The 72,089-nt window shown below is 43.5% G+C and overlaps 1 protein-coding gene across 2 annotated transcripts; it reads left to right on the plus strand.

Moving 5' to 3' along the window:
- Positions 1–395: 395 nt before the first annotated feature.
- On the plus strand, positions 396–28,919 carry rab28 (RAB28, member RAS oncogene family). 2 transcript variants are annotated; one of them, XM_069694195.1, is made up of 7 exons: positions 396–822; positions 6,475–6,571; positions 9,498–9,586; positions 11,444–11,573; positions 24,414–24,517; positions 24,619–24,696; positions 27,613–27,935. In XM_069694195.1, exons 1-7 carry the CDS (start codon positions 748–750, stop codon positions 27,706–27,708), a joined length of 669 nt encoding a protein of 222 aa, XP_069550296.1. In that variant the 5' UTR covers positions 396–747; the 3' UTR covers positions 27,709–27,935. The 2 variants fall into 2 exon arrangements, with proteins under 2 accessions (XP_069550296.1, XP_069550295.1); XM_069694194.1 differs by lacking the exon at positions 27,613–27,935 and adding an exon at positions 28,475–28,919 and having other exon boundaries at positions 400–822.
- The last annotated feature ends 43,170 nt before the right edge of the window (positions 28,920–72,089 follow it).

Raw genomic sequence — 72,089 nt, forward strand, 5'->3', positions numbered from 1 at the left:
TAACAAACTTGAACAACTTAACACATTTTAAATGCTTGGTATTGTGTTCAATAGGTTATTGTATAGAATCGCAGCACATTTCATGAGCCAATCACCAGTTTTGTGTGTAAACTGAATGTGCAACATAATTCGTAGTCCTAAATATAACTTACTACCTGTCAAATAAAACTTCATGGAATAAATAATCCAATATTTGGAGTATTTAGAACGTTTAAGTAGTTCAAAAATGGAAATAATAAAGTAAAGTTAATTAAAATTGTACCTCTGTATACTACAAAAGAAGCTATTTTCACTTTCTGGACCAACATTTTTTTTTTAGTTTTGGGGATTCTACACCTGCACTTTGACCTCCGTCCCCATGGCAACGGCAACGCGTCACACACAGGACTCAACCACAAGAGCCGGTGATTCGGTTTCCGGTTCTGACCCTTTCCCGTGAAGACAAAGGGCTTCAGGGCGACACTGAAAATATTTACAAACTAATGCCAACTTTTGGCCTCCGGGTTGTCTCTCGGTCGTCATTTTATCCCCGTTCAGAGTCCGTCGAGGCAGCGGCAGCGAGTGAGTGGATCATGCCGAGGAGAGCAGCGAGCCAGCGTTAGCGGAGTCAAAATGGCGTCTGCTTGCCCACTCAACGCTCGTCTAATCCGTCTGTGATTAACCGGAATAGCCGAGATATAGCGACGAGCTGACCAGTTTCTAGCGTTTCAGTTTCACCGCAGATACAGCTGGAGCATATTCAGCGTCATGTCGGACTCGGAAGAAGACAGCCAGGACAGACAGCTTAAAATCGCAGTGATTGGAGACGGAGCGTGTGGGAAGGTGAGACCATCACAGACACACACGTTAACGAAGAAGGCAGACTTTAATGTGTAACATGTCCGCACCGGTAGTGTGTGGTTTTTTGTTTTGTTTTTGGTGGGGGGAGGGGGGGGGGGGTCTGTTGCACGACGGTTCAGGTGTCCTGCACTTCACGGTGCTCCTGCTGACAACCGCGCTGTCCTCCCAGTCGCCATGGCGACCGACGCTAACGCAGCTAAGGTGGCTATTTGCTAAAAACAACTCCCAAGTCCAGTCGAGATAACAGAGTACATTTAACATCAAAGTTGTCGAGGGAGGATTAAAACACGGGCAGTTTAACCCCCTCCTTCCCCCCCCCCCCCCCCCCCCCCTCCTCTGTGGCTATCTTGTACCTCCGACGTCACCGTGTAAAAAGGTTTCATTTGTCTGGTGCTGCAGACTTTTAAAGGGAAAATCCACCCTAAAATCTGATCGATTTAACGCGAGGTTGTTTCTAAAAGTTAAACACAAGGAAAATGAACGTGCTGCTATGTTTTTGTGGCCTATTGTAAATTTATCAATGGCGTACGCACGTGTAATGATTCGTTTTTAATGACTTCTTATCGAGGTTAGCTCCAGGGCTGCAACTTGGGGGTGTGTGATATGTCAATATTTCATCGTATTTTTTTTTATTATATAAGAATAGCTATCATCTTGCATTTTTAGATATCTCAATATCGTGATTATGGTATGTCTGTGTTGTCTTTTCCTGGTTTTAAAGACTGCATTACAGTAAAGTGCTGTGCTTTTCTGAACTACTCAAGACTGTTTTAGCTGTTCTATTATTTGACTTTACCCACTCAGTCATTATATCCACATAACTGATGATTATTTGTTAAAAATCAAAAGCACCAGTAGTCATCCCTACCATACCGTTCCAATTTTGATATCGATGTATTTGGTCAGAAATACTGTGATATGGGATTTTGTCCATATCGCCCAGTCCAAGCTGCAACTAATGATTACCATTTCACCTGCCTGTTATTTTCCCGTTTAATCGATCGAGAAAATAATAGACCGAAGTTACATCTTCACGTCTTGTTTTGTTTGAAGCGCACGTAAAAAAATACCCCAATTACAAATCAGAAAATCTGCTCAACCTGCTTTATGACTTGTGATACACACCTACAATTTCACTGTATTCACAGTAGGGCTGCAAATAATGATTTTTCTCATGATTGATAAATCTGTCAATAATTTTCTTGAATAATTTATTATGTTTGTTCTAAAAAAAAATTCACAAAATGGTAAAATATATATTAACCAATGTTTCCCAAAGCCCCATGGTGCAGCCTAAAATGTTTGATTTTGTCAAAACTAAAATATATTATGTTTATTGTGATAGAGGACTAAAGAAACAGAATCAGACAATGTATGCATTTTGTCATTTACAAAAATGATTCAAAAGGATTAATCAGTCATCAAAATACTTTTCTATCAACTGATTGATTAATCAACTAATCATTTGCAGCTCTGATTGACAGCCACAGTCTATTTTGATTGCTCAACTGAACTGTAAAATACCAGCAGGATTACAGTTTTTCAAGGACAGCTGTTGAGGCACAAGCATTTTCACATTAATAATTACCACACTCCAAAAGATGTGGGGTGTTTAGAGATCTTTACGTATGTCAAAAGTGATCACTTAATTATGATTAGTGAACTATTAAATACGTAACTACTGTTTTTATGTAAAGTAGTAATTCACATTCGGATGCTCTTTACGGATAATATGAAGCGTTTGCTTATGTTGTACAGTTTCCTATATTGTTGACCTAACTGTGGCTAAACACGTTCTCGGTTGTTTCATGCCACACTCAAGAAATGAGCTTGAGAGAAAAAAGTTGGGTAATTTGTTTCCCAAAACAAACAAACCAAAAAAAAAGCGTTTTACACATTTTTTGTGCATCCTGAAAATCCAGTGGCTTCTTCGACAAAGTTAATCAACTGTAGTTTTGATTACGTCTCAAACATAATGGATTTAAATCTGAAACAAATCTGTTGTTTTAAACGTATTAAGTCTACCAGGACCTTAATCCACATTGCATGTGCTATTGAGCATAGTTATGTACCTGTGGTGCCGTGTTTTATTATAACTTAGATCATAAGCTGACACTGTGAAGAAAATGATGTTGTTTGTTTATGTGCTCATCTGAAAGTCAAATTTCTTATTCAAAGGTGCCTCCTTAAATGTATTGGTATGAAACCCAGGTAGGTTTTAGGGATTTTTTAAAAAATGTATTAGAGTTCACGTTTTAATAAAACACATCACATATACTTAAAACATCCTGTTTTAGAATAGTTTGCTTTAGTGAAATGATATTTTCATTGTTTGAACACTACATGACGGATTTTTTTCAGTCCCTGCATTTGTATTCCACGTGTGGACTGCTGCGACTGCTCAGTGGGCTAAAACACTGCACCGTACAGCAGCATGCGGTGTGTGATAGCTGATAAAGGAAGGCTACCGTTTTCTCAGCCTGGTTCCTGCAGCTGGTGGTTGTTTTCCATCCATCCAAGGACCCCTTATGCATTTGGCATTAGATTTAGGCCCTATTTAAGAAAATCACATCGGGACGTCCCGTGTGAGGAAATGTTGCTGTTTTCTAAATTGTTAAAATGAAATAACAACTGAAAGAGAGACGCGCATAACGACTTTGTTTTATGGACGACTGAACTGTTTAAAAAAATGGAGCCTTCTTCTCTGCACTGAATCTACAAAAGCTTTGTGGCTGCTGATTGTCGCTTTTCTCTTTCAAAACTACTGAACTGAATCATATTCATTGCGATAATTTTAAAGAATTGGAATGAGGAAGTCTAACTTACATCAACAACAAGGGGGATTTTTTTTCCTAGTTAGGCAAAACAATCTTTTGCAGCAAAGCAAGGAGGTTGTCATGACAATTCATCTGTTTCTTCTTTGCTGCATCTCGAATCCCCGAGTGAATGTGCACGTAAGGCAGAGATGTCAAGTGCTTTTCAGCTCCACATCCCCTTTTGTAACTAATCTCTCCTTCCTCTGGGAGAAAGAAAATGAATGTAGCAGTAATGGTGAGACCCAATGAGAAAAATGAATGTTCTCATTCTGGAAAGTTGACATTTTCTTTTCGGGGGTGCAGTGTGTGCAGGGGTGTGTGTATGTGCAAAGAACACACACAACTCAGTTCCCTGTAGATACGCTACATTAATAACCCTCCTCACACTGCTGCCAGGTGTCAGCTCGTCACTGTCTGAATGACTTACCTGCTTGTCTGTTTTGGGCAGAAAACAGGAGCCCTGCCCCCCATTTTGAGTCTGCACCACTGACTGACATCTTGAATGCCGTTTCCCCCTTATTAATGTCAATTTGCTGAGCAAATTGCAATCGGATCAGTTTTTCTTGGACAGCATGTTCAGTGGTATTTTCTCTTGTGGTTGGTTGTCCATTCAGAAATATAGGGAGATGTGGGACGGCTTGTCCACCTGAGAGAGATGTTTTTAAAATATGGAGTCTCACATTTAGCCAGGCTCTTAAGGCGCTGGGCCTAACTTACACACAGGTCTATTTTTCAACCTGAGTTATAAGCCTCTCAGTTTTTCCTCAATATTTGCTGTTCTCTGACCCATAGGGTAGAAAGGAGCTTTAGGTGCAGGGCCTGTACAGTAATAGACACGACTGTATATCCCAGCAGTGTTCTTCGCAGTCAAACCTCTTCTTAACTTCTTAATTAAAGAACAGTAAGAAGCCAGTTTTGATAGCGTGCTGTAAAAACGCACTGCCTCTCTCATACGAGTTGCATCACATGGTCACAGTCAGCTTAACATTTTTTTTTTTTTCCTCCCTCTCTCCCAGTTTCTTGTTTCAGTAGAACTTCCTCCCATTTCCCGGCATTGGTATCATTGGTGACCCTGTGCTGTTCTCTGTTTGAGTGTCAGGATTACGCCAGTTTTTACATTCGCTGGTTAGTTCCAATTGTACGGTGGAAAAAAAAAAAAAAAAAAAGACGACGTAGAGGGAGGAGAGCCAAGCTACTGGAATGCCAAGACAAATGGCCACTGAGGCCAACGTGAGCATGTGGAATACATTTTTGCTGTCGGAGCTTGTTATTCCTGTGTTGTCGGTGATTGTTTGGGCTACTTAAATGGCCGATTTTCTCCTTGTTGCGTCAGTCACCTCTAGTAATTTTTCAGTCACTCTTTAGCCTGTGACAAGCTCCGCAGGCTGAGAGTCAAAAAGTCTGGAGATGAGTGAACTTTAAAAGAATTAGGTCAATGGAAATTATTTTCCGCCTCTACGTAGATGCTAATCAAAAAGCCAGATTTAGACACTCATTAGGCTTAATTAAAAGATTGCATTTAAAAACCCACGTTGGGTTTCACGTAAAGGTTTTACATTTATGTTGGCATCCACATTGATAAGATGAGCATGTTCAGAAAACCAAAGACACCGTTGTTCAAGACTTGGGTAAACCATGATAGACGTTTTCCTGTACTGTCTCCCCAGGAGGAATTTGACAGAAACCCTGTCTTATTTAAGACATTATTTGGCTAAACCTAAAACTTCCAATAATGAATGGAGGCAGATACGGGCACAGGCTCAAGTGAAAGCTTAGCGGATTGAAAGAAAGAATTTAGTTTTAAATCGTCTAACCCTCGGCGATTGTCAAGTACCACATTAAAATGCATTTGCTGCCACATGAACACTCAGGGAATCCCATTGCTTCACTTCTCTGTTGTGTTTATGTAAGCACACTGCTCTAAAGATAGCTAATAGACATTCAGCACTTCATTTCCCCCCCTGTCCTCATCCATCAAACTGAATTAAACTTGGCATGTCAAGCCTGCGCTGTGAATTCCCATGGATTTCAGGAGAGCCCCTAACATGCTATTTTTTTTCCTCCTCAAACACAACAGTGACAGTGATGGAGGTTTTATAATTTGTGGCAATTATTAGGTCTACAGTCCGGAGACATGACACACAGCCCGACACCTGTTTTTGTAATTCACATTGATTTTCACTGTCACACCCGTGGCTGAGCAGTGAGACGGCAGACAATTACATCAGCGACCCTCCGAGTCAATCATGAGGTTTTTTTTTTCTATTGGTGCTTTAAATGGATTTGAATGATGAAACTAATGTCCTGCAGTACGCACCGCAAAAGTTAGATTTCCTAAGAATGGTGGCTGCGCGCTATCATGGAAAAGAATAACACAGAAGTGTTGTGATATGATAAATTATACCTTTGTATTTTTAGAAATACTAGAAAATGAAATACTGTAAAAAGCTTAGTTTGGCATTTACTCAGTGTGAAAGAAATCAAAGTTTTTCTGCTTCTGCTCACTACTGGAATATCACTTTTTCAGGAAGTACTTTTATATTCTGTGTATTTTCACTGGAAGGAGTTTTGCAGCATCTTGCATTTCGCCCTGAACCAGGCTGTGATTTTTGACTTGCTTTTTCTGCTGTGAATATTTGCGTAAATATTGTATTCGACAAATAATATGCACCGAATGGAGGTTTCTCTTTCTCTGCGCTGAAAACATTTTTCTTTTTCTTTTAAAAACACTTTTAAACGGCGTATTTTTAGCCCTGTTGATAGCTGCAGAGGTGGTTGGCACTCATTCTCCACGTCTCTCCTTTTGTCTCTGTTTCAGACATCACTCGCCACCAGGTTTGCACAGGAGGCCTTTGGGAAGCAGTACAAACAAACCATCGGCCTGGATTTCTTTCTGAAGAGAATAAGCCTTCCAGGTGAGACACCTTCATAATCTTCTGGGAGCGCTTGCTTGTTTTGGAGACACAGTGCAGACGTGTGTGCTGCACAAGCTCGAATCAGCACAATGCAGACGTGTAAATATGTACGGACATGGGTATGTATTTGCCAAACTAGTAATTAGATAGACTGGGCTAATTCTGAAAATTTGTAATACTCTATATTGACCTGAAGGTTTTGGATGTTGTGTTTAGTTAAAATTATCAGTGTTAAAAAGAACATTAATGGAAAACTTTGTGAATTAAAATCTAACAAAGAGGCCTGTTGTTCAGCATCACTTTCTGTCATATTTTTACTTCTCGTATTTTCTTTTCCTGCTGTTTCCAGGCAGAGTTTATCCTTCAGGTTAACTCAGCTTAGCTGAATGTGTCTTTTCTGGTAGCTCCTCATTGTGGAGTGTCTGCCACTTCTCAGCCTTATTCACTCTGAACGTTCTTCTCTCCAGAGCAAACAGCACACTTTTTTTTTTTTTTTTGGACTCCACAAGGCCAATGGACAGGTTATGTCCAAACGAGCGAGCCTTGCTCATAATTCTGTGGGCACAGCACAGAGTAAATACATTAACATTTTATATCCATATCGCTGATCCCCGAGTTCAACTGATCTTTGTCCTGCACCACATAAAACATTGATGTTCTTATTTGTTTATGTTGAACCCGCAGAAATAAAGCCACACTGTATCCCCCTTAGATCTATAAAATAAATGTTTATTGACTGATGCTATATTTAGACGAAAGCACTCCATTTTTACATCCTACCATGTGAAATGGGGATTTTCAGCATTTTAAATGGCGTTTCTTAAACTCTGCCAAAGCCTAAGCTCCAGAAATCTGCAAAGTGGCTCCATTCTTTCATTACTAATAAAACAACATTAAGCGAGGGCAAATTAAGTGCTAAAAGTAAAAGTTATGCTGATTTGTGAGTTGGCTGAAGGTTACTATTTTGATTTTGTGTCAGTTTCAGCTTATGAGACTTAGGAGAACTAAACCCCCAAAAATGTTGTGGTGGAGTCAGAATGAAACGAGCCAACCAAAAGCACAGGCTGGGCTCGGCTCTTTAATACCAACCCGAACAAATGCTCTCAAACGTGCGACTTCTGCAGTCAGTTTCTCTCCTGAAATGATCGCTGATCTTTTCAGCGTTAAACTGGACGCTTTGTTTAACTACAGTATTCACGTCCGTATCAGTGGGGCAGCAACAACACTGGGCTCAACACCGGAGTTGTTAAATGGCCCATTTTCTGGGGAATTGGGTGTTGATGAGCTGATGAAGAGGAGGGTGGCTCTGCGAGCTGGGTGGTCCCAAACTTCGTTAGGACCCCCACCCTGCCTTGTATTGGAGAGGTTGTGTGGTTCTCCGGGTCTCTGTGGGGCTGTAAGGGCCTTTTGCAGCAGGGGAGAGCGAAGCCTATAGCCAGCGTTGGCCCCTCTCACCATGAAGGCCCAGCTTGTCAAACTTAATGTACATTTTCCAACGCAGGGAGAGGTGAGGCGAGGCCGACTGGCACACAACAGCCTCCTCTGTGTGTGCTTTTTATAACAATACCTCTTCCAGATGTCCCTGCCAAACCAGTGAGGTACAGGCGGTGAAGGGGACTGACTGGAGGTGAAATCTACTTGATAAATTCTGTCAGAGTTTCAGAAGCTGCTGGTCTGCATCAGCCTGACGCCACACTGACAAGACAATTACATGTTCTTTTTTTTCCTGGCTGGTGTTATCAGATTTGAAGGTTTGTCTGTCTTTCAGTTTTAACTTCTCGCAGAAAAATGTCCGCACCGTTGACTCGGTGTGAATCTTTGAAACACAAATAAAGGTAGTGTCCGAGCACGGCGGACGGGCGGGGACGGCTCTTTATGACACCAAGGAGCCGTTTGTTCATTGCGCTCCTCAATGTGGCTTTACATCGACACTGTATAGTCTACATCTAGTGACCTCAGCATTTCCTTCCCTCGCTTTAAAAAGGGAACTTATGAAGGGGTTGAGTCGTCCAGCCGTGTCCACAGCGTACGCTCTGCTCCCCATCGCTGCTCCAGCCCAGCGCAGGGCCTTCATCACACCAACATAAACTCCTCGCTGTCTGGTCCTCCCTCCTCCTCTCGTTTTTTTTTTTTTTTTTCATCCACCCCTTTCATTTTCCAGAGGAAGAAAATATTTATTTGGATTTGGTTTTTGTGTGCCCGTCTTTCTCTCTCTCCCTCTCATTCACTCCTTCTTTCTCTTTCCACGAGCACAAGGACAACAGTCCTCTTTTCCTCTTATTTTGTGTTTAATTATTGCTATTTTCCTTAACAGCACATAATTCTCCTCACTTTCCTTACTTGGCAGGATATGGCACAATGCAAACAGCTCTTCCCAGGCTAATAAGGAGTCATTTTTTTTTACTGCCAGGGTATTGAGAATGTTTAAATTAGAGGGTAGGCGTACCTATTCATCCCCCTCAATCTCTGGGCTGGATATTCTTGGATGGGAGGTGTAGGTGACCTGCCAGTTCAAGAGCGCTTAGCATGAAAGATTAATCCTTGATTTATTATTTCCATTATGTATATCAACAACGCTGACTTTTATTATAGAAATCGCTCACCCAAAATACAGGCTCCAGTTACAGTTGACCCATTATTTTCACGGGAATTTGATCTTTGTTAAAACAATAAATTAATGATTAAAAACATCCAAAATGGAAACACAAATTTCTAAATGTTTTTTTTTACTTTTTTTGTTAATTTTTTTTAAATAGAATTGATGATAAGACAAAAGCATTTTTATAAAAGAAAATGGGAATCTAAACTCTGAATCATGCACTGTTTATTTATATATATATATATATATATATATTTTTATTTTTTTATTTTATTATTTTATTTTTTCTTCATTTAAATGTCTTTCTGTCTCTTCTTTCCACTGTAGGTAATTTGAACGTGACCCTGCAGGTGTGGGACATCGGCGGCCAAACATTAGGAGGGAAAATGCTGGATAAATATGTATACGGCGCTCACGTAAGGATACGAACACACACGCACGCACGTGCGCACACACACACACACACACACACACACACACACACACACACACACACACACACACACACACACACACACACACACACACACTCTAAATCACCTGTTGGTAGGTTTTATTCTCGCTAACAAACATACGTGCAAAAAGCCTTAAGAAGGAAAGGAAATTTGCCACAACGGTGAATAAGTTATTCGAAGCACAGGAAGAATTAGTTTCCACTTCCCTATTAGTTGTGTTTTGGTGACTCTGTTCATGCTTATTATTACAGCCGAGGCAGCTTCATTCAAAGCCTGCCACTCCCTCCCTCTGGAGCAAAATCATAATAAACTGTCATGTGGATTCAGAGCAAGTGAAGCAGGTCAATAGAGATGTAAAAATCCCTGCATCTTTACTTTTTACAGATCTCAAATGCAAATTATTAAATGTTTAAGCGAAGTACGGCCCAAGTGTTTGTTTGTACTCGGCTCACACATGAAAATCAGTCACTAAAATCATCTGTTTACTTTCACCTTTCACTTCATGCTTGTGTTGATTTAAAAAAAACAAAAAAAAAACAGCTGAGCTTTGTGCACAGACTGCAATGTGGACTAGTTCGCACTTGTGGGAGCGACATGCAGCAGCGTAAGTGTCCACAGGTAGCTGTGTAGCTGTAGATGAGTGCTGTCACCTCCAGAGTGTCTCCTTTCTGAAGAGGCCTACTTAAAAACGAATTAAAGACTCACACTGCGGGAAATTATCTAACATTTAGGCACAGGCAGGAAAACCCGTCACAGTATACCAGCTATAAGAAAGGACACTTTTGCCATATTTATCTGGAGAAGAGCGTTGGATGTTGTTTTCCACTCCACGGATCTACTCGGCGAGGTAGAAGCGGTGTCTTATGAGGCCTGCTCTGAACTGTGCTTTAATTGTTTGTTCATTATCCACGCCTGCAGCCCTTCCTTTACTGTCTTCCTGATTCACAAGACAATATCGTACATCAGTGCCACATTACGACACTTTGCTTTGGGAGTATGTCGTCAGCGCCGCACAGAACTTTCACACATATTGTTCAGCGCTGGGCGTCCTGTAATCAATCATGGCTGTTCAGAGAGACTCGCTGTAATTGTCAGAGGCGTAAGCTGTCGTCACCGACCTCGCGTGTTGTGACAGTGCGTGTCTGTCGAACAAAAAGGCAACGGGCACCCCTTCAAGTCGTGTTGCATCAGGCAACAGGAGCAGAGACGTTTACTTTGGCACGCGTTCGTTTCCAGGACAGAAACGGCAAAAGTCGGAGGAGTGGTAGCACATAGTTGAGCTGCACGATTATTTTTCTTGAATTATGCCAGCAGCTCTCGTGTCCGTTTACCTTTTGATTAATTAACGTGTTCATGTAAACAACTCCCTCTGGCCTCGGTGTTTGCTCAGACGTGGCTCTGGTATTGTTGCATGACTGCTTCTGTAGAGCATACAGTGTTAAGGATTACTGAGGGAGGAGAAAAATGTCTCTCCGCAGACAGCCTTCATTCATTAGCTCAGACAGTAGATAACCAAACCTGACCTCTATTCTGCAGGGAATCTGGAGTAGGCTCACAAAACCAGGCGTTATTTATGTGCAAACCACTATTTCCATTTTAAAACGGATCCACGTGAATCCACGCAGTGTTTGAGAGAGAAAGTGCGTCCCCCTCTGTGTGAGTCAGTCCCCTACTCAAAGAAGTGGAGCAGTGCCACCTACTGTTCCCTTCCTCGCTCAATCCCACTCATTAATATGACTGAATATCATCCTATCCCCCAGCGGACGAGTGTACACGTGAAGGTGACGACATTAACACCCTCTTCCCTCTCTGATGCAGGGGGTTCTCCTGGTGTACGATATCACCAACTACCAGAGCTTTGAGAATATGGAGGATTGGTTCTGCATGGTCAAGAAGGCCAACGAAGAATCTGATGTTCATCCTGTTATCTCCTTGGTCGGCAACAAGAGTGAGTATTACCCACACATACAGGGTCCATGCCTCCTAAGACGGATTACAACGCTTTGAAAAAAGTTTTGGAAATTTATTTTAATTTCTACCGAGTTGCTGCAAACTCAGTGAGGTTATCTCGTGTTCACTGGACTGAGTGTTTCTCGATGAATCCGCCCCACCCCCGCCCCAACCATGCATTTTTCATTTTGCGTGTCTGTGTTTGCGTGTGGAGGAGTGAGTGTTTGATGGTAGCAGATGTGTTTGTTAGAGCACCAGATAACTGATCGGTGTGATAACAGAGCTGATAAGCGAGTGAGGTTTCAGAGCGATGGGAACGCTGATGTTTGTGAACTCTTGGGAGTGACTGACGGATGATTTAATATCCCGCGGGCCAGTGGACCCAGGTTGCCGCTTATCTGCACCCCTCTCCGTCTCAGCACCCGCCTGCCCCCCTCCCGCCCAGTCGGAGCCTGCTCTCCTGTCCCGAGTAGTTGGTTAAGGTGAGGGACTCGATGTTAACCAGACGGCTCTGCTCCTATCAGCCCGCACCATCCCCCCCAATCTCCATAATGAAGACCAATAATGATGACTCTTTTTAAACATCCCTTTGACAGATGTGGAGTCCCGGCTGCCGCTGTGTTATTGTAAAGCGAGGCGTCGGCGTGTGTGTGCGTAATGGTGACCGTCCACCTTCGCGGGCGATGATGAACGGTCAACAGAGTGGTGCCTGCGCACAGGAAGCTCTCGCTAATGTTACTCGGCGGGGAGCACAGGTCACGGTTTAATTCGCCTGTCTGGGAGCGGATTCTCTCGTCTCTGCATCCGTTGCATCTTTCTAATGCCTCAGCTTTAACGCCGGGCGCCTCTGTATTTAGGCTAGGTTTTGGGTGTGCGGGTGAGCGTGCGTACTGTAATATTTAAGTAGTGTACACGCCGCTGTCGGGATCCTCACCAACCCCTCTTACTCACACAGTCGCTCTCCTTCTAATGGCCCTTTTGCTGAGAACGGTCCGTCTGTGTTTTTTTTTTTTTTTTCTGTTCCTACGAGCTGAAAAAAAAAGAGAGAAACAGAATCCCACACAGATTGCCCCACGAGGAGCAATCAATTACCCTGCGAGACTTTATGAATCCCTGAAACCCTCCCATGGACTCGTTTCTTCCAGGGCGATTGCAGCGAGTTAGTCTCGATGTCTACCTGCAAACATCCACGACGACAATCTGTTGTACTTTTTTTTTTTGTCTCTTCACCCTGAGCTTCCAAACTTTTCAAGTATTGTAGCTTTCTTTTTCCATCAAACTTAAATACTTGGCACACACTAACAATAAGCTGAGCACATGAATACACAGCATTCTTTTGGGAGCGGAGTCTAGATTTCTTTTAAAAGGTTCCCATGATGCCGGACTGCGTGAGGCAACATGTTTGTGACAACCAAAATAGAAGTACAGACATAACAAGGAGCCTTAATAAAAACATGACAGATTTATGTCTCTGTGAGGGTGTGTCTTGGGGGGGGGGAGATTGTGGTGTTTCAGCACTCAAGACATTTTTTTGTGTTTCCACTTAGATAAACTTAAGGTGAACACCTGGATGTAGATGTCATGTGCACCGAACTACGTGCCGGTTACAGCAGAAAGAAAGACCTGTTACACTATTACAGCACGTGCTACTGTATACATCGAGCTTCAATTTCTAGAATTACTCGGTGCCTGCCTTCTCGAATAATTTGAACACTGTCTTCTTTACCCAGCGTACGGTAATTGAGCTATTGGACCAGACGGCTTCGTTAATGATGCTGTCCCCTCCTCTCCTTACCCTGGCCTGACTGCCCTCCTGTGCCATGTCACCGCCGGGAAAACAGCCTTTCCTTTCTTTGGCTTTGCGTGGCCGGCTGGGGTTAAGTGTGCTTGTTAAGCACCAGTGTGCTGCACCCCCATGCCCTCCACACGCTGCCCAGAGCCTTGTGTTAAATAATGGCACCACTTGTAACAATTCAGAGAGGAAGCCGGCGTAATGTTTTATTGAGGGCACACATATGCGCGCACTATTATTTATGCGGGCGCACGCACGCGCGGACACTGCACCGAGGTGAAGTGACACACTTGTGGAGTTTCTGGGAACACACGGGTAATGGAAGAATGCTAAGCTCTTGGTCTGTCTAAACATACTATAACTGTTTATTACAGTGCAGCCTCATGTAATGCCGTATGGTACACAGGAACCTCTCAGGAGAAATGTTGGCTTGCTGCGCAGTCATCCCCTCAACCACTTGAGTGTTTCATTTTTAGTAGAGTAGTAAGTGCGGTGTGTTTGAAAGGGCTCCAAATGATAAATTCACTTTCTTTTTGCTTTAACTGCATTTGGCCTGTTTGTGGACGTGTGACTTTTAAATCCGAGATTGTCTGAAGTCACTGATATAAAAACGGTGTCACACTGCTTGCAGCGCTAATTCATATTTTGCATCTTTGGAAGTGCTGTAACGTACACTGTGCATTATAAATCGGCTTATGTTACTGTTCCAAAGTAGCGCACATATTTCTTTGTCGACATTAAGCTTGTGTCGTTTATCAAACCAATTTGTTTTTATTAAGTAGGGATCGCAGGACCCCTGCTCGCTCCCCACCCATCACCCTTCCCGTTGCCTGGGCTCTTTCCCTCAGGAACTCCAGAACATCCATCACGGGCTTGTACAGCCCTTATTTGGGTGACTTAAATGGGTTCAGTTCTCTTAACCTCTCCTCATCACTCACAGGTTTTTAGCTCAGAGGTTCTAACGCTGCTCACTGCCGTTCCACTCAGGCCTGCCATGGGAAATGTTTTCCTCTGCGGGGAGATAAGATCCCTCCATCGGAAGAGACTTTGTACACTCGGTTATGTCTTACCTGCCTTTCTCTTCTGCTCTGTTTCTTTTGGCCCTTTTCTTTCTTCTCTAAGCTCCTATCTCGGACCATCTATCAAACATACTTGCTCATTCATTTTCATCCCCGTGCAAACACTGCCTCTTTCAATCGCACACTTACGCCTCCTCTTAATGCTTATCTCTCACATGTGTAGACTAACACCTCGGCTGTAGCTGCCTTTACTTACAGTAATGTCTTTTCATTGGCTCAGTGTCTCTGTTGTGTTAAACAACATGCGTGTGTTTGCTTTCTGCACGCCACGGCAGATCTCGGCGCATACCGTTACCCGTCGCACTTCTCTCTCCCCAGTTTTCCATCCAGCCATGTGAAAGCTGAAGCGAAACATGGATCTCCCCCCTAACTCTTGATTCTTGTGAAGCATGTCCTTGCCACCAACATTGTTGGTCTTGAGTTGTTTGCCCTCTTGGCGAGGTCTCGGGTGGAGCTGAAGCCCCCCTCGCCCCCCCCCCACCTCCCCCCCCCTACCCCCACCCCTCCTCCTCTCTCAGCTCTCTCTCACCCCTGTCACCTCCCTGCTCCTGTAAAGCTGCCACAGTTCCTGTCTGTTCAGTGTAGGCCTGCACATTTCTTAATAGAGAGATGTTCAGAAGTCGAGGAGCGTGGAGGAGCTCAATGCGCTTCTGTTTTTGGTTTAGCTCAAAAATGTTTTTCCTGGCTCAACCCACTCGTACTTAGGTCCTCTTACAACAAACTAAAAGGTCCTAATTGCCCCCGAGGGAAAGGTTTAGCCACAATAGACATGTGGTGGGACAAAAGCCCAGTACTCTTACCCCCGGCACCCTCACCCCTCCCCAGATAGGAGGGATGAACACGTCAGCAGTATCTGTTTTGCACTGTGGGTAGCACGACCGCAGATTCGACGCTGTAAAACATTATACATACAGTATATAGACCCAGTAAGGCACGGTGTACGGTCGGCTAGAGATCTGGAATGTTTACAGTTTACAGAAAATCCAGTGTTTCCTGTTTCTCTTCACGTTTTATTTAAGGTAAAGGGTCAGACTAGACGTGCGTATCAAATCGTCTCGGTAACCGCACTGACTGTAGCCTGCTGTGTGTCTGAAAGTCTGGGAAAGATTGGAAATAGAGATTCAGGTCACAGGAAGAGATGAATGAAGAATTACAGCTGTTTTATGCTGATAAGACTGTGTGAAACCACTGTCAGTGAGTAGGATATACCTTCTGGGGTTAAGGTCTTTTCTAATTCCCACATGGAGCTGTGCCGTTACAATTTCTTTCCTATATGAAGTAAATGCTGAGATTTAATTGTAACAGCTTTTGACCGAGCCCCGGTCCCTGCACTCGTCTCTCTTGACTCTCATGCCTGTTGAAACATGGAAAGTCCTCATTCATTTTAGCCATCCATAAAGCAAATATTGTTGCACATGCAGTAGATGATCAGTCTTCGAATACCTTCTTGTGTGGTAAGTCATGGGCCATTTGAGTTGCACAGCACAGCTTAGCCACCTGACCGGAGTGCAGCCTGGAACCCTCATCACACTCAGGCTATACTTTATTTCTTTGCTGCTCCACAACATTGATATGGAGGAATTCCTGGAAGGGTCCTTGCTGACACAGGATTGGGTAAATAACCGATTGATGTGGATCCACAGGCAGATATTTTATAAACGCATGTGAAACGTCAGCATGGTTTTCTCCTCCTTTTTCACTAAATCTGCTGTTTTGCGGTGTGAAATATTACATCACAGTCTTCGCACCCCAGCTCCTGCTTCAGGTTTTTTAACTTGGACGGTGTTTGTTCAGGCAGTCGTGAGCAGAACTCACTTTCCGTGTAACGGTTCACTGCTGTGGCCTGAAGTTGAATATGCAGGCCAGTCTTAACGCATCATTGCTCGCAGGATGGCTTTATAATTATGAATAGACTTATGATGATGCGACACATACAATTATGAAGGCTCCCCCGTGCACTGTATAATTATTATAGCTCATAGTTACGCTGCCTGCTCACAGAGGCATGTATTACTGCTCTCCCATAAAAGTCCACTTAGTTTAACAGCGACAGGAGAGCTTGGAGGACATGGCCAGTGAAACCCCGGACAGCGCCTTGTGCGGTCGGCTCAGAACTGGGCCTTTTGTTCACTTTTCACGAGTCCTGGGAGCCCGTTAACTCAGCCTGCGAGGCACTCGGCCCCATGTTTTACTGTGGCAGTGACAGCCCGGCACTCCGGCTCTCTCCCTGCCTGCAGAGCTACTGCTGGACACTCTCTGTTTTACATTCCCTGACCGGAGAGGAAGACCACATTGTTTTACTAGCCGCCGTGGAGTATCTGATAATGTTTTAAAGTGTGAACGCACGTGTGCGTGTGTGCATGCGCGTGTGCGTTTGCACGTGTGTGTGTGTGTGCGTGCATGCGTGCGCGTCTGCACATCGTTTCATGAAGAACGATCAAATGACAAGATGAGCTGTGATCAATGAGCTGTCGACAGAACACTTCTGACCTAGTGGAAAGCGAGTCCCCTGACGGTCCTGGCCCGTTTCAGGCCACCGGGGCAGGGGCGCCGCTGCACAAAGAGCGCTCTGTCTCTGTCAGGATTCCCCCGAGAACTCCTGCACGGGCCCCGCTCAACTCGACAACACCCGGCTACTAACAGCACTTCATCTGTCTGTACTCACTCCGAAAAGTCATGATAATATTATTAACTCACCTTCAAGCTTTAATATGCTGATAATTATCTCTAATCATTCTACCGCAGGTTTAAATCCAGTTAAATAATGTCCAAAGTCAGGAATAAATTACTGCAATATTGTTCAACTAAACTGAAGTCGGAATTGTTTTCCTCGACTGTGAAGGGCCGAAATAATATTACAATAATTTTTTAGTTTCGGGTACTTTTGCACTAAATTTAGATGTTTCAGTCCTTACAAAATAAACGCTGCCAACTATAAACAATATCTACTCTGTTAAAGTCGAATGAATGAAAGCGTACTGTCTCAAGAGTAAAGAAAACAACTTTTTCGGTGACACGTCTGTATTAAACTGTATTTATGAAAACAAACTGGGCCAAGCCGGTGCTTTTTAGAAAGGGTAAAGTATTTTAGTATAAGTGTTATTGTTTTTATTCACATTACGTTACATATTTGCGATACAGAATTATCACGCCCTTCATATTTCAAAACCCTCTGTTTTTAAGAGCTCTCTTCGAGTCATGTAAACCAGTTGGACTCAATCATTTAAATGCTTCACATAAATTCCACCCGTCATTTTGTTTTATTAGCCACATGTGCTGTGAAAGTTAAATCAACGTCCAATTCAATCAGACATCAAGCAGAAGGATTTATTGTGCTTTTACTGACTTTTTTTTTTTTTTTTAAACCGGTAAAGGTTTCTCTGTATCTTGTACCAGAAACTTTATGGATATATAACATGCCACTCTCAATGAATCTTACCTGCTTGCTATCAGGCTTTGAGTAAAAAAACAGTTTTGCTGCTATTCCAGACTCCTGCAGTTTAATATTAATGGAGATATTTAAAAGTTTAAGTGTCTACTTACTGTTATTTTGTGTGGCTTTTTTTTTTCAGAAGTTAGTAGTGAGAAATGAGAAATATGTTCCCAGCGTTTTAGACGGACTTATTCACTGTAATGTTCTCAACTTGTATCTTAAACTTACTCTGGAATTCATGACTGCTAGTGGCGCTAGTGAGCATTGTTTTGATGTGTGGCTAACTGTATTGTTTTGTATGCACGAGAATACATATTAGCGTCATACATTCAGGGGCAATGCGAGAGTTGTGTGCTGCATATTTAAGAGTTGGTGAAGGCCTTAAAAGGTAACAGTGAGCTAACAATATTTAAAAAAGGTTTTGCAAATAAATTTAATAATTTTAATAAAAAAAATTTTAAAAAAAACTCAATGTAAACAAAACTGGACTTATTTACAATTAAAAAGTTACTATTTGAGTACATCAGCATTTATTTTGAGGGGAATTAAAGCTCAAATTGTTTTAAAATTAAAAAAAAATTAAAAAAAAAAAAATGAACCCTTCAGTAACCTTAAAAAGGTCCTGTTGAGGTTTCACACCCTTTTTTGCAGGAGGGACCTGACCAGAGTGGAAACAACTACGATATGGAAATCTGCGACTTCAGCCACCACATTCTGTACGTCGATATGTTTTATTAGAGTGATGTTAAATTGAGGTTTTGCCGAGCAGAAGTCTTAACATCTCGGCTGTTTTACCGGTTCTGGTTCAGAAGCCATTGCTGACTGCTAAATTGGCAGACCTGAAAAAGCACTTAAGGTATAAAGTTGGTGAGAAATGTAGCAACGTGGCTGCTTGAGTAGAGAAAGTCTTATAAATCAAATTTAGTCACAGGTTGATTACAGAGAGATTAAGTGCTGTCAAACTAAAATAAATCCGTGAACCGAAGCTTGCGTGTTGCTAACAGGAAGTGACATAATATGCTTACCGCGGCGTCAAACATGATACACTGGATCCAAGATTAACGTGTGGTATTTAGTCGGCTAAACGCCCTATCTTGCCACGTTAACGAAAATAAAAAAAATATTCTTGGCTCTGCCCCATGATTAAAATCCGCCCCCCACATTGACTGGTTCTACCAATGCTGCACCCTCCCACCAAATTTCATGAACATTGTGTTGGTAGTTTTCCCGTAATCCGTCTGATAAAGGATTACAGTTACCAAACAAACCGCACTGAAACTGCACAAGAAGTTGCCAACTAAAAAGTACAAAATTGTGCAACAGATGAAACCAGTTATAACAACCGGTAACAATATGACAAATTCATATATACAAATATTTAAATGAGGTAAAAATAGACCGATAATTAGGAAGCCACTTACTGAAACGTATATTTACTGTAGTCTCAAAGCCAGCCAGACATAAAATACTTAAAATCTAAATTCCTTTTGGAGATTATTAGGGACACGTGACATAATCCAAGATAATGATCCCAAAATGAACTCTGAAATAAGTTTGCACAGGTGTGGCAGAAGTTTTGAATCAGAATTGATTTATGAATGAACAATATAAATGACTCAGTAGACCTACGGCCTGCCACGCTGGTATAAAAAGAACAATTACAAACGAGAGACTTTGATTTGGTAACAAAACCTCGACATGCTATAATAAAAAAAAAAAAAGGACCGACATGAGCGAATGTAATGCTCACGGGTAAAGGGTTGCTCAGAATATGCTCAGGACATAAACGAGCTTTTTCCTCATAGAGAACTGACAACACTGATCTTTTGCCGTTTGTGTGTTAAAGCTGAACACACCGGTTATTAAATGTCAAGGCTGCAGAACAGTTCTGGGACGTTTTCAAAACTCAGCGGGTCACGAGGAACAGTTTGCCCAGACGGTTGTAAGTCATTTCATTAGGAGCTGGACTCGGTCTGATAATCCTCGCCCTCAGTCTGAATCGATTCACGATCGTCATCGAGGGGAAACCGAGGCGAAACCTCTTAAAGGCACAGTGTGAGGTAATGTTGGAAGCGATAGGTTCTCCCCCGGGGTTGATTAGTCTCAACCCTGTAACTTTCACTTAATGGGATGTGACCCCTCAGAGCCTGAAGTCTCTGACAACACACACGCCCGACCATTTACTACCACACACGGACACACACACAGTTCACACATTCCAGCCTCAGCGCTCACACTCCCCAAAGCATCCACTGCTGTTTAGTTTAAAACCAGGCTGCCGGCAATTAACGGTGTTATGTCAAGCTTATTCTCTGGCTGTTGCTCGCTGGATAAACTGCTCCAATTGGTCCCCAGCACCGGACTGAGTAGAACAGTAAGTAGGTGTCTCTGTTATCACAGCATGGTTTTAAAAAGCCCAGTGAGGATTGCACAGAGCGGCGTAAGGTTTCGGGCTGCTTAGCCAACATAGACCTATTAGCGTATTGTTTTGCCTTGGCAACGTGTGTGGGTGAACTCTTGAGAATCTAAGAATCCATCCTTGAATTATCACATCGTCCACATTTGGCCAGTTACTGTATCATTTAGAAAAACAGTGCAGCGTGTCGGGAGGGAACGCCGCCAGTAACCTTTTGTTTCTGGTGTGAATTCCCCCCCCTTTTAAGGTGAAATTGTTTGTAAAAGAAAAAAAAAAAAAGATAGAAATTATCATGGTGGTTAATGTTAGCGAATGTGTTTAGCGGCTGCTGTGAAATAGGCTTGTTTCTGTACGGTATGTCACCAATACGTTTCCTGAAGAGCGCGTTTGAAGCTCGGTGCGGGTGGTTCAGACCGTCGCCATCTTGGCAGCGGCTCATTCAGAGTAACTCCCGGCTAGTCCCCCCCCCCCCCCCCCAAAAAAAGCATGATTTGTGAAACTAGCAAGAGGAGAGTCTGTCTTGTATGTCTCTGACTCCCAGTCGACGGCTGAGACCACAGGGCAGCTTGCAAACTGTGACGGCATCCACCTGTCACTAAAAGCAGCCCTACCATTCATTTTACATCATTTTCGGCTTAAATGCAACATTTAATGGCTGAGATTTATAAAAAAAAAATTGACCCCTTATACAGTTGTTATGAAAATGGGAAGTTAACTTCGGAGACCCGGCTCGACAAAAATCGACAAAACTGGATGTTTTGGAACTGAATGTCGGTTCCAAAACGAGCTCGCCAGCTAAAGTTTGCTGACATTAGCCTCCGCCGGTTTCGGTCGTATTTGGGACGTGACGTTAACAACACGCGTGCAGGCGTGTCTTGATTCCTCGACAAACAAGAGGCGAAACCAAACAAACCGGGTTCGGGTGTTTACCCGTCACATTATTCTGCTTTCTATCGGAGTACTTGAGCCACCAGTATCCAGGTTTGTCAGAACCAGGATGAGGCCTTACCTTGGTTTCTTAAACCGGCGTACGGCTCCAAAAACTTGATTAGAACCAGCATACGGCGCGCATGCATTGCAACCGCGCTCATTTCACTGAACTCATTGGCAGCTGCTGCACGGGTCTGTTCATGGAAGGCAAAGCGAGTTTGGGTTTTGCTTTAAAAGCCGATCCACGCAAATGAAACCCAACCTCTTAACTAAATTGAAGTTTTTAAGTGGCATAAAAACCCCCCTCCGACTCTGTATGGTTTCAAGGATAATCGTGTCCGGCAGCGAGAGGATTCTTTCCATGAAGGAGCGAAGCGGACGTCCCCGGAGACACCAACTTAAGGAGAAGAACATCCATGTTTTCTTCCCGTTTTGGTTGCGCTCCCATTAAATAGGTCACCGCAATAACAAACCGATTATTTACGGTAAAAGCCCAATTTATCCGCCAGATATTAATCTCCAACTGTTGTCTCGAAACTCAAGCGCAATGACAGGCAGACCTTTTAAACAAACAGTGACGGTGACCAGAGCGAGGGAGGGCCGTCGCTCTTGACGAGTGATGATCCACTCCGCTATCTCTGCGCGCTCGGAGGCCTAAACAGTTTATTTCATGTTTGCAGTCACTTCCTCGGGGCTTGTTAGGTTGATGTACAGTTTGACAGAAACGGAGGGAAACCAGATCGTTGCGGGAAGATTGTTTTGACCTGATAAGTTAGGGGTACATTAGGGAGAAAAATGAAGCAAAACACTAAAACTGCGGGATTAGTCTTGTGTTCATTTTACAGAGACAGATGCCACATGCTGAAAAAGTCTCCCGGGTGAGAAAGGCGGGCCCAGCGACAGCGTTGTTTTGTGACTGAAAGGGGTGTGAACTGCACCAACGTCGCGTACAAAATTGAGGATTGTCCTTGCATATCCATTAGGATATATGCGTACAAAGTGACCTCGCCAACGTGGTCCATTTGATAGACGTTCCGATTAGATCTGATTTTAAAGTTTGCCCGGTTTTCGTAAATTTCTTTTCCAAGCGAAAATTTTTAATTTGATCATCTGCGGATCTAAAACGAGGTAAAACCCGCTGGTGGAAAACAGCTGGCAACCAAGTCAGCCTCCATTACACATCGACTGACACTTCACAATTCACGTGAAAGATTTCCGACGCTTCGGCTGTTCATTAAATTGCTTTCATCTTCTGAGTTCAGCATTTTAACTGCTTTTATTTATTTTTTTTAACAAATTAACCAACAATTCAGCTGCTTTTAAAAAAAGGGAAAATTCAACCCTCCGGTTCTTAAACTTAAATAATTCAAATATTTTTTGGGATTGTTCTTTCGGAGCTTCATTTGAACTAAAAACCTTTTTTCATCCAAACAACATTTTGCATTGCAGAAAATAACATGAGGAACATCCACTTGTTTGCGGAGTTTGCCGTTGAAATTTTCATCGTAAGTGAGAACACTTAAATTTTCTTCTGAAATTTCGCCTCTTCTGGTTCCCGTCTTCTGCATTTTCTTTGCGGCCGAGTCCCGAATTTCTTTTCCGCTTTTTTGCACGACCCTTCAGGCCAGATTCAGAAACCTCACTTGCTCGGTTCACCTTTTTTTTTTTTTTACTCAACAGTAACGTGCCTTCCTCAGCTCCTGAGCCACTCTGTTAATGTTGGTTAATCTGACTGTGACACATGATTGATAACCTTTCCCAAGTGTGCAGGATCCAAAGGATTAGCAGTGTTTACTCCTGGTAGCATGCTGGGTACCTCCGCTGTTAATGACTGGAATTAATAACCTGCTGACGCCTATGAGACAGCTCTGTTTATGTACAGGCAGAAACATGACAGTCTGCCCTGGACATTGAGTAGTTGTAAAAGTGTCCGCCCTTGCCCAGAAAGGTTTCTGTTTATATGTCCTTTATGGTGATGGAAATATTCCTTCTGGTCTAAAATGATTCTTTCTAAATGTATTTTTTTGGCCTTTAGCATTTTTGGGTCACATGTCATAGGACTGAGTTATTAATAATACAGGATTAGTGCAGTGTTTATATTTCTTTTTCGCTATGTATCTGTCTCTCTCTTTCTCTGCTTCTGCCTTTATCTCTCTCTCTCTCTCTCACACACACACACACACACACACTAAGGGGCATGAGAACAGGGTAAATCCTTGACAACTTCAATGAAACCTCACACAAAGACCAAAACTCGGGGGAAGGAGAGAAACGCAACACCGTACAGTAGCCTGACCTCCTCCAGCTAACATAGACATGTACGCACCAGATACCGGGCGTGGCCACCTTTCTGCACAAAGCCAGAAATAAAGACCGAAGCTACGGCTTTCAGCAACAAGACCCCCGGGTGACCTTCCTTATCGACCCCAGCATGACCCCATAGTGAGGAAGGGAGAGAAAGCCAAGAGCCCGGTATCACTGCACGGGAGTCGAATGCACAGGGACGTCACCACAATAGCTAAAAAGGAAGGCGCTGTCACATTGTGCGCTCGCAGTAAATCAGCGCCGGGGTGACAGTCCCAGATCTCGGGACCTCGCGACCACCTTAAAGGCCCGGGCACTCCCATAAGTCAAACTGTTTTCTTCGACACTCTCGCCGCCGAGAGTGTCGCCTCGAGTCGTGGAGTCACTCATGTATTGTTTCTTAAGCATTTCTCCACAGCTGGGCTGGTTCTGTGTCTGTGTCGGGTCAAACAGAGGTTCATGGCTTCAGGGTGCAACTGTACTAGGCTTACATGGAGGAATGTGTCACATCCAGCTTTAATACCAGCTGGGAATGGACACTCGGGGGGATGGAGAGGGGGGAGGGGGGTACCGAATTTATCATTTCCACTCTCGAACCCCCTGAAAACGACTCCCTCCATGAATTAAAAAGTACAACAGCCAGCGGTGTCTGCAGCTGGGTTTGAAAGCAACATAACAATTGAATTACGCTTTGTTTTCACGTGCACCTTCCTCGTACACTAGGCAGACCCTCTCCATCTTAACTCAAGCGTAAACAGTTATCTTTTCTGTTTATGTTCTGATATGTAACAGTCAACCCTGCGAGAGTGCTGCATAACCAGCGTATAAATCTATCTATCTATCTCTTGCAACATTTCTCACACCACGCTGTGTTTTGTCCGCAGTCGACCTGGAGCACATGAGGACGGTGAAGGCTGACAAACACCAGCGCTTCTGCCAAGAGAACAGCCTCATCAGTCAGTTTGTATCGGCCAAGACGGGGGATTCGGTTAGTGCCAGCCGATTCAATAAGTCGCGATCAAAAACGTGGTGTAACTCTGATAATATTTACCTTGTCCTGTTTTTCTTGTTATCTCTCTCTCTCTCCAGGTGTATCTTTGTTTCCAGAGAGTGGCGGCAGAGATTCTCGGCATAAAGCTAAACAAAGCAGAAATAGAGCAGTCCCAGGTGAGCCGTAACGGCATCGAGGTTCCTCTCAAGTTTCACCAAAATGTCCTGCGCAGCAGCCTTTTAAGACACGTTTTAAATGGTTTATTTGACTAGAATGCAAAATTTAGCATTCGTTCCTCTCCTCTGCACTTACGTACGCACTTTTTTTTTTTTGCGATGGGATTGAAATTATTCAGGCTATGATTTAATGTGGTCATTGATGCATACATCGCGTGTTTAATCGCCTCATATTTTTTTTTTCCCCCAACCACCGTCTCGCCGACCGAAGGCAAAAAGTACCAGTCATTCAGAGGAGAGAAAAAAAAAAAAAAAAGGGGGGGGGGGAAATAAGATGGATATCGATTGTTTGTTCAGCGCAGTATTTACCATTATTTTGTAGCTCTTAATCAAGCGGTGTGATTCTATGATTCTCAATTAAGGAACGTCTTGACAACAAAGCATGCGAGGCGTCCAATAACATTCTTTAATTCGGAGCTTGTATCATAAACAAACTCAGCTGAGGTCCAGTTCAGATTCGAAGGGGTAGTTTTTTGGGATGCGGAGCAGAAACGTATCTCGTATCATCCACTCACGTTTTCATCCAGACCGAGAGCATGCACAGAGAGAACGCAGCCAGGAAGTAATCAGTTTGATTGTTTACTCGGTATAAATGTTTCTTTTGCTCGCTTTATGAAAAGGTTTAAATAACTCTTCCAGGAACGGAGGGGAATTTCACCGGTTTTGGACCTGTTTATTGTGTTTATTCAGAGCGTTTTTTATTTTTTATTTATTTATTTATTTATTTATTTTATTCTGTTTCAGCTTCTAAACCATTTTAATTGGAATATTTAGCTCCATGTAACCGTGGCAACTGTTAATTGTAAAAGAAGAAGAAAAGTTCTTGGGGTTTTGTCGGGTTCCTCTCGCCCGGCGTTGTGTGTAACGTTATCCCCGAACTGAGGGGAAGGTCACGGAGAGTGTGATAGGTCAGCGGAGGTCGCCGCACACCGTAAAGGACTTCTTGTTGCGTAAACACGAGTTTGCTACGTCCGCCTCCTGTGACGGTATACCTGCCGCTGCCGCTGCCCGTCTGTAAATAGACCCACATTGAGCACATTAATGCGTGAAGTCGGAGGCTAAAGGTAGGCAGTTGTAGGGGTGAGGAGGTCAGGATGGGCTGTCTTGATTTATTTGGTTTATCTCCCACCGTTTCGGGACAAAACAGGGTCTCGGCCCGCCAGCCGAGACCGAGGTGCCCGGTGGTGGAAGCTGGAGGATTTACAAGGTCACCTCCCCCAGAAGCATTAATCCTGGGTCCGATACGAGCGGCTGGAGCCACACTGGCTGGGTAGATGTTGATGAGCTCGGGGCTACACGGAGGTCAGGACCCCCAGAGAAGGGAGAGCATGGAGGGGAAGGACTGGCCAAATTCTCAAGCTCCTCTCCCATCGCCGACGCTGCTGCTGACTGACTGAAAATGAGCGCAGACTAATGGAGTTGTCCGTCTGTTTTAGTCCTCCGCCCCTCCACCGATAGTTCTGTCAATAAAGCAAAGCGCTTTAATCCGGGCTGATCAAGCTGCGCGAGCGGCCGGGTCCAGTTTGCACCTCATGGAAAAAGGCCGAGATTAAAATAAGGAAGAGAAATTACCGTTTTGGTACTCAAATAAATATCGAATGGAAAATCAGATACACCTTAAATCATTGGCGAGTGTGCGATACCGAAACGTTTGTGAAATTGAACTTGCTGGCACGATTTCATTTATCACGATCGCGTGACAAACTTCATTTGTTTGCTTTTGCGTCCTTCGCAACACATTTGTGTCAATCTTTTCTACCGCGAAATAGAAGTTTTCAGAAATCTCACCAGGCATAAAAAAAAAAAAACTGCAGTAAAATCTGGCTTTTGATCAGGAAAAGTAAATTCTCTTGTTAATTCTGAAGATATATATATATATATATTTTTTTTTTACCGGTGTTTACATTCAGCACGTCCTTGAATGAGCGACGTTTTAAACTGCAGCTGAAACCAAGTCCATTATCGATTAAGCTGGCAATTACTATCTCGGTTAAATTAGTCGATTGTTCTATAAAATAAATAAAATTCTTGTCACGGTTACATTTGTTTAGTTTTGTCCAAATTAAACAAAAAAAACAAAAAAAAAAAGCCACAAATCTTGAAAAAGCTGCAACCTGGGTGTGTTTGTCAGCTGTCAAGGTTTGGAGAGCTGAACACGAGGGTCGCAACCCCCCCCCCCCCCCCCCCCCCCCGACGGCGTTATATCTGCCCGGCAGCCCTCTCCGTCTTGGTCCTCTGTCTTTTGGATCAGATAGCGAGGCCACGGATCACTCCGACTCCGACAGCGGGCATCGGCAGCTCGTTAATCAGACGGCCAGCCGGGTCCTGGCGTTCGGCCGCGCGGGCCCGCTCCTCTGAGGCTACGCGGCTTCCAGTCCAGCCGTCCTCTCACACTATTCTCATCAAATGCAGGCTGGTGTGAAATGGAATTTCGATGGGAGTAACGCCAACATTTTATTGCCGGCTCCGACAGTCCAAATCTTTAAATCCAAATTTAACGGATGACACGTTTGTTTCTTTCGTCTCTCGGGTCGTGGTTTGATTTATTTTTTTTTATGGGAAAATTGAAACGAGTTAAAAGATTTGGGCTTCAGGATTATATGCTGGCTGCGTCCTCTGATGCCATGCTTCACTCTTTCTGTTTAAAAAAAAATACATCACACTTCACGATTCATCTTGTTCTAATCCACCGTCTTTTAACTTCACTCGATCTTTGTCTCCATTTTTTTGGACACTCACCATGCTCTCTCATGTCTCTGTCCTTGTCCTGTTTTGTTTTTGTTGTTTTTTTTTTTTCTTTTTTTCCCGTCTCTTTCCCGTCCTCCATTCGTCCACTGCTCCGGTGAACCTGCTCAGAGGATTGTGAAGGCTGAGCTGGTGGACTACCCACAGGATGAAGGTCCAATTAGACAAGAGAACAACCAGCAGAGCAAAATATGTTCGGTTCAATAGCTGGAAGTACGTCCGACAGTTCCACAGCTGTTATTTTAGTCGCTTCATCTTTAAACCTGTTAGAACGAAGAAGCGGTTGCTTTGTAGGTTGCAGCTCACAGTTGAATAGCGGTAGAGCAATCAGATGACTAGAACCCAACCCCGCCTCCTCTGTGGTAGTGTTACCGCAGGGTCAACGGCATTTCGCTAAGGAATCTAAAGATGTGCATGTTTTGGTCTGTGTGATGTCGTTAATGTACCGGGGGTGTGGGGGATGTTAAAGTACAAGCACAATAACGTTTGGAAGCACATTTCCAACGTGCGTCGACCCGACGGTCCCAAAAAAACGCAAACGCTTCTTCCGTCGTATCTTGTGACACCAGCGACCTTGGGAGGCGTCCGCAGGCCGACTTTTATTACCTCCAGGCGGAGCCGGGCTAACCGTTTCCCTTCGTTTCCAGTCTTTGCGCTAAGCTAAGCTAAGCAGCAGCCGTCTTTACCTTCACATTTAAAGAAGAAGACGCGACAGCGGCGTCGACCTTCTTCTCTGAATGCGCGGGAGAAAACGAGAGACTTCCATTTCCCACCGCCGCAGCGTTTCAGCCCTGATTTCGCTGTAATGAGCAGCTCCTTTTTTTAATTTTTTAATTTTTTTATAGTGATCTGTTCAAAAGCTCGATTTAATCCGAGTCCCGCGGTGGAGGTCAGCGGAGCTCCCTTTAACAAGAAGAAGTCCTTTTTAGCTTTTTTTTTTTTTTTTTTAACTCTGGTCTTTCTTTACTTGCAGCGCGTCGTGAAGGCGGACATTGTGAACTACAGCCAGGACACCGTGGCCAGGACGGTCAACACCCCTCGCAGCTCCATGTGTGTGTTGCAGTGATCCCCCCCCTCACGCACGCATACGCGCACACGCACACGCATGTAAAATTGTCAGTATTTTGGGGCGTTCGGAGCGTGTTCCCCGTTGTTCGGCTGAGATAAAGAACAGACTGCGGTTTCGAGGTCTCGGTCTGCGGATCGGATTTCTTCCAGGAATGATTTCTTGGGTAGTTCACCAAAAAGAGAACCTCCGTTTTTTTGTTGTTTTTTTTTTTTTTCCCAAGTTTACACGCAGCTATCATTTTATTTCATAGATTCGTCTTAAATATGTATTTAAAAAAAAAAAAAAGTCTTAAAGTTGTGATTTGATTCAGGCGTTAGTATGAAGCCGGTCGTTGAAAGGAGGAAGACGTATATCGGTCAAAATAAATAATATTAAATAAATAAAATTAAATAAATCGAAATAAATCATTTTATTTAAGCGTATTTGTTTTTTTTTCTCCTGCCGTCGCTGTAAGGCACATTCGTTCGTTTCAATCAGTCGGTGTGTGTTTTTTTTTTTTTAAAAGACGCGGACACCCGTTTCGTCGGCGCGGGTCTCTACGACCGCAAAGTGGCAACGCCAAGAGTTCACGGGACAAACGGGGAGGTGAAACCGAACATCGGTGAACCTCTGCTTTCCGTTCGCCAGTTAAGGGGCTCGCGGTGACGCGATGCGAACCGCGCACCGTCTCCCTCCCCAGAAATATTTACAACTTTCAATCTCAAATCGAGATCTACGTTTTTTTTCTATCCTTCACTCTTCGGGTCACGTCCCAAAATAAATTCGCGTCTTTCGGGTCGGATCCGTCTTCGTAGCGCCTTCGCCGCTGATCATTTGAGCTCTATATTTCCACGTATTAGAAGTCATCACGACGCCTCCCGCGGGTTCTGATCAAGTCAACTCAATGTACTCTTTTGAAAAATCCAGAATGTACTGCGGTGAAATCAGTGAATGTTTAGTCGACGTCGTACGGCGGCAGATTTTGTGTTTCTCAATAAAAACAAAATATGCTTCATGGAAGACAAAAACGGTGTGTGTGCAAGTGCATCTGTGAACACTTCATCTGTTTGGGAGACTTTAATGCGGAGCGGTCGGTTTTGTTGAAGCCGCTGGGAGCGGCCCTCGACGGCGACGCCGCTTCGCCAAACGTCCCCGTGTCTGACTTCGGCGTTCACCGGGAGACGCTCCGCGCAAATGCGACGACATCGACCGAGGATGTTTTTCCGCACCTGAGAGTCCCGAACCGAGGTTCGCGTTTGGTTTTTCCGCAAACACCGGATGTCGTTCGATTCGCTTTCACGCCCGAGAACTGAAGAACTTTGCGCGACGTACCTTCGTCCCGTCGTCTTCGCGTACGTAGGCGGCGGCAGCGGCGGCGTCCTCGACTCGTCCCCGATCGGCGTGCGGAAGGAAGCGGGCGTGTTGTCGACTCACGGTAGATCTTCTGTTGGACCGGAGACAAAAGGAGGAAGAGATTCATTCTGTTGCCGCTGTGCTGTTCTTATTCAGCCGTCACTACCGGGTCTTATTCCCCTCTTTTAATTTTCTTCGTCAGATCAAATAATAATAAATATTCAAATACTTCATCGTCGTCTCCTCCTCCTCCTCCTCCTCCTCCTCCTCCTCCTCCTCCTCCTCCTCCCCGTGTGCTACGGCAGCTCATTTTTTTTTTGTTGTACTTACCGTGAAGATGGCCTGTCTCAACGTCCCGTTACTGGTCTGAAAATTTGAACCGTCAATAAAGTGTCCTCGCACTGCAAACTGTGGTCCAGTCCGATCCGGACCGAGACCGCCTGCTTCATGCAGATGAGAGGCCTCTTCTACGCCTGGTTCAGACCCAACTCCAAAAAAAGTCCGAAGGTTCGGACCAAACAAGGTAAGCGTTTGAAGTACGCTACAAGTGAGCTTTTTTTTTTGGTCCTCCTCTCTCCACTCGGTGCTCACCACAATTAAAACAAAATGACTGCTTTTAAGTTGGTTGACCCGCGTTGTCCGTCGTCTACCGCTGTTAAGCGTGTGACGGGGCGGAGGTGGGGGTGGCGGGCGGGGTCAGGAAGTCCAGAGACGGCAACAGAGAAGCCGTAGCCTTGGTCGGTAAAGGAGAACCAAGGAGTGCCATCGCGCCGCGGTTCCGGTCAAACGACAACACGGGACTCTCGGCCACGTCTTCCCGACTGCTCGTCCGTCCTTCGTTAAGCCTTTTTTTTTTTTGTGGCTCGTATTACTGTTAAATTACGATATCGAATTACATTGTGTGTGGTATTAAAATTCAATTTGGCCCCCCCCCCCCACTCCCCCCCACTTGCAGAAACCCCGAATCAGCAGTCGATGTTCGTTTGAGGAGTGCAGTTTCTCCACATCGCGAGACCTCGTGAATGCGAGCAGACTTTCCCATTACTCAACCTTTGTTTAGCGTCCGACCACATTCGGACCTCGGGGCGGGGGGAGGGGGAGGGAGGGGGGGTCACTGCAATTTTTCACTCCGTGCTGCGAACACAAACCTCAACGGGCCCCGGAGGTGCACGATGGGAACTCGACCGCTGCTGATGAAGGACTTTACGGGTTAAGGATCTCCGCGTCGAAATTGAAGCGTGAGGACGGAAACCTGACCCGCCTCACCGATCCCCCCTCCTCATCCTCCCCCCCCCCTCTCTGGTAGCTAATGAGCCACCTTGGTCTTTGTTCAGTAAATCTTCCCTGAAACGGCTCCTAAATCCCGCTCAGGACAGATGACACAAACGGCTTTATAAATGGTTGTGAGCGGTATTAATTAATCACTTAAACAGCTCAGCCTTTTGTTGCTGTCACACGACTGCGAGAGGGTTCTGGTTTTGAGTTTTGAGCTTTTTTTTTTTTCTTCTTCTTCTTCTCCTTCTTCTTTTTTTTCTTTTTCACCGAGTCGGCGTCATTGAAACCACCGATGTATTGAGAAGGATTAAAGGTCATCGGAAACCGCCGAGAAACGAAACAAAGGCTTGCATCTTCACGGAGGGGGGGGGGGGGAGGACCTTCCATTCTCGTCTTCTCCCGGGTGTTGTTGAGCGGGACGGCTGCCGAGCTACTGCAAACAGCGCTGGGCCCGAGCGTGGACCGAGGCGGCCCGGCTGGGGTCGTTCCGGCGCACGTGCGTTGTTTCGCTTCGCCGGACGTCTTTAGCAATTGTCTCTGCTGAATTTTTTTTTGTCGAGAGCCGTCACCGACGCTGACAGGCGAGACTTGGCCTTGGCTTTGCAGCTGTTTAGACAGGTGTTTTTTTTTTTTTTTTTTTTTAAACTTAAGATGTTCACAACAGCAACGTCCCCCCTCCTCCCCCCTCCCCTCCCGCCCCGCCCCCCTCCTCCGCCCCGCCCCGAAGACGGAAGGAAAGAACATCACGGCGAGGCTTTTGACGGACGGGCGGAAGCCGAGGGCGACTTGCGTCAAAATGAATTTGTCCCGCCGTCCCCTCGGCGGCTCCGCGTGAATCGCGTCGTGCGCTGGTCGGTTTCGGTGTCCGCTCACTCTCCGTTCGGGTACGCGCGCCGGCGGAGATGCAGAAGCAAACGGACGGACTGCACGACGTGTTTTGCAGCACGCAGTCAAAAACACCGTGACGAGTTAAATTTGCTCAGTACTTTGTCGTCTCGGAGCGAGTTTCGGTCCTCCGTGAAACCAAAACACTTCTTTCCCTCTGGGAAGCGTTCAGTGGGCACAAGTCCTGCTCCTTTTTTTTTTTTTTTTTTCCCCCCGCTCTTTCCTCTTCCTCCCCCGTCTGTGTTTCTCATCGCTGAAACTCTGCGATGACAGTCTCAAAAAACCACACACGACAAGCCGGTAAGAGGGCCATAGTTGTGGGCTGTGTGCTTTTTTTTTTTTTTTTTTCTTCGTGTGTGTGGGCAGGAGGAGGCCAACACCCTCATGATTACCCACTCACCCTCTTCCGTTTTCCACCTGTGCAGAGTGCCAGACCCACAGCGTTGAGGGAGTAGGCAGGACTGAGTCAACCCCTCTGATGAGCTGCAGTCCCCCCACCCCATCCCACCCCACCCCCCCCTCCCTCCCTCCCTCCCACAGTCCCCACGCTGGCTCCTGTTTTTCTGTTAGAGCGCACTGGGCCAGCCAGCAGAAACCGGAGTGACAGGCAAAGCCAGGCGGGGCCCGCACCGGCCCGGAGCTGGCATCCGTTTACTCAGAGCACCCTTGGTGAGCCAGCGGTGGCGAGTTCCCAGGGTACTTCGGAGGACTGCTCCGCTCTGTCTGTCGTCTCTGTCGCGAGCGCGTCGGGTAGATTGTGATCTGAGAACTCTGCTCGTCTCATTTGCAGCTTGCGCAGACGGACCCGGTTAGGTGCCGTGTGTCTGCCCAGGCTGAAAGGCGCATGATTTATTTTAGGGGCGAGGATGTGGGCATTCGGAGGGGTCATATTTATAGTCCGCTGGTCTGGTGAGAAGATCTGCCAGAAAAAGCAGAGATTCTGAAAAAGAGGCGCAGGGGACAGAAAGCTGAAAGTCTCCCTCTCTTCGGAGGCCACGGATGAATGCTATTTTCAGTGGGGTGTAATGAATAGCACTTAAAACTGAATAGCTGTTGTATCAGATTTTTAGATGCAGAGAGGACGGGTTCGACGAGAGCGGCAACAAAAGGGGGAGACTCTCCGCGGAGCGTGCGATATTCTTTCCACCGAGCGACAAAGCAAAACACCAAAATTAGGTGGCGACGTCGCGGCGAAGCCTTCTCACTTAAAATTGCCTCTCAGATGAATACCACCGACTCCCCAGATAGAAAACTTGTTGAGTGTTTACTATCACCGAGCTCAAAGCCAGCAGGCTGTTTTAACATCCGTCCGGCAGTGGGGAGAAGTTGTTTTTCTTCTTGCTCATTGATAATCAGATTTTAAGGGGCGGGCCTACAGGTATGATTTGTGACATCACAAATTCTGGTCCAAAATTCTATTTACACAAGTGAGTTGTGGAAACTTGAAGCCTACAGTGCACAAACACCAAGAATAGACTTTGCAGTCAAGTAAGATACGTCTTCTGTCCTGCAGTTTAACTTTAGAAATGAAATGTATTTGCATTTATAAATGGATATTCACAGATTCTGGAAGAAGCACACGTTATTTTTAAGGATCTTTTACAACAGACACAAATCATTTCTGTGTAAAAAAAAAAAAAAAAGTCTACTTTGTGGCGTTTGAGTTATTACAACGTACACGCCAATCTTATTTCGAGTTTAAAAGTGACGCCGATGGTATCCGCGAGGTGAATATCTAGAGTCTGCGTGGAGTGGCTGCACAGTTTACGGGACTGCCGTGGCTCGGGACGGTCAGCTGACTCCGGCTGTCTCGTACTCGATCCACAGAGGGATCGGCCGAACACAAACTCGACGAAGTGATCCGCGCTGTTCGTGTTTCGTTGACGACGTGTTATTTCTGACACGAAGTCGACTGAACGGTGCGAGGACAAAACACCTCCCAAGCGTTGATCAATTTGCTGATAACGGTCCGTAAAATGTTGGGAGCGTTTAACAATGGCGTCATGTTGTTCAGTTTTGTCCGAAGCAAGACGGAGAACTTTTGGCACGTTTCATGAAATAATGACGGCAGTTGACCAATTATCAAAACAGCAGCTAATTGACCTTCCGGCTGATTATTTGAACTCTCTTAAAGATGCTGAACGTGCGGATCAGTATCTGAAGTGGATTCTGCAGGAGAGATTTAGCACGTTTCTCCTTGAATGCAGCTGCAAATGCTGCAAGACGACTAATGCTGCTGTCCTCTGCGAGACAGCAAGCTTTTCACTTCTCCGTCCCGCAGGTGGTGAGTATTTGAAATGTCATATTTATGTGGGTCCTTCTTTAAACGTGATAAAAGGGATCATTAAAACGAGTGAATTCAGAGTTTTTGCATTTCCCGTTTTAAAAACAGACTTCAGTTCCTGGAAATATAAACAATACTTAAATCCGCAAAGACGGTTACGTTCAAATTTTGCGACCGAAGCACGTTTGCGATTTCAGAGCGGCTGGGTTGTGTGTCTTGCGGCGCGCGCGGCCGAGTCGATCGTACAGTCGAATGACGGTCCTACCGAGATGCCGCGAGAGCAGCCGACCGGCCGCGCGCGCGCGCCCACATCGTAAACAAAGCTCCGGAGCCTCCTGGAGGAGCAGATAATGACCGAACGGGACCTTTTCAGAGGTGACAACTGAGCCTTCCTCTGACTCGCAGGCTCGTACAGATCGTGTGTTCGATAAAGGATCCGCTCCGTCAGAAGGAAACACAATGATATCATGATGTAGAAATGACTAATGACCCGGCACCTGAGCACGCACCCTCTTCTCCTCAGCGCCCGACTGCCATCCTCCAACAAAGAGACGGTTACTGGGCGGCGCCCGAGTTGGGTGTCGCTACTTTCAGCATCTGTTGGGAAGATAAATACGCATAAAAGAGTTAATAAGCAAAGTGAAAATATAAGGAAGGAGGCAGGTTACAAGGCCATCACTCAACTCCGCTCGTCTGTGACTCTTACGCTTTGTGATTCCTCCCTCATTGTTCCCCGAAATACTTTGGATACAAAACCCGATACGAGAGCCATTCACTTTTTTAAGTGCTATTCATCGCAGGCCGCTGAAAATAGCATTTATCCAAAGATGACACTTTGAGGCTTTTCTAAAGACTACTTAGGAGACCGCCGCGCTTTGAGACGCCTGAAAAGTGCGAATATGCGTGTAAACGTTCCACTGTGGCATTTTCTGAGGTGGGAAAGTACGGCTCTGGGATTAAATGAGTGACGCTGCGGAGCAACACCGGTCGTAGCCAAAATGAATTGAGCATTATTGTTCATTACAGAGGGCATATCCCTTCTGGATTTGTACAAGCATGCCAATTCCACGTTGACCTCTGCCACAAACGACGTCCCATTTGACGTGCGACAGAGTGGAACTTTCGCTCCGTGTTCGACTGGAAAATTAATTCAGCATGAAGCCTCAAAAATGTGTCTCCTGTTCGGGGGGCCTCAGCGGAGAAACAATAGTGTGCGAAGATGGCATGCAGCGCAGCGCAGGTCCGTGTTTACTGACACCCATGAGTGACTGCTTCAGGTGTTCATTTCCCTGCAGGGACGACCGCTCAGAAAATCTGTTAAACCGGGTTCAAAAATATGCGGTCTGTCTGTGCAAAGAACAAAAGGCACAAGACATTTCTCCACCAGGTGTCTTTGGAAATGGAGTGCTTCATGATGTGTACACATGAAGTACACATCATCAGTGAACCTCCACAATGTCGACTTTTTCAGGAATCGGGGGGGAAAAAAAAAAAAAAAACGACTTTTATTTTTAGCTTGACGGCAACACATTTCTCACGTTATCCAACGGGATTTGAAGATCCTGAGCGGACAGAAGGAGAATAAATAGACCGCCTACATTTATCTGAAATGAACATGCAAAACTTGAAGGTGACGATATTTCATGCAATATTTGATAAATGAAGGAAAACATGTTGAGGATTTTTTTTTTTTTTTTTAATCTGACCATTTTTCATGGCTGAGAATGTTTGAACTCGGCTGACGCACACGAAGGATGACACGCCGGACTCCAACCAATCGCAGCTCGTCGACTTTCATTACCTGCGTAACAAACATACAGTAGGTGACAGGTAAGGTGCCGGGGATCGACTTCTACTTGCGACAAACTTTTACGTATGTAGCTGCGGTTTTATGAATGAAACTGAACCTAGAAACATCCGTCATCGCCCGGTGTTGACGGTGATTTTGGATTTACTTCACAAGTTGGTTCTCAAATGGTTACGGGTTCAGTGAAATGAAAGGAACGTCATCCTGCTTTAATTGCTGTATCTGCAGTTGTGTGTCGAGGATGGTATCAAGATTGCCAAACTAGGCGAGAGAGGCTGAACAATTTGAACACGTTAGTCTTTTAGTTGATGTGGGGACTCCAGATTTTCCGTCCGTCCCGCTGTAGTCCACCAAACGGTAGAAAACGGCGCCCAATGCTCATTTACCTTCCCGATATCCGTTGCCTGCTGGGTCAGGACACCGTCGGGCTGGTATTGTCTAGTCTGATCTCAACATGAGAACACGTTCAGACTGAGAGCAGCTCCGGGTTTGTTTCAGGTGACGGTGAGACGATGCAATACGATCCGAGAAGTCGAGAGATTTACGAGTTTTAAGCCTCACTCGGAGCCAAAACACTGCACGGCGGTTGGTAGTACTTGGAGAGAGGCTTGTACAACTCCGGCAGCAATTGTTTTATATTTCATCACGTTGTTCGCGAAGGAAATCTCTAGTAATAGTTGATATTACAAAGTCACCCAAGGGGACTGAATTTAATTTGCCCGACGTTGTGCTTCTTGAAATGGGTGACATTTTCCTTCTTTGCAGAACAAATCTGAAACTAAACAATGCAGCTCCGTTCAAACGGATGAGAGGGTTGCGGTTTTTTTTTTTCTCGTCGGGTTAATGTCAGTCTGAAGTCCGCTTCAGACCTGCATCCCTGCAGCTGGAAAGAATTCCATACCTTGCTGAAGGGCACCTCAGCAGGGTGGATTTTGGCTGTCAAGGGGAATTGAGCGCCGGCCGTCTGGCTGAAGCACCGTGACACCAATCACAACACCACCCTGCTGGTCCAGCCAACAACAATATACAGTCAAATGAGGGACTGGCACGATACAGAGCAGCACCCAAATGTTTGAATCAAGGAATATTTCTTGAAATGTTTGAAAGAAATGTGGTGCGACAGTGCTCGGGTCCTTTTTTTTTTTTTTATTTTTTTTTTTTTTGGGTGGTAACAGACAATGTTCTCTCGCTAGATCAACAGTAAGAAAACTTGTATGTTGGAAAAAGTAGCTGGCTCGTATTGAGAAGCACGAAAGCGCTGATATAATGTGAGGTGACGTTAGAATTCCTCTCTCTGTCCAACACAATGTGGGCAGTGTGGAAAACCTGGATGGTGTGATTTTTTTCAGAGTATCCATCACGGCGTCACAAACCCTGCAGGTCTTACTTACAGTACATAACGCTGTTAATCAAAACCAGCCTGTTCTGGGGGCTCGAAGGTCATCAGCCAACAGGAGGAAATTATTGATGGAAATAAAGGTGCAGGGCTGCTCCAAAGGCAGCCGTGCTCGATGTGGAGTTTGTAGGCAGGCTGCGTTACGAACAAGGCGGAGTTGTTCACATCTGATTTAAGGGCTGCTTTTGTCTCAACTCGCGCCAAAGAAGGGCTCATGCTTTTATTGGCCGTTTAGTCTATTTCCATTTCTTGACCTGCATTGAACGTCCACTAAAAGTTAATAAGTCTTTAATGTTTTCTTACTTTGAAAATTGCCTATGGACAGAGTGGAGCCTGTGATTTACTGACCTCAGCGGCTTGAGCTGCACATCAAGACATTTCTTTTGGTCTCGTATTATAACATATGAAATCACTTACAAGTAGCTACTAATTCACAGCGATCTGTCAGACCGTTTTAATCGAGACATGGAGTCATTACAGAACGTGATGACATTGCGTGCGCGCGATGTATGGCCGGCCGCCATTATTTGGAAAGAGAAGTGCAGCCGAGAAAAGTGTCTCCAAAGAAGAAAGGGACCCGGTGAGGGTCAAGTTCTCGTGTGCATGCTGTTGTGTGAAGTGTCTGGTGATTGCCAGGCTGTTCTCAAGACGCTGCTGGACAGGGAGGTGAGCGGTAGGTTAATTACTATAGTGAGAGGGAAGGGTGAGATGCTTTACATAGCCCTTTGTGGCCTGCGGTCTTGGGTTTCCAGCACGGAGAGGTGTGAGCAAAGGGTGCCCGTTGAAGATGGCGAGGGGTGGTGGCAACGCACGGTCCGAGCCCGTCCTAAAGTCGCCACATCGATCATCGACGACAGCAGCAGCGAGTCCAATGTGAAAAACATGCCGTCACACTCTCGGTCATACGGTCACCAGCAACAAGTAGGCACAAACACAGATGATGCACGCTGTCCGGTAATCAGGCTGAATTTCCATTTCTGTATGAGGAGGGAATTTTGTCTTCCTCCCAGTCCACAGAGACTGACACACCAGGCTCTATCCGGCGCAAAGCGTCGCCAAGGGCAGCAAGACGAGTGTCTTTGCTGGTTTCCGACTGACACATTTCTCATTATTCCGTCCACCACCGAAGTTGTCTTAAATAGAGGAGATGATTGTAGTCAAGAGGACCTAATGTGCACAAAGCGTGGACACTCAGGGACCTGCAGCAGTGCTCAACGTTTAAAAAGGCTAAAACTTCTACTAGTACTACTACTACTACTACTGCTACTGCTGCTACTACTACTACTGTTACTACTACTACTGCTACTGCTGCTACTACTACTACTTCTACTACTACTACTACTACTACTTCTACTACTGTTACTACTACTACTACTACTACTTCTACTACTACTGCTACTACTACTGTTACTACTACTGCTACTTCTACTACTGTTACTACTACTTCTACTACTACTACTATTACTACTGCTACTACTACTGCTACTACTACTACTACTACTGCTACTGTTACTACTACTACTACTACTACTACTACTTCTACTACTACTACTACTACTACTACTGTTACTACTACTGCTACTACTACTACTACTGTTACTACTACTACCACTACTACTGCTACTACTACTGCTACTGCTACTACTACTACTGCTACTACTACTACTACTACTACCACTACTACTGCTACTACTACTACTACTACTACTACTACTACTACTACCACTACTACTGCTACTACTACAACTACTACTACTGCTACTGCTACTGCTACTACTGCTACTGCTACTACTACTATGATACAAATCTTATTTCACAATAGCAATCTGTCAAGGTGCAAGCACACCTGGTTTTGAAAAGGAAAGGAAGATGACTAGCAAAAGTGGACCCGGACACGCCAATGCGCTTCAGACCGCATGGTTAGATTGCTAAAACAGAGCCCGTAGTATCTATAGCGGCTGTCATTTCTAATTAACACAGAAGCTGCTTCAGTGGTTGTCTCGAAACGTTTGTCCAGTCAATTGAATAAGCGCTGCTAATTTATTTCCGTTATTTCCGTAAGCGGACTGAAAACATCTCGTCGGTCAGTTTCATTCAGTCACAGTTCACCAAAGAAGCTGCGATTAGTGCAGTTATCTTTCAAGCTCAGTAAACATCCATCAGCGAAGCACCTGCTGCACACGAACCCCCTTCGGAAACATTTGCGATGCGATTCAGAGGTCTGAAGGTTTTCTATAAATGCAGTGGGGAGTTTTTTTTTTACAAACAGACAGTTAAAAGGCCGTTGAGTAACGGCCCCTGATGGTCTGTGTTACAGCGGGACATGTGCTGGATTATAAATGGCCTCTTCTCAAATATGAATCACGTTCACATTGTTTAACAATATCAATTTGTTGTTTACAAATCAACACCTCTCAATCAGACTGAATAACAACGGAACGCTATAATCCCTCATGATGGGAGTATTTACTGCCGGGCAATGGAAAAACATTGATTACAGCAGTTTGAATGGAACCTTTCAACAACAGATTATAGTAAAGACTCTTATAATGTGTTGGAATTCAACTCAACCGATGACAAAGACCGAGTGGAACAAGTGCATTAAGTGATGACTATAACAGGAGTTAAAAAAAATAAAATGCCAGTGCGCGTGATCACAGTTTAGAGGACGTTGAGTGTCTTTAAATGAATGTTTGCATACATCCCGCACTACAGACCCGCGGCTGCACTGCTTTCCTTTAAATCGTTCCGTTTTCGCAACAGTAGCACAAATTGTTATTTTCCTCACCGGTCTCACTCACTTGCGTGCGCACACGGAAATATCATTAATACAATCCAAATGGTTTCTCATGGCTATTTACTTTATTCCTTATTTTTGCCTCTGGCCTCATGAATCCCTTCATTATTTTTCCAGTGGAAGGCCGAAGGGAGGAAACACTTGATTTACAGTCCCAGAAAGCCGCTCCAGCCTGTCTCTGCATGTAGATTAACAAAAGCACAAGCGCTGATATTTACTTTTTACTATTGCAGTTCCATTAAAGGTTTGTATGTCTTGAGACCACTACGCTACGTCTCGGTTTATTTTCTTGCCCCTGAACACTGTGCAGTGTTTTTTTGGACTTCATTAAGTAAATGAACAGGTGTTTCCCCCCCCTTAAGTCTTCATACACAGCTAATGAGCCAAAGTAAGTGCGTTTAAATTATTAGGCAATTAGGTACGGGAAATGTAGAGAACGCTGAACACAGGAAGACATTAGGTGTGTGTACACGCACTGCTAACTCGTACAATGTGGAGTTTTCTTGTGCGATTTGGGAGAAAATTTAGAACGCTTTTTTTTTTTTGTGTGTGTGTGTATTTTCAATGTATCATTAGTGATTGTGAAAAATGGCAAAGTTGGAAATGATGTTTGCTCTGCTCAAAACTGACCGCAGCTCCATTCATGTTAATTAACCTTTTTTTTTTTATGTGGCGCTGATGAATGAACAAATAAGCTGGTGGTTAAACTCATTTTGAGTTTCGGTAATTCGTAGAGAAAAAGTTAAGGAACAATAAACACATTTATGGGGGACTAATATTAGTTTTTTCTTCAGTTAAATATCACTTTGTTAGTGGAAACTGGAGTTCCAGAGGATTGTTGTTGCAATGATTTAAAGCTTGTTAGAGACAGACTGATGTGTCCAAAGTAACTCTTTATGTATAAAACTCTACTAGCTGTATTACATACTAGTTTATGTATGAACTTAATTTGAGTGGGTCTCTAATATATGGAGATATATTCGACATGCTAGAAGAAAAATAAGCATAAATACATGTGAAACAACCAGTTAAGCTCTGTTGATGGTTCAGTTGATCGGTCAATTAACCACTTTGGTTCAAACTGAAAGATCTCAAAAGCGTTGTCGAAGTGTCATTTCATTTAGGTTCTTTTTTTTTTTGCTGCAGCAAGACAGAACAAGCTACATGTATGTGATGGGTTGTTGTTCTGTGGTCAAGTGGACAACCAATGTCAAAACAAACGTCACTCTCCGATGAAAAGTTGCATTGTGAAATAATACTAGATCAAAATAAAAGTCACCTGCGGTAAACCTTGGATGGATTATGCCACAATTGCAATGTTTATTGATATGATTGGTTTAATACGGTTTTAATTTAACGTTGAACACTTTTAGTTCCCTCCCTCGTGACTAATCGCACCAATTCAATCTCATGACAGCAAAAATGTTGTTGCAAAATTTTTCCAGATGGTAACTCAAGACATTTTCCATAAAGTACTTCATTAAGGCGATTTAGGTCAAAGACGCCACACACAAAACATTGGACGTGAAGACAGAGGAGCGCTGGCTGCCACTTTATCATCTTGCCGTGTCTCAATAATTCACTACAGTCACAGTTGGCATATGAAAAAGAGAAACTGTGCAGCGCTCTGAGAGGAAAAACCTGATCTGTCTCCTAACAAGGGGGAAGTGTGAATATGACAAAGCCTTCCCGTCTGACACCCAACCCAACAAACAGCCATCTGTCATCATTATAAGTGGCACCTGATGTGCTGCACTTAAGAGGCACCTTGAATCTTTTATGCTCCACCGTCAATTAAGTTGGGCCAATTATCTTCTGAATTATTGAATCAAATTTAGAAACTCAATCACTTGTTCATAAACGGGCCAATAGCGGTGTTTCATGTTCACAGGTGGCTCTGCTGAAGATGCTGCAGAGGACCATCCAAAGTGTCTTCAACGTGTTACTAATTCATACGTTTGGATGAGCTAATCTTGCCTTCGTGTCAGCTCGCTGCCAACATCTTCCCCCTTTGGCGACGCCAGCTCTTTGGTTATTCATATTCCTGGCCTCAGACAATAGGAACCTCTTCAAACTCCATAACAGATAATCCTCTCAGCGCAAAAGTCACCTGTCTCAGGTGTATCGAGGAAGAATGTCAGCTGAAACTTTATCGCCGTGATGGACCCTGTGAAAAATATTTTCTTCCTTTTTGTTCATTTGACAGGACTTAACACCACTTTACAGCCGTTCTGACAGGTCCAGGAGTTATATTTTCCACCATTATGTTCAGGGGTGTGGAAATTAAATCGTGCAACAGGGGATTTGATGACACGTTATATTCATTTTAACAGGAGTCATTAATATCTGTGGTATCCTGTGACTAATCCCAAAACTGGCACAAAGAAGCAGAGGGGAGGGGAGATGTGAGAGACGTTCTCTGTATCTCATCATTCGCCGTTCTTCCTCCTCTTCACTACAACGAACTCACAAGAGAGCCCTCTGAAAGAAATGAATGTCCACCGGGAGGATTGTGAACAAAATCCAGCAAAACAAGTTCACCATGGTTGTTACAAATTAAGATTTCAAGGGTTTCAAAATGTTTAAAAATTGTTTTTTTGTTGTTGTTTTTTTTTTTAAATTGACCGTCATTGTAAACTCTGTATTGGATATCTTGATTTAAACCTGTTTCCCTGTACCAACCAGACTGTATGTCAAAATGGTTGTGAAACCCAGGTCTGAAAAGTGAGACTAATGTGAAAGTGCTTTCAAGAGCAATACCACTGAGGGCCACTAGGGGTGGGCTCCGAAAAGCCTCTGGCTCCCATAGACTCTTAATTCAAAAAGAGTCAACTTCTCTCATAAAATACAAAGTCAGTAAATGTTTTCCACAAGTCACTATGGTGTCATGAGCTAAATTCACTCCTTCTGATCAGTGTTCTGGTGGCCCTTTGGAAAATAATTCCATCGCTAATTAGATAATTAGGCCTCAAAGAGAGGTATGTTTGGAGGTGAGCCTGGTGTGATTGACATGCCTAGAGTGCAGTCACCATTCCCCACTCCCTCCTCCCCAGCTCCTCCAAATATGGTCACTTCGGGCTCCAGCAAAACAAGATGGCGATGGATAAAATGCCTGACTTCAAAACAGTAGTTTACAAACCAATAGGTAATATGAACCAGGAAGAGACAACACTTCCGCCACACCATGATTTTACGTTATCCAAAATCTGACACGATATCCAGTCTCATATCATGAGACGATAAAATATCGACGTATCGCTCGGCCCTAATCTGAAGTATTGTCACAAAGTGAAGAGACAACATGAAGCTGAAGAGAGAAATCCACAATGACAAACAAGAGAAAGGAACTACGAGGGAAATTCATTCACTGAATAAAATGTTCTATTTATTTCCTGTTGCGTTTCTACCGTTACAACTGTTTCGAAGTCAACAGGATTTTCTATTCGATTTCTGACCATTATTTTTGCTGACATGAAACCTACATCTGACCTTTACTTTTTTTTCTTTTTTTTTTGCGGGTAGCACAATATCTGTTAAACCCACTCAACATTTTGCTCTCACATGGTGTATTTACAGTTGCAGCCGCATCTTGTGACACCACCAACCACCTCAGACTTTAGAGGCTCCGGCCGTCAGCCGATCCAGCAGCTGTGAAAAGTGTTACCCGTCCAGGTCTGGCAGCGCTGCAACTGATGACTGACAGCGGGTTTAATATTTGATGAGGGACTTGGGATGAACCAAAGGCTGGTCTCTCAGAGTGTGTGATGCAGGGAACACCCAAACCCACCCATTGTTATCCCCCCCCCCCCCACCTCTGTGCTGCCCGGCTATTCATAGAGCAGAGGATAGGGTTCTGCACTGCACTCTGAGAGTTTCACTGAAGAGAGAAACACAATGAAGTCACAATAACAAAGGTCGCGGTGTCCTGACTGACAGCTTAAACCCAGAAGTTTTCTGCACCTTAAAACATTTGAATGTTTTGATGCGACATTTTTTTTTTTTTTTTTTCATCTCAAACATAACTTCTGTCTGTCACACACCAACGTCACACCAAAATTTGTAAAAAAAAAAAAGATTCTGCTAAGATATTCACGTGGATTTAAACTCGCTCTTACTCTTAATAAAAATATCCACCCCGAATTAAATAAATGCTGTGAAATAAAAGTCGGCTTTGGGCAGGTTTTGTTGTTTTACAGTAAATATTCTAATTCTTTAACTGGGCAAACAGTCGACGTGGTGTAAAATCAACATTAAAAAAAGAGGGAAAAGCACAGTTTTTGTCTCTGTACAGAAACGGTTTTAAAAAGGTTTAAAAAAAAAAATGCCATTTCAACCGGCAATGCTGGATAAGTGGACACACAAAATGCAAAAATGAACCATAGTTAGATATTAAACCAGCATCAGCAATGACAGGCTTAAATAGTATATAACATTTTGCACATTTTGTCCTCTAGTTTTGCTTTTCAGGTTTCAGGTTAAATTTGAGATAAAAAAAAAAAAAAAAGAAAAGAAGCTAAAAGCAACCTGCAGTGTTTTTTTTTTTTTTTACCAGGAGTTCAGATGTATAGTAGATAAATGTACCTGAATGAATGAACCTTTTCACGTGTGTCTTAATCTGCTACACTGTTTAAATTCTCTTCTGTTTTCCTTAATTTCCAATAAGAAAAACTAAAGTTATGTTTAATCATCCATGTTGTGCTCATTGATAACACATAACAGATTTATACAGCATTAATAATATAAACAAAATACATTTCAGTCGGTGAGTAAAGAGGATCATCTGTCAAGCTTTTTATGTTTCTTGTCTTCGGCCGGGATTCAGTTTGTTACACTGACTTCCTGGTGTTGTCTTAATCCCCCCCCCCCCCCGTGAACCACCACCCACCTCGGGGACCCCTGACCTCTGACACAGCGCTAACAATGTCACCATCACTCTCCGCCGCGGCACGTACGACTCACAGCTCGATGGAACGACTTCTCGCTCTGCTCTGGAGGCTGCCGAAAGGAACATTGGGAAAAGTAGGAGGAAGTCGTCGACCGAAACAGAGAAAAATGAGTTTAAGTTTAAAGTTAAAAAAAAAAACAACCAAAAAACTTTGTCATAATTAGTTATGGCGTTAGTTTGAACATCACGACTTAAAGATATATCCGAGCATCTTCGTATCCCAGCTGAGGTTTTGGTACAGTTTAAGTGTGCAGGAATGTGGCTTGCTGTATTTTGTACTTTTTAAGAACGTGACAGTAAAAAAACAAAACAAATGCAGTAATGATTCTTCTACGGCAGCGTGCATTAATGCAGAATGCAAAGACAGGAGTCTGATTTCTTCAGATGAGATAAAAGATTTCCATAAAGGTAAATAACAGTTGTGTTAATTCCACATCAAGTGTTTCATTTTTTTTTTTTTTAAAGTGTTTAAAGACGGAGTAGGGCTTTAGAAATAAATAACATGTGAAGTCTTCAATAATATTTAAAGTTGTATTCGCAGAAATTGATTACTTATCTGACAACATACCAACTTTTTATAATTTAATATTCAGTATAGCAGAAGGATGTCACAGCAAATTGGCAGCAGAGATAAACAAAACGTCTAAAATGACTCCGGCCTTGCACATAATTAGATTTTTTTTTTTTTTTTTCCCCAATTGTAGAGCAGACAAATTTGAAAGGGTGTAAAAAGTATTTTCGACGTTTTCAGTGGTTTCTTTGCACATTCTCACGCGGCCGTGTAGCTCTTTGTGCGCGCGGGACTAACGTCGTCGAGGAGCGATGATGAAGCTGCCCTCTGAGTTAAAGCCGAGCTAATGCGTAGTGATGGTGATGTACCTGAGCTCAAAGGCCGAGATGAAATATACAGTATCAAGTATCCTGCAGGTGTCTCTCTGTGGCTCAGCATGAATCCGTGGGATTTACTGCGGGACTTAGAGGTGCACTCTCTTCATACCACCTCTGGCGGTGTGCCTGAAGGAATCAGCGGCCCCGGCTTTTTTTTTTTTTTTTTTTTTTTTTTTTTAATGACTGTCAGGACGTCCGTGGGGGAATTTTGGCAGGTTGGAAAGAAACACTGAAACCGATCCTCCTCTTTTTGCCCTTTTCTGCTCAGCTCTTAATCCATAAACCATCCCTGAACAGGCCCATCTGGCATCTGGTCGCCTCCTCATCGCCTCCCTCTCCGCTGTCTAAAGACAGCAGCGGCTCTTTTCCTCTCTGCGTCTGTGATTTCACTTTTCACGTCCATCTTTTTAGGGGTTTTCGGGTGTCATTTCCTCGTCTCTGTTTCCTTCTCATCTCTGTCACATTGTCATTCAAGCACGCCGGCTAAATAATGAGTTTGTTCATCTACAGTTAATGATGATTCCAAAAACAGATCAACTTCGAGCTGCGGTGATTTCGTTAGGCGAGAGGAAATTTATTTAATGGCAAAGTAACATTCACTGCCTCTCTTCCTTTGTCATGTTTGACAATAAACTGCAAATCTTTTGGACTATTTTATAGAAATTAACTGATGACCTGACAAAATAGCTGACAGAACAAATAATTGTTAGTTGCAGCCGCAGGTTAACCTTCTGCAGGTTGATGCCCTCAGGAACAGCAACAAGTTGAAAAGATGATGTTTTTTAAGATTCTGCAAAACTGCCTCAGGTGGAAGGTATTATGACTCAACGCGTGCTAAATTGTAATCTGTAAAATCACTTGTCAGAGCTGTGATGATATACCAGCTGGACTGAACCTGCCGCAATTTCCAGTAAGGAAAAATAAATTGCCGTACAATAGCGCCTCCGGTGCGTTTGTCCATTAGAGAGCACGAACTTAAAATGTTTCAACCGTGAAATGTACACAATGTCTTGTTTACAATTCTTCAATGACCAAATTTATTGTTATGAATCAAAAAAAAAGGTTTGTTTAATGGTGCATTCATGAGCATTTGGGAAGAGTGGGAGAATATACCTGAACATCTGTTGAACCTGGAGTATCCCACCGGGACAGTTGGGGGGGGGGGGGGTTTGGTGTCACTTGACATGACATTGCGGCAATTGTGGTGAAAAGTTGGAAGTTAAGTCTAATTTTGCCTAATTTACCAGCTTGAATCTAAACATCGGAAAACAGCACCGAATGTAAATGTGTAGAAATGTAGCGTTTAAATAATATTGACCTCCCGAGCTCCATTTCAATCCTGTGTTTGTTTATATGGACGATGATGGATGACTTGATTGATACTCTGCAACACGGACTTTACACACAGTAAACGCGACACGAGCCAGTTAACATGTCACAGCAACGACGTAGAGACAGTACCAGACGATCAGGTAAACAACTGGATGACCAACGGCAGTAATTGTCGGAGGCGAGTTTGTAACAGCTGCGCGCACGTGATTGAGCCTACGGTTCTCGAGATCTGCCACAAACCCAGAAGCTCGCGGCTCGTCTTCAGGTGCCACTCATTTTCCTAATTTCTTTCCCTCCTCTTCTCCGAGGAAACACACTGGAGTCCCGCCGCTTTCTCCTCAGCGACCTCGCAAAGCCACAACACAAACAGCGGCGGACATATCGGGCCCCAGCTGCCGACATGTCTGCTCAGCAGCGTATTTATTTAAACCTGCCGCGGGGCCTGGCGGTCCTACGCAGGCCTCGCCGGGGGCCTCCCCGGCTTGTTTGAGAATCCATTCACACCTGCGCATTAAATTACTGACACTAATGTTACTAGTAATGCTTGGACCGGCTCCCATTTTTGAACCTATAAAGCTGCAGGAGCTGGGAAATATTGGACATGCTGGGGAGGAAAAAAAAAAAAAAAGGTGACAGATTCAGACGTGATACAGGGGGCGTTTTGTTAGATAAGCACACGCCTGTCGGCCCCGTGTTTTTATTTTCGAGCCTCACAAATGCTTGTGTCTGGCTGCGTTTTTGTCACTTCGGTGGGGTTGAATAATATCAGATGATGTCATACGTACACGGGTGTTGGCAGCCGGGTTAATATGTATATTTTCATTGTCGGCGGGTGAGGACGACGTGAATTAGAGGCATTTGAGTTCGGCTCCTTAAAGCCCCGACAGTAAAACAGAAGGCGCTGTCGCCTCCGGGTGGGGGTGGGTGACACATTGTTTGAATGTTACCTGGTTGCTAAGGACTCAATGGCTTTTGAACTTGAGAGGTGCGGAGGCATGAACACCTGCGCGGCCCCCCTCTCAGGATACCTTTCACCTTGTCTCACTCTGCGGCACTCAGTGAGGGGCCGAGAAGAAAAGAGGAGCGCAGCGGAGAAAGGAAAGTATCCACAGACGTCTCCCAGGTTGTCAGCCTGGGGTCGGAGGTCAAAGGTCGGCATGGAGGGGGTATGTCAGGTGTTAAGTGGAGCAGACAAGCCAATGGAGAGCTTGTTAAATGGTTACCTGGCGACCTGCTAACCTGCGGCCAGGTGGGAACACAAAGCACCCGGCTTTACAAGATTACCCAAACAGGATGGAGATCAGAGGAGACATACCTGATACGATGAAAGGTGTTATCAATAAATAGTTCAGAGCTAGAGCTGAAATTATTCAATCGATTATGGATGAGATTAACTCTTCTTTTTTTTTTTTTTAACTTAAAATGGGGAATCAAAGAACCAGATGTATCAAAGAATCAAAGAACCAGATGTAAATCTGGTTCTTTTCAAACCAAATATTTCTGGTTGCAGTTGAATGTAACGAAGTATTTTCACTTAAGTAGAATTCCAAGAAAGAAGTTGTATTTTACCCGAGTTTCAATTTCGGACTATTTCATGGTTCTCCTTAAACCCAGATTTTACAGAAAAATATTGTATTTAGCTGACAGCTTATAATAGTGTTATAGTGTTGCTTCAATACTTGATCTTTAATGCAGGACTTTGATTATATATTTACTCACTTGTATTAGTATTTTTTACTTCAGTAAAGGATCTGAGCGTTTCCTCCATCAATGGTCTTTCAACTGAAAAAACAATCTGATGAAACCACATGGGTCTTCAGGGAAACCGACGGTGTATTTTTGATTGATTCATCGGAAAAATATTCCCTAAATTTATAGATAATAACTATAATTTAGTTAAATCCCGATCAGGAAAATTTTGATAAAAAAAAATAACAAAGCAAGATAAGCTTAAACACACTTTGTCAAAGCAACAGGTCTGATTAAAACAGATAATAATTGATCATACTTCTGATTTACAAGGTTGGACTTGTTTTGATTTAAATTGAATTCATCAGGACTTAATTGATTCTTGTGTTACTGATTCTTCTGACTTTCTGTTCGCTGAATATTTGTACAATAATTAGGCTGGAGGACTTTATATAACGTGGTTTTAAAGTTTGTAATGCTCACAAAAGAACACAAAAGTTCACAATAATGTAAAAATATAGAAGGCCTGTCCTGGAGGTGAAGAGGTTTCGGAAGCTTATTGTGTAATTCCTGTTCTCATTCCTCACTCCTGCCTGTCTAAACAAAAAAAAACAACAACAACAAAAAAAAGAAAGCAAAAGAAAAGCAATCAAATAAACCCGGCTGTGACGTCCTCGCTGTCATGAGCGACAGGCTGCTCTCCGGTTTCCTCGTATATCATGTACTCTGAGCAGCGTCAGTTTAGATCACAAAGGCATTACATTTAAAGGTTAAACGTGGCGTCGCCGCACTAATCCGCAGCGTCGGTGACATGCGATCATCTGAGCAAACAGTCGGGGACCAATTTAATTAGAATGCAGATTACCAAGGCGTGATACTGCTCATACAGCGTCCGACGGTGACAACTGAGAATCTGGCAGCAGACGATGAAAAGGCCTATTTGCTTTAGTGCTGCGTGTGTGTGTGTGTGTGTGTGTGTGTGTGTGTGTGTGTGTGTGTGTGTGTGTGTGTGTGTGTGTGTGTGTGTGTGTGTGTGTGTGTGTGTGTGTGTGTGTAAACTGAGGGACAAGGTGAGACAACGTTAATGATGATCTGTGACAGACAGGCTGAGGGGTGAGGGAGGAAGAGGAGGGAGTGGAGGAGGGAGGAAGGGAGGGAGGGAAGGGAGGAGGTCCTCTTCAGTGAGGTGGGCATTGTGTGCATTCTGCACCCTGTCCAGCCGTCTATTATTTATTTATGTCTATTCACGACATCTATTGTGCTGCCGGCTCAGCATGGAAACGCACACTGTCGCAGCGAGAAGGTAACACTTCAGTGCGGTGCTATGAGGCTGCGTGACGGCGAAACCGTGAGCGTGCGCAGACCAACGAGGACATTGACCACGGAAGAAAAATGGCAACCCGCCCTCTAAACTTAAGCTCAATTAAAAAGAAATCAAAACATAAATACAGCAAATACATCTAAGAAAGTACGTCTCAATGTCTGGATTTGATTTGTTTACACAAGACGACCAGTCAACTCGTCAAACCAGCTGGTTCGGTCTCTTCTCCACTTATTAAAACGGCTACATCTGGGTTAAATGATATTGATCGATAAATAGATAATACGCAAACAGCTTCATGTGGTTTATTATTATTCAGTAAGGCTTTAGCTTCCACACAGGCAGGTTTCCATCAGTTTCATTTTATGTCTGCGATGATGCTTTTTATTTTCACATCGGGTGGCAAAAACATGTTCTTCAGTCCTAAAATGATGCGTGAAAACACTTTTGTAAGGTTTGTTTACACGGTATCATAAACAAGCTGCATAGTGCAATATAACACTAATCCCCTACAGTAAATCTTTTTTTGTTGTTGTTGTCAAAGCTGTCATTTGTCTGTATTTTTTTTTTCTCCCTTGATTTTGTATACTGTATATCATATCATATGTCATGTTCATTTCATGTGTTTTCTTTGAACTTTGTGTCTTTATCACAGTAATGTGGACCCTGAGGAGGTCCTGTCCGTGCTCATGTTTGAGGCTGCACTTTGAGCATTCGATATGTTCGGGGACAAAATAAAAGGTACACCTCTTATCATCATTCATGCGGTATAACAAAATAAAGGCTCAGTAATGAAGGTGAAGTTGAATCAGCACCTTTCTAAAATGGATGACCCCGATGAAGGCCACGAGCTGAAACAAGGTCACAATAAAGTGGTTCTTTATAAATATTCTGTTTTCCCTTCTCCGTGCACCATGGAAATAGGGGAAGTTGCGTCATAAATCCCTGCGCAATGTCCCACTGTAAAAAAATAAATAAACGTTTTTTTTTGTTTTTTTTTATAAAAGTAAAAATACATAATGAGTCTAAGTTGCTGACATGCATTTGGAAAGCAACCCAAAGTAATGAAAAGCTTGTGGCCCGTCTATTGAACAAATGTACGAAAACCAGTGAGTGCGTTTAAAGAAAATTAACATCCAATTCAAATAAAGTAATGAACACAATAAATAAAAAAAAGGAATGCAACAAACTAAAGTGGACTATAAAAGTGCTGTGAGTAATCATTCAAGCACAAATTAGTTCCTGCCCTTCAAACCCAAGCGCTTCGGTGATGCTGAATGAATGTTGGTTCGTCTTTACCGAACGTACGACTCATATCGCGAATAAGAAGTGGAGACGCAAGTATCTGCCACTTTCACTGATAATTCATTGACGGGTTATCGCTTGGATTAATCCGATTTTTGTTTTGTCTTTGTCTGAACGCTTTACATGTTCGCAAAAGATGCAGACGAGGAGCTGAAACGAGAGAATATTTGGGAAGAACGACTGAATTTATTGATCAGCTATCAGAATTATTTTACAGTAGATTAATTGGCTATTTGTTTCAGCTCTATTGAAACAGAGCCAGCAGATTTCTTATTGATCTGATTAATAATCTTTTCACTCTCAGTGGTCCACAGGTGCGTCGCAGGTCATCTGGTTCAGGTTTGATTCGCTGCTCTGTGCCGTTTCCTTAAATGTTACCAACCGTCTGATCCACACTCTGGGGGCTTTTACTAAGTGAGCGGCTATTGTTCGTGTGATTGTGGCCCCCGGTCTTTAAGTTCTTCAAACCAGGAAATGGTTAAACGGGGCTAATTAGACGATATTCCCTGCAGTGGGCGGCTCTGGCAGTTCTTGTCTGTGGCTGATCTGACAGGAGTCGTGCCCTCTGGGGTCCTGCGTATCAATTATGGGGCCTTTCACAGTTCTAAAGTTTGGAAACGTTAGACAAGTTCAATCCCAGGTTTGCCCCTCGCTGCTTTTTGTGTATGACTTTGGCTTTGAAGCCAAATAAAGGAGGAGGAATGAATTCAGTTATTTTTCTCTCTCGGTCGGACGACATCAAAAATGACATTTTATGAGATAATAAAGTACGACGCACTTACTGGGTCCTAATGTAGGAAACTGATCACTTACTCTGTTGGTACCAATGCCTATCCCCAACAACACACACACACACACACACACACACACACACACACACACACACACACACACACACACACACACACACACACACACACACACACACACACACACACACACACACACACACACACACACACATTCAATTCCCCACAGACAGCGCTGCTTCTCTTCTGTAAACACAGCTCCCCCTGGCTGTTTTCATCCTTATTGTACATTCAGAAGACTGAATGCATTCTTAAATCCATCCACTATCACGTTAGAGTCATTCCTTTTATTCACATTTTTACAGTAGATTTAAATCTTCAAGCTTTAAATTAAAATATATCCGACTTGAAAAACTCAAGGTGGAAATTGAAACTGATATTACACTGAAAATAGTGAGAAAATAATTCAAAGTAAAAAAAAATAAAATAAAAAAAAAATCTTTCAATGCAAGTCGAATGCTAATAACATGTTTGGGAATAAATCACTTTCATGTAAATCCATCCTCAGCTTCTACACTAAATAACAGATCAAATATGAAGTACTTGGAAAAACTTTTGGATTTTGGATTCTGCTGTCCATTTCCACAATAAATTACAATTTATACTTATATCCTTAAATGCTGAATTTTTTTTTTAAACTTTATTTTCATGCCTTTTTATGGCTCTGGGGTTTAAACTGCTGACCATGTTGCTAGTTTAAGATCAGCTGGATACCTTTGTTTTATTACTTTGTCACTTTCTCTCCACATTTTCTGTCATCTCTGTAAAACTGACTTTCTAATAGAGGCATGAAATATAAAAATTTCAGATTAGAGGTGCTGTTTAATGTGAAAACTGCATTTTAGTGTCAAAACTATTCAGCAAAATGAAGCTCAAACATCCAAAATAAGTAACAATAAGCAAAACCCTTTAAAACAAATGAGTATTTCTTAGTTTAGACTTAGCAAAAACTGAGACTCTCACTACATTGGGTGTAAAATAAAATCAGGACTGGTGTGAACAGTTATTTTTTTTGAATGAAAAAAGACATTGTGCTGCAGTTTCTCCAATTTTAATTTGTCCTTGTGAAAAAAAGTGTGCCTCAAATTATCTCAAATGTAAAATAAACAAGAGTCAGACATGTGTCACCTCTTTTTTTTTTTTTTTCTTTTACCAATTATTATTAATAAGAGCCGTATTTCGAGGGAGAGGCTCGAACAAAAACACTCGCCGCTGCTCCCCGTGATGAAATTAAGTTGTCATTGGAGCGTCTGCCTAAATCCTGCACGCTTACGGGGGGGGAAAAAAGACCGTTCTGAGTTCAGAGTGCTATGTAACGTTCAATTACAATTTAACAGACGGGTCTCTATTAGTCGGTGTTCATTTCAGGGTTGGAGGCACGAGGTCACGACGCGCTCCTCAGGCAGGTGCTGATGTTAGACTCGACTTTAAAAAAAAAAAAAGACCACGACCAAACAGAAAGATTAAAGTCCAATACAAAACACACCTGGTGGACACAATGTCCACATCACCCTTTGCTGGAGTTTGTCCGTCACACAGAAACACACTCGCTCGCTGGAGTGGAAATTTAAGCTGACAGTCAACATCTCAAATAAATATATTTCTCCGTCTTTTTGTTTTAAGATATTAAAGTAATTTCTATAATTGTTCGAAACAAGTCCACTTTTCCTAATTCCCATCTGTGTCCTTGACAACGGGGTCAGAGCCGAGCCCTCTCCTCCCGCCAGCTGCGCCAGATGGTGAAGACAGAAAGAAACATTGGGGGGAAAAAAAAAACCAGAGAAGAGAGACGACTTCGGTCAATGTCAAACAGAGAATTAGAGTTATTTCCCTTCCTTTTGAGTTGGCTTTAGTGTCCAGTGCCTCAAAACGACAAGCCGATACCCTCAGGCAATAAAAGTCAGCAGCGTCTGAGTGAGGGGCTGGAAAAAAAAAAAAAAAAAAAAAAATCCCTACCTGTTAAGAAAAAGCGTTTGAACTCCTAATTGCTGCAGATCAGGCGGTGTTAGAGGGGAGGCCTTGTCCAAACAGAGACGAATAAAACAACCGTCCTCACCAACTTTGGAAGAACAGGAGTCAAGACAAATAACGGCGATAAAGAGATCGATGATAGACGGACACGGGCAGTTCTGGTTTGTCCTTCACTGACACTGAATAATATGAGGTCTTAGGTGGACTGGCACTCACACACTTCACGTGTGTGTGTGTGTGTGTGTGTGTGTGTGTGTGTGTTCGGCGTTCAGAGGATAACCTTTCGATGAGTGGGAAGTTTTGGTGTGAACAGCTGCAGGTACAAAGTAAGTTAGCCTGCAGGCTTTCAAATACAAACTTGAAATTCAACACTTTGATTGATAGATTTTTGCACAATGTTACGATGTTAGCTGTTTAGTCTGTCATGTCCACGTCTGTACAATATGTTTTATTAGCAGCGGTGGAGAGTTAATACATTTACCCAAGTACAGTGCTTAGTGCAGTTATAGCAGAGTGAAATACTTGAGTGTTTTTGAAGGAGGAACTGTCATTTATTCTGCCGCATTTAACCGACAGCTACGGTTACTCTTGTGACTTGGCGAATGTAGTTTTTAATCCGGCGGTCAAAATGACCGGCAGTAATTCTAGCTGTTAAAAAAAAGCATCGATTTAAAAGCAGTCATTATGGAATATCCTTTTGTTTTAGGAGGCTAATTCTCCGTAACATTGTTGACTCTATTGCTCTGACAGACACCCTCAGAGGCAGCACTCAGGGACTTTACAATGTTCCATAAATAAACAGTGCGTGTCTCACTGGAAACACTCTCCACACACGCACACGCACACGCACACGCACGCGCACACACGCGTGCTTGTTAGAATAAGGCTCTTCAGACACGGAGGCTGTTTGAGTCAGAGCTGAAGAGAAGGAAACCAGAATAGCTCTCTCTCTCTCTCTCTCTCTCTCTCCTGTGACAAAGCACTTGAAAGGTAACATAATAGGGGCGAGTTCACGAAGGAGACGCCCGGGAGACGCGAAGGAGACACCGTGACAGGTGTCTCCTGGGCGTCTTCTTCGCGTCTCCTGGGCGTCTGCTGGGCGTCTTCTTCACGTCTCCTGGGCGTCTTCTTTGCGTCTCCTGGGCGTCTGCTGGGCGTCTCCTGGGCGTCTTCTTCACGTCTCCTGGGCGTCTTCTTTGCGTCTCCTGGGCGTCTGCTGGGCGTCTCCTGGGCGTCTTCTTTGCGTCTCCTGGGCGTCTGCTGGGCGTCTCCTGGGCGTCTTCTTTGCGTCTCCTGGGCGTCTCCTTGGTGTCTGCTGGGCGTCTGCTGGGTGTCTCCTGGGCGTCTTCTTTGTGTCTCTTGGGCGTCTCCTGGGCGTCTGCTGGACATCTTCTTCGCATCTCCTGGGTGTCTCCTGGGCATCTTCTTTGCGTCTCCTGGGCGTCTCCTTGGCGTCTGCTGGGCGTCTCCTGGGCGTCTTCTTCGCGTCTCCTGGGCGTCTTCTTCGCGTCTCCTGGGTGTCTTCTTCACGTCTCCTGGGCGTCTTCTTCGCGTCTCTTGGGCGTCTTCTTCGCGTCTCTTGGGCGTCTCCTGGGCGTCTTCTTCGCGTCTGCTGGGCGTCTCCTGGGCGTCTGCTGGGCGTCTGCTGAATGTCTCCTGGGCGTCTTCTTCGCGTCTCCTGGGCGTCTTCTTCGCATCTCTTGGGCGTCTCCTGGGCGTCTTCTTCGCGTCTCTTGGGCGTCTCCTGGGCGTCTCCTGGGCGTCTTCTTCGCGTCTCCTGGGTGTCTTCTTCGCGTCTCTTGGGCGTCTCCTGGGCGTCTTCTTCACGTCTCCTGGGCGTCGTCTTTGCGTCTCCTGGGCGTCTGCTGGGCGTCTGCTGAATGTCTCCTGGGCGTCTTCTTCGCGTCTCCTGGGCGTCTTCTTCGCATCTCTTGGGCGTCTCCTGGGCGTCTTCTTCGCGTCTCTTGGGCGTCTCCTGGGCGTCTTCTTCGCGTCTCCTGGGCGTCTCCTGGGCGTCTTCTTTGCGTCTGCTGGGTGTCTGCTGGGCGTCTCCTTCGCGTCTCCTGGGCGTCTTCTTCGCGTCTCCTGGGCGTCTTCTGGGCGTCTTCTTCGCATCTCTTGGGCGTCTCCTGGGCGTCTTCTTCGCGTCTCTTGGGCGTCTCCTGGGCGTCTCCTGGGCGTCTTCTTCGCGTCTGCTGGGCGTCTGCTGGGCGTCTCCTTCGCAGACGCCCAGCAGACGCCCACTCGAGTTGACACTCGAGTTGGCGGAGACAGAGCAGACTACACTGTGGAGGTTTTTCAGCCGCGCTCTCCGCCGCCGTCCTCTCGCCCAGATGCTGCTCGCAGCTCCAGCAGTTAAATCTGGTTTTTATCTCGCAGAGAGTCAAATGTAACCAAACAAGTGGGAGAAGAAGTGGGCACCGGTCTGCACGTGTTCAGTCCCAATAGAAGCATGAAAAATAAGCAGGCGGCGGACTGACGACATCTGCAGCTCCACAGGGGATTCCTGAAAGGGTTGAACCACTCCTGCCGGGGCCGCGGTGTCAAACTTAGCAAGAGGAGCTTCGACAAATCGCTTTATTTCCTTCCAGTTACAAACTGACAAAGTGCAAGTACACAGAGCATTTTTACTGGCGAGCAATAGTATAAATTACATGTGTGGCCCTTTTCACTCTGTCCACTTGAAATGCATTTAGTTGAACTATTTTGTGTGCTGTCTGTAACTAAAATTTAACATATCTTTGTATTTAAAAAAAAATACTTGTTTTTTGTGTTCTTGAATGGAAACACACACACCTACTGAGTATTGTCTGCAGATTACTTTGTTGTAATTATGTTTTTGTTGTACTTCTTTTCCTCTGCTGCACAACCGTAATGTACAGATCGGCATTTCTTAATGAAATTACAGGTGGAGAAAAAGATAAAGCTGATCATATTCTGCACTTTTCTTATTGTCAACAAACCCTGTAAAAAAAAAACAAAAAAAAACACCCGAAGTCTCACAGTGCATGCGGCTGAAAATATATAAAAAAAAAAACATGCGGCTGAAAATAGTCCTTAACAAATACACTTTTGACTCCTCTTTGATTCATGGTTACTAAAGACTACAATGCCCAGATGGTTTGGAGGACTATTGAGCCTTCTTAAAAGGTAAACTACTTATTTGTGAGATAGAGGCCGACTGCCACAGACTACCACAAAAAACAAAACTGAGATACAGACGTATCAGACGTATAAGTATGCAAAAATAAATAGTCTTGTCCTTTATATAATAAGAGTCTTTTTTTGGACAAAGAAAATGGAGTCCTGACATTTCAAACGGTACCAGACAAACGCTATGATAGCTCTAACACAATGTACAGTATTACTACAAATTATTTTCTCAATTAATTGTTTGGTAAATTGAAGTAAAAAGTAGAAAACAGTGAGAAATGCTCATCATAATGTCCTAAAACGACACAGCAACGTGAAATATTGACCAACGAGACATAGAATCAGCACGTCCGACACGTAACTGAGAGTCTGGAACAAGAATCATAGGTGGTGGCACTTTTGCCTGAAAAGCAACCAAAATGAAAAATGGAAAGTGTTTTTTTTTTTACACAACCAACACACACAGACACGGGCGCCGTCGTCATACTCCATCACAGACGCAATCAGCCACCGTCTCCTCCATTCATCACTGCGTCTCTTCTGCTTGTAGACCTTTCCCTATTATTAGTGTTAATACAAGGCCAGAGGACATGGAGGGAAACAGGCCTGGCAGCGCTTAACTAGCCCAAATGTCAGACTGTGACATGGTGCCAGCTGCCGGCGGCTTTGATACGCCGGTGCTGGATGATGCCTATTTGATCGTTTCATTAGAAAATTTGGTCTAGGTGTCAAAGAGGTTCCCTATGTCTGTGCTGCAGCTATTAGACTCAATTATAGCTGCCAGAAAGGGGGAGAACTGAGCCGGCTCTGTGCGCCGCATTCAGAGTGGCCTTAAAGAGCCACTGAGAGGGTCACAGAAATTGCTATTCATAACACTTAATGGCTTATGAATTAAGTTTTCCTTCTAATTATTCATAATCACACATGCATGCTCAACAAAAAAAGAAAAAAAGAAGGTAATAACATGTTTGGCTTCGGAGACCTCGGTAGCAAACGTTGTGGATCTGTCAGGTTGTTGTGGGCCGGCTTCGATTAAAGAGATACTTAAACTTTGATAAATACGAATCACAGATGCGGGGTAATATTTATGTCTAGATTCAAAACAATTAGTTGATCAATGATTATTTGAATGGCTTCTAACTTGGGGTTTGTAGAAGATGGGGGATATATTCAAATTTGATGAATCAAATTAGTTATTTTTTCTACAGTATTTGCGCTGGATAAACTGGATACTTGATTTAGTTGCTGCATCAGTGCAGACGGTTCAGACTGTAGCTCTGAGGGATAACATGTCATTTTTTTAAATATGCAGAATGATGACAGGTGCCTCAGGTCATTTATGACTCTGGTCTTTCATTAAAATCTCAAAAAGATGGTTCAATCATATTTTAGTCTTTTTGTATTTTCTAGGGAAAAACTTATAATAATGAAATATACCTGAATTAAATTCAAAAATGTTTGCTTTTCTCCGAGGCCTGACTTACAAGATAGAAGAGCAGAAAAATATAATATATAGTATACTTTTTTTTTTTTTGGAGAATGTGTTCTACTCTTTGATTTTCACTTAAATAAATTATTGCCAATTTTCACTTAAAAATTATTCTAAAAAAAAGAAGAAAAGATCTGAGAAGGGAAAATCTCACCCTATGTAACCTATGATGACCACTTTATTTTAAGGGGTCAAAGATTAAAATGGCTGGAAACCAAATGATGACAATGAAATTGACAACAAATGTAAGAGGCAATTGATTTTCTTTGTTTTTACAAGCAAAAATGGAGAAAAAAAAAAGTACTTTTCTTTGTTATATGTGGGTTTTTTCTGAGTGTCTTAAGCTGGTGGATAAAAAAAACATTTGAAATAAATCGCATTTATATGTCAGATTCTTTACATAAAAGAATAATCTAAACATTTTCCTCGACTTTCCATCCCTAGTCAAAACAATAATTTGAGATAATAATCAGCAAACTAATCAATAATGGCAATGATAAGATGCAGCCCTATTCATGCAAAATTATAGATAAACATAAACAATGCAGACTGACACAATGATATATTCCATTACATGTAGGACAAAGAAAAGTTGGGTAATTTCTCTGCTGAGTTTACACTATTTATAATCTGTGCACCCCTGAGGAGTAACAGTCGGGGCCATGTTACCTTTTCAAATGTCTATCTTCAAAATTGCATGTATGACATATGCGCACATACATGCAGCTCTTTTCATTTTTTTTGGAGCCATTTACAGATTAGACGTAATAGACGTGCCGGGAAATGTGCAGCTGAAGGAATGTCGACCACATGTTCGAAAATAAATAGACCTGCGAGAATTGAAACAAGCACTCATAAGGTTAATCAAACCTAATTTCTTCATGGTTTCTCTGCTTTGGTCTGCCAGCGTTTTTGCTGTCATTGTATTATTCTAGATTTCTTTCTGGGCAACAGTAATCTAGGCATAACTGGGTCCTGCCACACCAAATTAGCTGCAAACGGACGTAGTACAGAGTGAGAGTGTGCGTTTCTCACCTTCGGCATAACACTTTAGAGAAAGGCTGCATACCAGAAACTCGCAGGGAAATTAACTAATTAGAAAGTGGAGGGGCGGTAGATTTGGACCTGGCATCGAATTACATAAAATACTTTGCTTCTTATGCTGTGTTTCTGTGGTCGGTGTGGTGGCGGAGAACTCCCTCTTCATCCGGAGCAGCTCTAACCGTTGATGTGATTAACTGGCTGGTCAGAACAAAAGAAATGAAAGGTTAAGAGAGGAAGAAGAAGTGAGGTCTGAGATTTTTCCTCTCCGTTTTTTTTCTTTTTCCCCTCTCTCCGGGTGGCGTCTCTTGCATGGCTCAGACCCAAGCTGAAGGAGTGTTAAAGCTCTCAGGCTGCGGGGGAAAGAAATGACAGGACTCCCTCAAGCTCCCCTCTGTTCTTCTAATGGACTCCTCCGTCGACATGGCGGGGTTAGAAACATCATAAGTTCATATTCCCCACGAGACTTTTTTTTTTTTTTTTTTTTTTTTTTTTCGCCTTTCCCGCATTAGGTGGTGTTGCCTTTCAGATTCCTCAATGGCTCCATCTCTTTTACCCAAAGAATCAGAGTCCTATCAGTGAAATCAAAGGCGATTACACAGCTCACTACTCATTTAGGATCTCTGTGGCTGTGGTAAGTATGTAATGCAGGCCGCAGCCCCAAAGTCTCTGTTTATTCAGTGAAAGTGCTCTGTAATTTATTTAAAATAATCTATTTTAACAAATAAAGAGGTCATTGAGTGAGTGCATTGCTGCAGGCACACATTTAAATACCTCTTTAAGAGTCTGACTGGCTGACAGGCTGCTGAGCTGGCTGGACCCATAGGGCGCAGAGGCAGGCCTCCTGCTCTGAACAAAGTGATTCACCAAAATCTGAGGAGCAACATCACATGGTTAGCGAGGGAGCACTTGCCCTCTGTTGATCTCTGAGTGTGATCAGCACGACGAAGTCCTTTTTTCCCCTCCTCTTTTATTGAGATGTTTGATTCAGATCCAGAGGGCTTGTTTGAAGAGGGGGTGGGCTCGGGCCCTGGTGAATGTTTTGGGGGTGGTGGGGAGTAAATATGACGGATGGGATTACAAGGAAACCCTCTCAGCGATTTCGAAGGGCTTGAAATAGAGCTGGTTTTTCCTGCATACCAGTACATCTCCTCACTTGGTCTCCGTGGCGGCCTCAGCGGCTCAGGTGCACTGTATCCACGTTATGTCTGCCCGTCTGATGGGATCTGACTGCACCACAGAGCTGGACGCATCAAAGGAAGTCAAAGAGAGGAGGCCAGTCCAACTGTAAGAGGCCCAGTTATATAAATGGAGCCAAAGTACTTTGCTTTATTTGGACTTGTTTGGGCTTATTTGTTTGTACACCACACAGCTTCATACTTGGCGCGATGCAGAGCACAGTTTTTCCTCCCACTTTAAATACCTACAGTATGCAGCCTGTTGGCTTATAAAACAACCTATTTCCATCATTAAATCTCATTCTTTATGTTTTTCTGTTATTTTAGCCAACAATAGTTTCATCAAAGACTCCTTTAAACTTGTTTTATACAGGTTTTTCCATGCCACATTTTGGCAAAGGCGACCTGGACTGTGAACGCAGCACGCTGGCTGACTTACTCACCAATGAATCACATACATTCAGTAGACGTGTGAGGTTCAAGGGCTAACAAAGTGGCTAATTTTTGAGCATATATATATATATATATATATATATATATATTTATACACACCGAGGGTGGAATGAAGAAGACTGACATCTCACCAAACTTCTCTACAAAAACATCAGCGGACCATGACTGGCATCTGGTGCAATAAGTGGTTGGTGTGTAGTGAGCCTCTTCTGTTCTGGCCAAAGAAAACCCGGTTTAGTGTAACCGCCGTTTCCTCAAGTGGCCCGAAGTCGAGAAGAGAAGCAGGAGAAAGGGTTCAAAAGTTTTGCAAGATTTTGTCATTCCAGTATAGAGCTCTAATCTTGTGTACTTATTCTCTTTGTTCAAGAAAATATGGAGATATTAGACTTTGTTTTCGTGAGATTCTGTCTGTTGACACTCAATTTCTGCTATCTGAGAGTTCATCCTCCCCTGATCCTGACAGATAAGGTCTGTGTTACCTTCTGAACGGTGAATGGCTCCGTCTGTATTGGCTGACATTGTGGTTTGGGTCAGTGAGTCAGGGTTAGGCTGATGGATTACTTTACTAATGATTTTGGCCCGGGAGCGAGCTTGTTTTAAAAAGGCAGACATCGGGCGAGTCAGTTTGAGTTTCATACGATGTTATGGATTGGTGGAGTTGTGTGTGGAGCTCTTCTTCAACGGCCAAAATCGACGCTTGATTATTTAATGTTCTTGTTTTACAAACCGGGCTTAATCTGCAGTGCAAAGAAACAAGAAATTCAATCGGCACGGCTAATTTTAAAGAGTTAGGGCATTTTTTCACATGCAAAAACCTGCAGGCGGAATGGTAGGCGCTCCCACCGTAACATAATATGCTGATTCACATTGGAGATGTTTGCATGTACTGTACCGCCAGCGGAAGATGTCCTCTGTGATTGAGCCCACCCAGACTGCAGTGTTGTGAGGGAGCGTGCCCCTTACCTCCCATTGGGGGCAACAAGGTCCTGTGTCCACATTTCAAGCAGGGCTGTCACTCACAGTAGGGGAGAAAGGGTTCTGTCTTGGGGTCAGCACTTATGTTCTCCAGCTAAGAAAGCAAGGCTAGCTCTCAGAGGACAGGCGGCAGTTCAACACAGCATGCTTTGTGTTGCATCTATACAGGCGAAGCGGCAGGAGCTCAGAGATGAGCAGAGGAGGAGTGGAAACTCGCAGTGAGGACAATCAAAGAGATTCTCGGACTCATTCCTGCAGCAAGATGCAGAAAAGTAGCTGCGTATGGATCCCGTCGTACATTTAATCCAAATGCGGAGTAACAATTTCAATAAAGGAAAAAAGATGTATTGGACTGAAAGCGGTTTAGATCGTACAAGGTCATAATAAGGTCAACAGTTTGCCTTTTTCGGTTCAATGTCGTCTGACGGAGTTTTGACAACCATCGCGAACGCTGAGCGACACACCAGTTATCTCTGAGTCTGGATATGTTATCTAAAAGCTTTAACCGCGTGTCTTTATTGTACCGTGAACAAAGTGGAAACCACGAGGGTGTTTATTTCGTACTGTTCATCGACAAAACACGGCTGTATTTGGGTGCAATGTTCTATTAATGATAATAATAATTACTCGATAAACTGTAACTAATGGTTTCAATAAGGTTAATAAAACATAATAATGCTCAAACATTTAGTAAGCCTTTAATAAGAACATCTTTGCTGCCAGGTTGGTGTGTATCCTCCTTTAGCATTCAGGAACTTGCTTTGATGGTTTATCCAGCAACAGTTTGACTATTTATTCTCTCACGAAGAGACCACAACATCTGGATCAAATACATTTATTAACAATTAATTCCTTTTTCAACTTCAAACTTGGTCAATAATTGTCATCCAAAATACTTAAACTTGCAAAAACTGAATTTTAGGCCACTAAAAGAGGAGAACAATACGTAAACACAACAGGTCTAAGGTGTCGTAAAACAGTAGCCTGGCATGGAACAACGCTAGTATTCATGAGTTTTAATGTTCACTTTACTCTTTACTCTGCTTTGATGTCCTCCAACTAGTGAAGAAAGCATCTGTCTTTTTGGCAGATTAATGCTTCATTATATTCAGCAGTGAGGTCAATCAGAAGTTTATCTCTAAAAACTGCCAATGAGAGTTAACCAAAACGGTAAAACTGACGACCGTAAAAAAACAAAACGAGGAGTTGAAAGACACTAAAACTCTCCATGAAGCTGAGGATGACTGAAGTGTTGCGTAATAACTCTCTTTGCGATTGTCACTACAATCAAACACCTCACACAGTCACTTTATCTGTTACTGAGTGGTGCAGCTTTAACTGAATACTTGTAATATTTAAAGCTGCGGCTCTGATGCTGTATTCTGTTCTTAAAATCAATTATCTATATGTCCTTTAAAGTCATTTATTTACCATGAAAAACATTTATATCGTGCTCCTGATTAGAAATAATTTATATTTGATCATTTTAGGCAGGTTGCCGCTCTTCTCTACTGATGTCATATCTGTTTCACCAAAGGGCAGAGTGTCTGGTGCCAATTTGTCCATCTTTGAACTTCTAATTGAGTTAACTAGGATCAGCACGCATAACAGTCCTTATATGAGTCTCAAGGAGATTAAAGACGAGGGTAAGAGTGAAAGACGGAGAGCGGTGGATCGACACATGTTCAGGCCGGTGTCACCTCTTTAATGTAATTTGGCACATGGTCCTGTGTGCTTCTTCTGGTGTAGAGTTTCTTTTAAGTGGCTAATGCCTGTGGTGGGTGAGCACCCACAGGGGGACAAGAGAGGTCAGTGTTTTGGGTGGAACGTGTGGAGAAAGTGTGGGGGATCTTCCTGTCATTCACCGCTCATTTCTCTGAGCCCCGGTGACCTTTGACCCCCACGCAGACAAACCAACAATCTCAACCTCGTCAGCTCACTGTGTAAATGAAAATGCTCATCTTTAACACCTCATTGGATGAGTTTTTTTTTTTTTTTTCTTTCCGAGAAACCCGCCAAGCAAGTAAAACAGCTCAAGTAAAAGAATAAAATGTATTAGTTATAACTTCTGATATGAGTTTAGTTTAAGGAAGGCAGGAATGTAAGGCGATTTCTATCTTCACGGATATTTATTTTTGTATTTTTATATTTATTTATTTCGATGTTGAGGATGTATTGTTGACGTTGAGGGACAACATAATACGGTGAACACAGCATTGGTAACTTGCTTTGATGAGCGATACATTGAAAGACAGTGAAGTAATGTGAATGTTTCTGTTAGAGGTTGTGTTGTCCAGTTGATTAAGTGGTCATTAAAGTAGTGAAATTTGTAGTCAAGAGGCTGTTTCCTTTGAGACAACAACAATAAGTCACACTGCGCGAGACGGGTCTAAAAAAAAAAAAATCTTGGTCTAAATCTGACTGTACAATCAGATTGTGCAATAAAAGTTTGAGGAATCGTAGCACTACGCCTGGCAACAATTTCCTTGGTACCTGATCAGTGCATCGTAGACGTGGATCGTAGTGGCAGTCACACTACCTGAATGAAGTTGCAGGCTTTCTTTGGTTGCCAAAGCTTCAAATTGCTCATCATTGAACATGTCTCGTGTTGGGATGTGGGACCACCATCTAGGACTGGCAAACACATTTCATCATGACTTTGACAGACAAACTAAAACACGTCTGGGTCCGCCTGCCTATTGTTCACAGCTTTAATGTTGGCTTCGGTTATAGTCTGGAAACCCTGTTTGCATTATGGTTCGCTCAGCCACTCTGAAGGGCGGATCAATAAGGGACGAGTGGGCGTGGCAAAATGCGATGACGTTGAAGTCAAGCATTTGCATTTAAATATATTTCCAACAGTGGCGGCGGTGGTAGAGTTTTGACAGACAACACAAGTCATTTGGTGCTCAATGCTGATTGGTTAAAGGCTGCTCCAATAGTTTCAAAATTGACCTGAGGTCTACGCACATTGGCATGCAACGACTGGAAACAATCCCCAATGGAGCATAGCCAGACCCATGCGGTCATGCAGGGCAATATGTTCTGGTAAAACCAGGCAAGACTGAAATATCCACCAAGACCTGAAAATTGTGGTTCAGCAGAAACAGAATTTGTTAACACTGAGAATAACCAGTGCTACATAACATTAAAAAAAAAATTAAAAAAATGATCTGACAAAAATTCCATCAAAATGTTTCCCTTGGTTAGAAAAAAGCGACCTTTTAAGACAAAATATGTGACAACTTGTTCAGCTGGTCATCATTTGCTTTCTGCGTGTCCTGAAATGTTTGTCTCTCCCTTCTGGAGGTGAAGAATCCACATCAGCCTGACACACGGTTTACATTAGTCATCCGAGGTACGCAGGAAAGGTTAAGATAATGTCCAAAGTGGAAAAGATTGGGCTGTTAACTTCACACTGACTCTACGGAGGACGGCCAACTATTGGTCACCTGGGGCGTCCAATGGCTGCCACTCAGAGCCTCTTTGCTCCAAACTTTCCATCTCATTTATTCTTCCTCTCTCTTCTTATAAGCACAGATGTAGTGGGAACCTTCAATCAGCTCCACGATGACACAACCTCTCCATTTTCATGCACCTCAGTGTGCCACCGCACACACTCACACACGTGCGCATAGACACACTTCAATGCAATTTGCCCAACTGGCAGACATCTGTTGATAATTATTGCCCAGTCTCAGCAGAGAACTTGTGATATTTAATATTTCCTCACCACTTGAACAAATAAGCTATAATAACTGCAAGGTACTTGACCACAGGAGTAGAGGAGATGTGCAGCATGAAAGAAACTGTGTGCACTTCAGTTGAATCTGCGTTGTTTCCATAGTATTTTACCCTCGGCACATATATCGACAAAAAAAAAAAAATCAACTTGAAAACCCACCACCCACCAACCTCCGTACTCCCCGAAACCACCAGAACTTAAACAGTGAACAAACATTATAAATCACGGCTTAAAAGAAGATATAAATAGTTATAAATATGCACAAACACCACTCACATATACTGTACACACACACACACACACACACACACACACACACACACACACACACACACACACACACACACACACACACACACACACACACACACACACACACACACACACACACACACACACACACACACACACACGTGCCCTCATACACACACTTGAGGCTGATGCGCTGCAGAGGTGTTGCAGAGCTGCAGAGCATCAAGAGACATTCACAAAACACTCATTAACGTCCTTTACAAAGCCGCCTTTGTGACCTGCCAGATCCTGGACTACTCTCCCTGCTCTCTCTCTCTCTCTAACACACACACACACACACACACACACACACACACACACACACACACACACACACACACACACACACACACACACACACACACACACACACACACACACACACACACACACACACACACACACACACACACACACACACACACACACACACCGTTTCTTGCCCAATGTGAAAGTGCATAAACACTAAATAGGATTAAAGTTTAAAGTGTTACAGCTACCTGGACCTTTTTTTTTTTTTTTTTTCCAGGTATGCCTCTCCTTGAAATATGCGGCTTTATGCAGCCTTTTAAGAAAAGAAATAAACTACTTTTGCAGCAAATACGTCAACTAATTTTTGACCGGTGCCCAAACCCACAACTCTGCAAAGACCTCATCGTGGGATTTTTATGGTATCTCTGTGTTATTCATTCCTTTCATGTGGAGGCAGTGGATGGAAAATAATAAAGAGAGAAAGAAAGAAAGTAATAATGACCTGGACTCACACCCTCAGAGATGGCTGCGTCCTCTGAATCAGCTGAGCACGTTTTCATTTTCGTACACTACAATCCAACAAAAACTGAAAATAATAATAAGTCAAAGCTGAATTCAAAATCAAGTAAAAAAAAAAAAAAAAAAATTTGCACTCGGGGAACATTATATCAAAGTCGATTAAAAAAGTACAATTACCACAGAGGTTATATTTTCACTGGTTTCTTTGTTTAACAAAAGCATTGTGGAAAAACCACAGGTCTGATTTTCACGAAGCTTGGAGGAAGGGTGAAGCATCGATCAAGAAACAACCGACTACCTGTTAGAGCGGATCACCAGGTGTGTTCACAAATTATTTTGAAATCTCACTCACACTGTGAGAAAGGACATTTGGCTAACTAACTGTCATACATGTTAAAAAAAAAAAAAATCCAGTAGATGGCAGTAAAGTTTAATTGTGACAAATCGTAGTACATTCTATAAATACAATGACTCCGGATCACGATCCACAGTCACGGGTACCAATAATCATCTGAGAAACAAAAGTACTCGCTTAAACTGAATGCAGCAAGCAGTCGTTATAAAGCACTTGGGAACAGAGGTTTTATTGGGGAGAGGCGGAACCGGCACGACTGTAACAGCAGCAGCCACTGTATATAGTTGTTGCGGTGGCAGATATTAATTTACTAGGTGGAGGTCTGCGCTTTACGAGCGCCCTTCGACTTTGATCAACAGTTGGTGGCAGTAATGCACGAATACACGTAATAATTTCCCATCAAATTCAAGAAAGAAGAGAATTTGAAATAATACAGAAATTGGTTTTGCGTAAAGTAAAGAATTCAATAATGAGCAAAATGTGGTTTGGTTGGTTTACAAGAAACCTCAATCCTCAATCTGCAACAATTTTTGGTAAGTAGCTTGACGTTTATGCAATTTGTAAACAAAAATACAACAACAACTTAAATATGAATATTTATTATTTTGTAAGCATTCTATTGTAGTAAATTTAATATCCTTCGCTTTTGACCAATTGTTCAAACCAAACAAATAATTTGAACACTATGATGGGTGTACCTCCTGATATTTAAAGAAACAAAATAGTTAATTGACTTGCCAAGTAAATGACGAACAAAGACACCAACAATGAGGATAATAATAGATTGCAGCTCCCAATACAATTTTACTACACAGGAATGATGGTGAAGAAATGATGAATAAAAATTAAAATTGTTTAACTACATTTCAATCAGCAAATCCAGCAGCAGCGTGACAAAGCTGCTTCTCCGCAGTAATGAATTTACCACGAGGCACTCCTTCCTGCCTGCCCTCACGTCAAACTGAGCAACCTGCTCAGGTTTCACTGGCCAGGCGGACCAGCCGAGGCAGCGCGGCCTGTTTCACTTCCAGCAGATGAGTGGGGAGGCTTGGGGAAGAGGTCAGCCGCACACCAGGGGATTCCCTGACACCAGCTTTGCCAAAGACCACCAAGGTGATCGGCCGATGAAATGACAGGCCGCATTCTTATCCTCGCTCCCCGAGGGTGAAGAAACAGACAAGGTGCTGCGTGAGGGAGGATATCAATGGCAGGTTTCACTTTATTTTGGAGTTTGTTCTGTTTGTCTGTGTGAAAGTGTGTGAAGATATCTTCATACGCTCCTCCGTTTGCATTCAGTACGCCCACTGTACTGTACTGAGAAGGAGAGAGGTTGGTGTTGGACCACTAAATACCTCTATAAAGGCATACTTGTGAAGTACAACCTGAGGAAAACTGCAGCGCAGTCAAGACACTCAAGAAGAAGGGGAACAGCCTCCATGATGGATGGTAGAGAAATAAGTATCTGAGCTGGGGGGGAAACTTCTAATTACGAGAAGGGAGGCACATGCTCCTTCATCCCAAGGGGGGCTCTCAGAACCCCGGCCTCATGAATTGAATAGTGTGGTGAGGGGTTTTGGGATGGACCAGAAGTGGCACCTTTGCCAACCACAGCGCACGAGCCCCCTCAACTTCTTTTACCACATGCAATTGCTCCCTGCGCGCTCGGCGACCCATCACATAATCGGGCCCTTCTCGCTGCCTCGCCCCAAAAAAGACACAAATCTGAATACACCGGTCACCGGTCCCCCCCCGCCCCCTCTCATTTATTGCCTTATAAAAAGATTTTTGGTCAGCTTTTGCATCTCTAAAACGAGCATGCTGGTTTTCCCCCCACATAGTGCTCCATTCATCATAGGCTGGTGTAGGGAGACCTACTGCTCTTACATTTCCTGTAACTGGAGTGGCAGAGGTCCAAAGGTTGGCATTAATATTAAGAGAAAGTGGCAAAAAAATGAATTATTTCCTGAAACTTTCTCACACTTTTGCCAACCTGTATTTTTGTAATCAGTTACGTTTCGGCATGGGGGAGGGGGTGTCTTGTCTGCATATGTCTTTGTTTAGTTACAAACCAATTTGTCACCTTTTATACTCCCGACTTCCTCTCAGGTCAAGAGGCCCCTGTGGCGCCCTAAATGCTCTCCACAAGCTTATGAGGCTTGGTGGTGAATCTGGTGCCTGTGAGGCATAACTCTCCCTGTCAAAACAGAGAGGGAAACCATGATTCTTCGCCATGAGAGTCCCACGCTGCTCCACTCTAATAAGCCAGCAGCCATGAGGTCATTTAGTGTTCACTTGTTAGCGTTTATTGAACGTGACTGCATTGTTGGATTGTGTGAATAACTTCAACCCGGCTGTTAAGACTGTGATATTTCGAGCATCAGATTAGCTTTATGTTTTCGTGCATGTTCAGTTTACAGTTTACGTGAGCTGTAGGTGCTAAATCCTAAGAAGAAAGTTATCTCATTATCACCACGGGGAAACTTGGTTTTGCAAGAATTTGATGTTGAACTTAAAAAATGAAAACTTGGAAAAGCTCCTTTGCCCACTTGACCACTTTCTCAAAGTGGGCTGTTGTCCAGCAGCTACATGTAGTCACTTCACGGTTTGTGTTACAGTACATATTGACATTTGGAGCTGATGTTTTGAAATATCGGCCAATCATATATTTTCACAAGACAAATGTGAACCTCACTGAGTGTTTCTGTTTTGGGGTCAAATGAAAACACCATGTGATGGTCATTTACAGTAATGTTTTCTTCCAACGTGCATCGCGAGTGTACACACTGAGAATGAATTTGAAAAGGAGGAGGGAAAAAAAAAAAAAAAAAGGACTAAAAAAGGGAGCTTTTGATAGAATGAAATGCACCCAGCTGTGAGCTGGACCCGACACATATGATGTATAAATAAACTCGTATCTCGTGCCAGGTTTTCAACAAACCACCAGCTAAATGGGAGATTTGATGTCAGATTAGAATTTCCTCTCCGATGTAGAGATAACAGACTTAATGATAATAAGAAGTGATGGGTCTTAAATTATTTTAGCTTTGATTTGATGTAGGTGTTGAATTGGTTTGCTATGAACAGGGTTCTGCTTTATCGAGTGACCTGCACCTGCTGAGCCGGGCTCAACTGGTAAAATACTACATTTAATCATATCTGCTTTTTCTCTGAGACGTGACAAATCTCATGCAAATTTTAGACAGAGTGAGCACCCTGTTTTTTGGCTGTGCTTATGTTTTTATTTGAGACTTTAAACCAGAGGAAAACAAGTTTTCTCCTTCTGTCGTAATAAACATTTGATGAATGTCGCTGCAGCAGCTGGATTCGTTTAAATAATTGAAGATGTTTGTACTTCTCTTACACTCTAATTATGCACTTATACATTTACATATTTGCACGAAAAGTTCAGCGGAGAAGATAAAAGGCACATTCAAAGGTCTTTTTTATTGGCAAATTGGAATAAATACCTTAACTCTTGACCATCACACACATTAAGGTGTTTTCTTTTTCTGCGCAGTCCATCATGTGCTTTGACATACAAAAATAGACGGGGACACTTAGCAAAGAAAACCTCATTTATAACATGGTTCAGCGCATATATTACACATATTTAAGAAACACTCGTGGATGTTGTGGGAGTGCTTCGAGAGGCCCTTGAGGCAATGTTTGCTTTAATTAATGAAATGGAAATGGCCATTAAAATTAACACTTCAATTATCTTTGGAATCAGAGACCGCCTCACGTGGGTAGAGCTCAACCTTATGACTAAGAGCAAAAAAAAAAACGTGGACAGCCTGGTGAAGAAAATACTCCCGACATGAAAGGGTGTTAAGAGCGTTACCCTTCGTGGTGGGGTGCGTCAAGAGACTTTTTCTCGTTTACTTTTAGCTGGCCGCCTGTTAAGAGTGATAAAACGCAGGTTTCCTCTTCCATTCATACACTGTGGGTCTTGGACACAGCGTACAACATGAAATATTTGTGTGGGAACATCATCATGGTTCAAATATATTGGCAATGGCAACAGGGCATAAG

The sequence above is a fragment of the Brachyistius frenatus genome, unplaced genomic scaffold (assembly GCF_029030835.1).
Source record: "Brachyistius frenatus isolate BFR_SWC_R1_liver_20210118 unplaced genomic scaffold, ASM2903083v1 Contig_17, whole genome shotgun sequence".
NCBI lineage: Eukaryota > Metazoa > Chordata > Actinopteri > Embiotocidae > Brachyistius > Brachyistius frenatus.

Bases quoted from the DNA above. Each gene is read 5' to 3' on its own strand.
- rab28 (XM_069694195.1), top strand. From the start codon at position 748: ATGTCGGACTCGGAAGAAGACAGCCAGGACAGACAGCTTAAAATCGCA. The intron at 823-6,474 runs GTGAGACCATCA...TCTCTGTTTCAG, and splicing joins GAGACGGAGCGTGTGGGAAG to ACATCACTCGCCACCAGGTT. The intron at 11,574-24,413 runs GTGAGTATTACC...TTTTGTCCGCAG, and splicing joins CTCCTTGGTCGGCAACAAGA to TCGACCTGGAGCACATGAGG.